Source organism: Nerophis ophidion, linkage group LG28 (assembly GCF_033978795.1).
Source record: "Nerophis ophidion isolate RoL-2023_Sa linkage group LG28, RoL_Noph_v1.0, whole genome shotgun sequence".
Lineage (NCBI taxonomy): Eukaryota > Metazoa > Chordata > Actinopteri > Syngnathiformes > Syngnathidae > Nerophis > Nerophis ophidion.
The window spans coordinates 7571513-7643601 of record NC_084638.1 but is presented as its reverse complement, the minus strand read 5'-3'; the positions used below and the strand labels follow the sequence as shown (position 1 = coordinate 7643601).

At 38.3% G+C, this 72089-nt stretch overlaps 3 protein-coding genes across 3 annotated transcripts; 1 reads left to right on the top strand and 2 right to left on the bottom strand.

The window, feature by feature from the left end:
• Positions 1-6853: 6853 nt before the first annotated feature.
• Positions 6854-19419, bottom strand: LOC133545045 (transmembrane protein 53-like). Its single transcript, XM_061890344.1, has 3 exons — positions 19192-19419; positions 18977-19080; positions 6854-7754 (listed from the first exon to the last, which is right to left on the bottom strand). The coding sequence occupies exons 1-3, from the start codon at positions 19244-19246 to the stop codon at positions 7053-7055; spliced, it is 861 nt and encodes a 286-aa protein (XP_061746328.1). The 5' UTR covers positions 19247-19419; the 3' UTR covers positions 6854-7052.
• A 15926-nt stretch (positions 19420-35345) lies between these two features.
• LOC133544884 (target of EGR1 protein 1-like) lies at positions 35346-54336 on the bottom strand. Its single transcript, XM_061890112.1, has 7 exons — positions 53991-54336; positions 47693-47733; positions 47360-47615; positions 43890-44003; positions 39277-39425; positions 38561-38723; positions 35346-36351 (listed from the first exon to the last, which is right to left on the bottom strand). The coding sequence occupies exons 1-7, from the start codon at positions 54102-54104 to the stop codon at positions 35464-35466; spliced, it is 1725 nt and encodes a 574-aa protein (XP_061746096.1). The 5' UTR covers positions 54105-54336; the 3' UTR covers positions 35346-35463.
• si:ch73-382f3.1 (uncharacterized protein LOC100151273 homolog) lies at positions 54076-68562 on the top strand. Its single transcript, XM_061890113.1, has 4 exons — positions 54076-54890; positions 61179-61338; positions 65785-65960; positions 67751-68562. The coding sequence occupies exons 1-4, from the start codon at positions 54741-54743 to the stop codon at positions 68132-68134; spliced, it is 870 nt and encodes a 289-aa protein (XP_061746097.1). The 5' UTR covers positions 54076-54740; the 3' UTR covers positions 68135-68562.
• Positions 68563-72089: the final 3527 nt, after the last annotated feature.

Genomic DNA, 72089 nt, shown 5'->3' with positions numbered 1-72089 from the left:
ACGTAGGTGCATGAAAACTCTCCTACAGACATCACAGATGGGACGCTTTAGTAAGTAAGAATTGTTTTAGTTATATTGTACAACTTACCAACGTTGCTTGGAATGATGATTGAACAGTCCAAAGGAGTGGAAACGCTACGGACGGCTAGAAAACTGAACGGCACTCTGGATGGAGAGAAGAAAAAGAAGCACTACCAATAAATGGAAGGACACTGCAGAAACCTGCAGTGAGCAAACACATCCAAAAGATGGCGCCATGGCACAAACAATAACAAGAAAAATCCATGAATGAGGAATTTAAGGGAGATTTTACTTTTGCTTGAGTATTTTTGTGGAAAAGAAACACTCGGGTGACCGCAGATGAGGCACTATCTGTTCCAAGTTGGGACCCGGGGTGGACCACTCCTCTTTGCATCAGTTGGTGAGGTCGCTGAGCTGCTGACTTGTCTCCATTTAAGATGATCCTCTGCTGGACTGGACTTTCCCATGAAGTCGGGACCCGGGGTGACCACTCCTTATGCATCAGTCAGTGACGTCTCAGAGCCCCGACTTGTCTACATGCAAGAGGATCCCCTGCTGGCCCCACTTTGGACTGAACGCTCACGTTATTAACCGTATTCACTCGGCCACCCAGGGTGTGGTACCACATCTGCGGTCCCTTTCAATGTCTCCCCATGTCTAGCATTAAAAGATTACAGTTGGTACAAAATGTGGCTGATAGACTTTTGACAAGAACAAGAAAGTTTGATCACATTACGCCTGTACTGTATATACCTTTATATACATATATACATACATATATACCTATACTGTATATACCTTTATATACATATATACATACATATATACCTATACTGTATATACCTTTATATACATATATACATACATATGTACCTATACTGGCTCACCAGCACTGGCTTCCTGTGCACTTAAGATGTGACTTTAAGGTATGACTACTTACGTATAAAATACTACACGGTCTAGCTCCACCCTATCTTGCCGATTGTATTGTACCATATGTCCCAGCAAGAAATCTGCGTTCAAAGGACTCCGGCTTATTAGTGATTCCCAAAGCCCAAAAAAAGTCTGCGGGCTATAGAGCTTTTTCAATTCGGGCTCCAGTACTCTGGAATGCCCTCCCGGTAACAGTTCGAGATGCCACCTCAGTAGAAGCATTTAAGTCTCACCTTAAAACTCATCTGTATACTCTAGCCTTTAAATAGACTCCCTTTTTAGACCAGTTGATCTGCCGTTTCTTTTCTTTTTCTCTTATGTCCCACTCTCCCTTGTGGAGGGGGTCCGGTCCGATCCGGTGGCCATGTACTGCTCGCCTGTGTATCGGCTGGGGACATCTCTGCGCTGCTGATCCGCCTCCGCTTGGGATGGTTTCCTGCTGGCTCCGCTGTGAACGGGACTCTCGCTGCTGTGTTGGATCCGCTTTGGACTGGACTCTCGCGACTGTGTTGGATCCATTATGGATTGAACTTTCACAGTATCATGTTAGACCCGCTCGACATCCATTGCTTTCGTCCTCTCCAAGGTTCTCATAGTCATCATTGTCACCGACGTCCCACTGGGTGTGAGTTTTCCTTGCCCTTATGTGGGCCTACCGAGGATGTCGTAGTGGTTTGTGCAGCCCTTTGAGACACTAGTGATTTAGGGCTATATAAGTAAACATTGATTGATTGATTGATTCCAAGGTTTCTCGTTGTTCCTATAGGGTTGAGTTTTTTCCTGCCCCGTTGTGGGATCTGAGCCCAGGATGTCATTGTGCTCTGTTGGGTCTAGTCTTGTCTCTGGTCATGCTCCTCCCACCCCGCGTAAAAGACCGCAGAGGCCACCACAGTGTAAATGTTATTTTATATTGTTTTACTTGTGCATCCCTTTGAGACATTTGTGATTAAGGCTATAAAAGTCAACTTGGATAGACTGATTGATTGATCTGTTACTTTGTACCGATTGTTCCGGTCTGGATCAACACTTGTGTCTGATTACTCTTATGAAATGCCTTTTCAAAAGGTTTGATGTTGCGAAACTAATTCAGGATTTCCGAGATATGATACACACAGCAATGGTTTCATGGATGAAAAACAGTGTACAAATTTGCACAGACCACTTGAAAAAAGCATAGAAAGCACAAATGAACAAAATACTGCATAGAATTCTCACATTGCTAGCTAGAGAGAACACAACATTTGTGAGGAGCAAGTACATTCATTTTTTATTACCAGTTTCCTCGGACTATTCTACAAGGTCTGCAAGAACAAGCAGTGCTCATGAAATCAAACAAAAAACAAATGCATCCTAAACCATTTCCTTTAGTCGAAAGTCTGTTATGGTTAGCTTTTAGGATTAGCATTGACGGTGACTTGGTCATCTTTGACTATAATGACAAAAAAAAGCTTTCGTACATGCATAAAACCTAAACCTAAACGAGGTTAACAAAGCTACAAGTAGACCTGGACCAAGACTCAATAAGTAAATGAATGGAACGATGAAGGAACGCAATCATTTTGCCGGCATTAATAAAGTACCATGTATGGTTTCTTTGTTTCTTGCTTCCAAACGGTGCAAGAAGTTTGTTTGTCTCTGAGAGATTAGATTCCGGCAACGAGAGAGCCTCGCAAGGGATTTACCGACTAATGGTACCATGACAAACCCTGTATTACCGTTTTAGATTAAAACGATAGCGCACATTAAACTTACAGAATGTGCTCTCTTACATATCGATAATCCAAGAAATATGAAAACAATAAGTGAGTTTGCGTGACAACAGTAGAAAATAAAATATATTTGAGTACTGAAATCAAGTAATACAGCTTTTAATTAACCAGAACAATATTTTTAAATTGAATTTCTTCTGTCAAGAAATTACTTTCTGAGGCTATTTATTTAGTGTAGTCATTATTTTGTTAAAGTTAGTCACGAGTGTGCATTGGTACTTTTTGGAGCACATTGAACTATACTGTCTATAGATTTTCTCATTCATCAGGTCATTGAATTCTCAGGACATTCAATCGATCGCAACTGGACTGTTCGCATCTCGTCTTAAATTGAGATTGGTCACATCTAGTCTTAGACTTAGATTGGTCACATCTAGTTTAAGACTTAGACGGGTCAAATCTCATCTTGGACCGGTCACATCTCGTCTTATACTCAGATTGGTCACATCTCGTCTTAGACTGGTCACATCTCGTCTTAGATTGGTCAGATCTCGTCTTAGACTTAGAGTGGTCACATCTTGTCTTAGAACTAGATTGGTCACATCTCCTCTTCGACTTAGACTGGTCAGATCTAGTCTTTGACTTAGATAGGTGACATCTAGTCTTAGACTTAGATTGGTCACATCTAGTTTAAGACTTAGACGGGTCAAATCTCGTCTTGGACCGGTCACATCTCGTCTTATACTCAGATTGGGCACATCTCGTCTTAGACTGGTCACATCTCGTCTTAGATTGGTCAGATCTCGTCTTAGACTTAGAGTGGTCACATCTTGTCTTAGAACTAGATTGGTCACATCTCCTCTTTGACTTAGACTGGTCAGATCTAGTCTTAGACTTAGATTGGTCACATCTAGTTTAAGACTTAGACTGGTCAAATCTCGTCTTGGACCGGTCACATCTCGTCTTATACTCAGATTGGTCACATCGTCTTAGATTGGTCAGATCTCTTCTTAGACTTAGAGTGGTCACATCTTGTCTTAGACCTAGATTGGTCACATATCCTCTTCGACTTAGACTGGTCAGATCTAGTCTTAGACTTAGATTGGTCACATCTAGTCTTAGACTTAGATTGGTCACATCTAGTTTAAGACTTAGACGGGTCAAATCTCGTCTTGGACCGGTCACATCTCGTCTTATACTCAGATTGGTCACATCTCGTCTTAGACTGGTCACATCTCGTCTTATACTCAGATTGGTCACATCTCGTCTTGGATTGGTCAGATCTCGTCTTAGATTGGTCAGATCTCGTCTTAGACTTAGAGTGGTCACATTTTGTCTTAGACCTAGATTGGTCACATCTCCTCTTCGACTTAGACTGGTCAGATCTAGTCTTAGACTTAGATTGGTCACATCTAGTCTTAGACTTAGATTGGTCACATCTAGTTTAAGACTTAGACGGGTCAAATCTCGTCTTGGACCGGTCACATCTCGTCTTATACTCAGATTGGTCACATCTCGTCTTAGACAGGTCACATCTAGTTTAAGACTTAGACTGGTCAAATCTCGTCTTGGACTGGTCACATCTCGTCTTATGCTCAGATTGGTCACATCTCGTCTTAGACTGGTCACATCTCGTCTTAGATTGGTCAGATCTCGTCTTAGACCTAGAGTGGTCACATCTTGTCTTAGATTGGTCACATCTCCTCTTCGACTTAGACTGGTCAGATCTAGTCTTAGACTTAGATTGGTCACATCTAGTCTTAGACTTAGATTGGTCACATCTACTTTAAGACTTAGACTGGTCAAATCTCGTCTTGGACCGGTCACATCTCGTCTTATACTCAGATTGGTCACATCTCGTCTTAGACTGGTCACATCTCGTCTTAGACTTAGAGTGGTCACATCTTGTCTTAGAACTAGATTGGTCACATCTCCTCTTTGACTTAGACTGGTCAGATCTAGTCTTAGACTTAGACTGGTCAGATCTAGTCTTAGACTTAGACTGGTCAGATCTAGTCTTAGACTTAGATTGGTCACATCTAGTCTTAGACTTAGATTGGTCACATCTAGTCTTAGACTTAGATTGGTCACATCTAGTTTAAGACTTAGACTGGTCAAATCTCGTCTTGGACCGGTCACATCTCGTCTTATACTCAGATTGGTCAGATCTCGTCTTAGATTGGTCAGATCTCGTCTTAGATTGGTCAGATCTCTTCTTAGACTTAGACTGGTCAGATCTAGTCTATAGTAGCTGGTGCCAAAACCCCCAGTATTTATACTCCAACACCAGGAGGCTGTGTCAGGGCAAGGATAGTTTCGCCATATTATAGTGCGAGAGACAACTGTTTTAAGGCAAACAAGCAGTCCCAGTGTCAGTGCCAACGACAGTCGTGGTAGTGAATAATCCGCCCGTTAGCGATGAAGTATTGTGTGGATCGACCACTATCAGTCCAAAATAGTCGCAATCATTCAGTTGTAAACAAATGGCACAGAGGAGCTTCTGTAAGCAGAATGTTTCTAATTCCTGTAATTTGTTGGAGGCTAAACCGCAGTCTTTTATGAAAGGTTGAAAGGACAGTGTTGTATGTGGGAGACAGGTGGTGTAGCAGGCGACTTCTTCTGTTCAGGGATGGCTTCCTTCACCCCTCTTTCGTACCACACGTCCTTCCTGTCCAGAATCTGGGACATGTTTGTTCTCGGAGGAGTGATGTTTGTCCTTGAAAAGCATCTTTCTCCAGTGCTTTTTTTGTGAACTTCTGGATCTCGCTCCCGGGAGCCTGTTGGCCATGGAGACCAGCTGCTGGGTCTCTGCCACACCAGAGTCTGTTTGGAGAGACTGCAGGGGATTCGGAGGAAGAGACAGGGGTGCGGCGCTGGCGCTGAGCAGATATCGGACACCTCTGTCTCCTTGGGCGCATCCTCGCTCATCCATGCGGACTGGACACTGGCCGAGAGTTGGTGGGCGGCCGAGGGTGGAGTCGGCTCTCTTGGTTGCTTTGTTGGGTCTGCTCCTGTCTCCAGCCATGCTCCCCTTGCCCAGCAGACGATGGCATGGAACACCGCAGAAACCACCACAGTGTATATGTTTTTGTTTAAGTTTCTTGTTTTACTTTTGTGGCTGTGTGTCAAAGTGGATGGTTGCATCATGTCTTCCTTTTTAATGTCTTTAATGTCCTTTGATCTTTCCCTCTAACACACGTTTATGTGTGCTATGGCTTTAAGGGTTGCTTTTTTTCCCTTGGCCTCAGTCTGGACCCCCCTCCAGGGGCCCAGGCTTAGACTGAATATTTATTTTCTCGACTTAGTGGTGGTTTTGTTTCAAATCAGTGCATTCATCATGACTCTGGATAGCATACACCAGGTTGTTTTTGTGGGTGTGGGGTGTCCGGTGAAGCGACCGGAATGAGAATCAGCACCTCCAGGTCCGAGTCCATGGTTCTCGCCCGGAAAAGGGTGGAGTACCATCTCCGGGTTGGGGGAGGAGACCCTGCCCCAAGTGGAGGAGTTCAAGTACCTAGGAGTCTTGTTCATGAGTGAGGGAAGAGTGGATCGTGGGAACGACAGGCGGATCGGTGCGGCGTCTTCAGTAATGCGGACACTATCGATCTGTTGTGGTGAAGAAGGAGCTGAGCCGGAAGGCAAAGCTCTCTATTTACCGGTCGATCTACGTTCCCATCCTCACCTATGGTCATGAGCTTTGGACAAGATCACGGGTACAAGCGGCCGAAATGAGTTTGGGTCTCTCCCTTAGAGATAGGGTGAGAAGCTCTGCCATCCGGGAGGAACTCAAAGTAAAGCCGCTGCTCCTCCACGTCAAGAGGAGCCAGATGAAGCAGTTCTGGCATCTGGTCAGGATGCCACCCTAACGCCTCTCTAGGGAGGTGTTTCGGGCATGTCCGACCGGTAGGAGGCCACGGGGAAGACCCAGGACACGTTGGGAAGGCTATGTCTCCCGGCTGGCCTGGGAACGCCTCGGGATTCCCCGAGAAGAGTTGGACTAAGTGGCTGGGGAGAGGATCGTCTGGGCCTCCCTGCTTAAGCTGCTGCCACTGCGACCCGACCTCGATAAGCGGAAGAAGATGGATGGATGGGGTGTCCGGTCTTTAGGACGCACGAGTCTCTGTCTCAGGGTGACGCTGTGTAAACATTCTTCTGAGAAAATCACAAGTATCTACTGTACCAACGATGCATTCATATTAAAAGCATTTTTATTTCCCTAAGCCACATGTATCCAGTGTGTAGCCACTACCTGGTGTGTGTCCTAAAAGCACTTCAGTGGACGTGAAAACGACTACAACAAAAACAAAGCAATTTTACGGCTGAATAACCGAAAAAACATGATCCTACGACTTGATTTCTGTCTTACTGAAGACAATCTTTTCAGCGCATTTACTGATCCTGAAGTCGGCGTCTTCTCCCGACATGCGTCCCGTCTCCGTCTTCCATGCACGCGGCGAGGAAGTCGCGACATTTGCACATGTAACGCTCCGGGAACTCCCGAAGGTGACTCACATGCGCGCTGGAGACAAAATCGTACAAGTCCACCGGAACACCTTTCGAACGGAGCGCGTCCACAAAGAGCCGGACGTCGCTCGGCCTGATCACCTGATCGGCGCCGGAGTACAGGAAGAAATGGGGCCAGGCGGGCGGCCGCTCTCGAACGGCGTCGTAGTGGTTCTTGTGCACGTACTTGGTCAGCGGGTATAACACGACTCGCAAGAGGAAAACAGTCGCCGCGAAGAGCGCCAGCAGGAGGTACTTCAAAACGGGACTTACTTTGGGCCCCAGTGTGGCGGTCAGCGCCCGCACGGCCCCCGGCACGTTGGCGCTCCCGGGGGCGCTGTCCACAATGGCCCCGGCGACACTCAGCGAGCTAAACTGTTGTTCCTTGCGTAAAAGCTCTTGAATATATCTGTACAGCATGAAGCCGCCGTTACTAAACACGTGAAAGAAAATAGGACTGTGTTCCACCTCGTAGTCATAGAGCATCTCCAGCAACTTGAGGGCGGAATGTTTAAGTTCTTTGTAGCCCAACGACTCCGAGATGAAGACGGTCTTGAGAGGAGCCGTGTAGCGGATGGTGACACATCCCTGTTGACAAAAAAGAACAAGATCAGACGCAAGCTACACTATGTTGCCAAAAGCATTTGGCCACCCATCCAAATGTTGAGAATCAGGTGTCCTAATCACTTGGGCCTTTTCCGGAGTGATGAATCACACTTTTCCATCTGGCAATCGGGTGGACCAGTCTGGGTTTGGAGGTTGCATTGTGCCGAGTGTGAAAATTGGTTTAGGAGGAATTATGGTGCGGGGTTGTTTTTCAGGAGTTAGTTCCAGTGAAAGGACCTTTAAATGCTCCACGAAACCAAAACATTTTGGACAATTCCATGCTCCCAACCTTGTGGGAACAGTTTGGAGCGGGCCCTTTCCTCTTCCAACATGACTGTGCACAAGTGCACAAAGCAAGGTCCATAAAGACATGGATGACAGAGTCAGGTGTGGATGGACTTGACTGGCCTGCACAGAGTCCTGACCTGAACCCAATAGAAGACCTTTGGGATGAATTAGAGAGGAGACTGAGAGCCAGGCCTTCTCCACCAACACCAGTGTGTGACCTCACCAATGTCTACGTACAATGTGTTATATTATCACTTTTATGCAGGAATTCGTTGTATAAATTTGCTTCCGCATCTGTTCCTGACACACCCGTTTTGGGGCCGGCTGCTCTGAAATTAAACCCCGCCCACTCTGCTTTGTTACTGGTCTGAGCTGCTGTGACGTCGATTACCCTAATACAGGGGTGCCCATTACGTCGATCGCGAGCTACCAGTCGACCGCGGGGGGTGTGTCAGTCGATCTCCAGCCAGGCTTTTAAAAAAAATAGACCTAAATATGAGTGATCATCAATCTTCACCAAGACGTCACTTAAATGAAATTCACGGTACCGGAGGGTCTTGTGAGATGACGCTGGCTGCTGCAAGATACTTATTCTGAAAATATGACAGATAGGAAGGCGAGAAACACTTTTTATTTCAACAGACTCTCGCGCCGTACCTTCCGTCAAAACTCTAAAGGCCGACTGCACATTTCCTATCTTCACAATAAAAGCCCTGCTTCATGCTGCCTGCGCTAACTAAATACAGAGTCTCGGAAAACTGGCGTGCACAAGCGATCCCTCAGAAAGCCGGCGTGCACAAGTCCGAGACTCTTATTTTGTTAGCGCAGGCAGCATGAAGCAGGGCTTTTATTGTGAAGATAGGAAATGTGCAGTCGGCCTTTAGAGTTTTGACGGAAGGGACGGCGCGGAAGTCTGTTGAAATAAAAAGTGTTTCTCGCCTTCCTATCTGTCATTTTTTCACAATAATGAACTGGCAGCAGCCAGCGTCATCTCACAAGACCCTCGGGTGCCGTGAATGTCAATCAAGCAAGCTACGGAATTTGCCGCCAATGTTTTTCTTGTAAAGTGTATGGAAGCTGGATGAATTAGATGCCAAAAACCAACCACTTTCATGTGGTATTGTACAGAAAGCACAACTTTTTTTCTCCTCCATTTGAAAATGTGGGCGTTATCATCATTACTGTCTGATTCCAATCAATGCAAGTCATCAGAATCAGGTAATACACCAACTTATATTTTTGTATTCGTGAAAGAAAGACATCTATATGTGTTACACATGCTTGTATTATCATTGAACACATTTAACTTGTTTATAAAAATGTCTCTTCCATAAATAAATAAATATAAATGATATATATAAATGAGGTAGATCCCCTCGAGTTGGTCAATTGAAAAGTAGCTCGCCTGCAGAAAAAGTGTGGGCACCCCTGCCCTAATAACTCTAAGACCACCCGAGAAGCGCAGATATCAAACACCAAAATACTTCCTATAGTTCAAGACTGACGGTCATTTACAAACAACACTGCATGTCATAATGGCAAATATTGTGTTGATGTTAAAGGTCTAAAAAAAATTATGAAGAACGTCCAGGGGGCCGGGTTGAAGATCTTAATAGGCCGTGGGCCGTATTTTTGCCCAGGTCTGAGGTAAAGTCATAGAGAAGTTTCTTAAGCACAAAAAATATGACTACAGTTGTGCATTGTATTTTCATTTGCACTTGTGTCGAAAGATTATTTAAGTACCATATATATATATATATATATATATATATATATATATATATATATATATATATATATATATATATATATATATAATATATATATATATATATATATTAGGGCTGTGAATCTTTGGGTGTCCCACGATTCGATTCAATATCGATTCTTGGGGTCACGATTCGATAATATATCGATTTTTCGATTCGATTCGATTCTCGATTCAAAAACGATATTTTTCCAATTCAAAAGGATTGTGTATTCATTCAATACATAGATTCCAGCAGGTTCTACCCCAGTCTGCTGACATGCTAGCAGAGTAGTAGATTTTTGCAAAAAAAAAAAGCTTTTATAATTGTAAAGGACAATGTTTTATCAACTGATTGCAATAATGTAAATTTGTTTTAACTATTAACCGAACCAAAAATATGACTTATTTTATCTTTGTGAAAACATTGGACACAGTGTGTTGTCCAGCTTATGAGATGCCATGCAAGTGTAAGCCACTGTGACACTATTGTTCTTTTTTATTATTTTTATAAACGTCTTAATGATAATGTCAATGAGGGATTTTTAATCACTGCTATGCTGAAATTATAACTAATATTGATACTGTTGTTGATAATATTCATTTTTGTTTCATTACTTTTGGTTTGTTCTGTGTGGTGTTTGTGTCTCCTCTCGATTTCTCTGTTTATTGCAGTTCTGAGTGTTGCTGGGTCAGGTTTGGTTTTGGAATTGGATTACATTGTTATGGTATTGTTGTGTAGTGGTTTGTTGGATTGATTAAAAAGAAAAGAAAAATTTAAAAAATAAATAGATTTTTTTTAAAACGAGAATCGATTCTGAATCGTGAGAATCGGGTTGGGGAGGAGACCCTGCCCCAAGTGGAGGAGTTCAAGTACCTAGGAGTCTTGTTCACGAGTGGTGGAAGAGTGGATCGTGAGATCGACATGCGGATCGGTGCGGCGTCTTCAGTAATGCGGACGTTGTACCGATCCGTTGTGGTGAAGAAGGAGCTGAGCCGGAAGGCAAAGCTCTCAATTTACCGGTCGATCTACGTTCCCATCCTCACCTATGGTCATGAGCTTTGGGTCATGACCGAAAGGATAAGATCACGGGTACAAGCGGCCCAAATGAGTTTGGGTCTCTCCCTTAGAGATAGGGTGAGAAGCTCTGCCATCCGGGAGGAACTCAAAGTAAAGCCGCTGCTCCTCCACATGGAGAGGAGCCAGATGAGGTGGTTCGGGCATCTGGTCAGGATGCCACCCGAACGCCTCCCTAGGGAGGTGTTTAGGGCACGTCCAACCGGTAGGCCACGGGGAAGACCCAGGACACGTTGGGAAGACTATGTCTCCCGGCTGGCCTGGGAACGCCTCGGGATCCCCCGGGAAGAGCTAGACGAAGTGGCTGGGGAAAGGGAAGTCTGGGTTTCCCTGCTTAGGCTGTTGCCCCCGCGACCTGACCTCGGATAAGCGGATAAAGATGGATGGATTCTGAATCGTACAACGTAAACGATTCGATTTGTATTTGAATCGATTTTTTCCCACACCCCTAATATACATATATACTTCCTTGAACTATAGGAAGTATTTTGATGTTTGATATCTGCGCTTCTCGGGTGTTCTAGGAGTTATTAGGGTAGTCTACGTCACAGCAGCTCAGACCAGGAACAAAACAGAGTGGGCTATGTGTCTACATTCAAACATTCTTCTTCACACTGCACTCATATATGCTACTTTGAAACTTTCATGCAGAGAGGGAGATCACAACTAAGTCAATCGACCAAAAGTGTATTTATTAAAGTTATTAAGCATTCAAGTCATTCCCAAAACATAAAGTGCAGGATTGTCAGACACATTTTAAGTGTCAAATAAAAATGAGCTGCATAATAGGAAATCAAATAGTATTCATCCTTCACTATGTGGTATGTTACTATGGCAGGGGCGCTCACACTTTTTCTGCAGGCGAGCTACTTTTCAATTGACCAAGTCGAGGAGATCTACCTCATTCCTATTTATAATTTATATTTATTTATTTATGAAAGAGACATTTTTGTTAACAAGTTAATGGTGTTTAATGATAATACAAGCATGTTTAACACACATAGATTCATTTATTTCATGAAGACAAGAATATAAGTTGGTGTTATACCTGATTCTGATGATTTGCATTGATTGGAATCAGACAGTAATGATGATAACGTCCACATTTTCAAATGGAGGAAAAAAAAGTCCTCCTTTCTGTCCAATACCACATGAAAGTGGTTGGATTTGGCATCTCATTTGTCCAACTTGCATACTCCTTTTTAAACACTTTGTTATGAGAGTAGCATATGTGTGTGGCCCTTTACTGTCTGGCAGCAGGTGAGTGACGTCAGTGAGTGTGCGGGTGGGCAAGCAAGTGAGAAAGCGGTCGCTGAGGGCGGAGGGAGAAATACATTGGCATCAAACTCCATAGCTTGCTAGCTTGTGCACGCTAGCTTTCTGAGACTCTTATTTTGTTAGCACAGGCAGGATGAAACAGGTCTTTTATGGTGAAGACAGGAACTGTGCAGTCGGTCTTTAGAGTTTTGACAGTAGGTACGGAGTCTCTAGAAATAAAATGCGTTTCTCTGCATCCGCCCTGTTAGTGATTTTTTTCTTAAATATGAGCTCGCAGCAGCCAGCGTCATCTCACAAGCTCCTCGGGTGCCGAGAATGTCAAACAACTGACGAAAGTGAAGTCTTGGTATGATTGATGATTGCTCATTTTTATGTCTATTTTTTAATGTCTGGCTTGAGATCGACTGACACACCCTCCGAGATCGACCAGTCGATCGCCATCGACGTAATGCCCACCCCTGTACTATGGTTATGAAATTCTCTTTATTCTCTAGCGAGTGACTTTTCAAATGATGCTACATATTAGCAGTAATGCTACTTTTTATAGCAACGCTTGTGCCCCACACTTGACAAATTACGCTTGTCTGTTCAACATTTTCCCACTTGAAGCCAAACCACCGCCAGACTATGGAACAATGCTGTTTTAATTGGGAATTAAGTCTTCCTTCATTTATTAGCAGATCCCCACCTACTTTCTCTTGTACGACTAATATAGCAGCTAATGTAGCCCAGTCTGCACCTCTCTGCTCTGCGAAGGAGTGTACATATGTTACGTATGACGTGACAGTATGTGACTTATTAAGAATGTGCGCCTGCTTGTCCGTGAGAAGGAGAGACCGGAAAGAGTGAGAAAAGCCTGCAGTGTAGCTCGCAGCTAAAAGCAACTGCGTGAGAACGTATACTCGAATATTACGATATAGTTATTTACTATATCGCACGGAGACAAACCCGCAATTAGGGATGTCCCGATACAACTTTTTCACTTCCGATACGATACCGATATTGTAGCCTTGAGTATTTGCCGATACCGATATCAATACGATACGATATAGGCACGAATCATACATATATTTATTCCTTATTTTGTTTTGTATAATGTTAGAAAAGGCTTGATAAAGTGATGTTACTGTTACTGATGTTGTAGTGTTAAAACAGAAAACAATAGTCAGCAAGAGTAGGTATAGGAAAAACTGACCCATTTATTATTAGCCAAGTGGTTACATAAATTTTAACCTTCAACATAAGAGTATTACCTCAACAAATCCAATAAAAACAAAATGTTATATTTAAAGTGCAAAATAACTATTAATACCAACATAATTATAAAATTGAAAAGAATAAATTAAAAATAAATTAGAAGACCCTGAAAAATAACCTAAATAAATCCAATAAAAAAAAACAAAAAACGTTTTAAAGTGCAAACAATTCAAGTTCACTTCAGTTATTTTTTTACTGTCAGCATATGTTGGAAACAACTGTGGGCAGGGACAAAAACCACAAAAACAACACAATATTGTCCACTGTCCAACTGCTCCAAATTAAGAGTTCACAGCTCCAGTTTCACTGACTGACTATGCCCAAAACAATGTAGTAATTACTCTTAGTCTTCACTGAAGAATAGTGTAAACACAAACATATCACTCTAATAACAAGAGCATAAAACTAATAATAATCAGTCAGTGCTGACTACCCTTACTACTCCTCCTCCTCCTTCTCCACTTTCTGCAGTCCGAGCATAATGTGGAGATTTTTTTTTAAGAAGATAAGCATTTCGGCATGCTGTGAGTTAAAATACTTCCACACAGCCGACATCACTATACTTTGCTGAGCAAACGCGTTGTCGTTGTTGTGATCACGTGGGCTGTGCGTGCTGGATCAGAGACGCTCTTTTTCCGCGGCCGCCACCAACGTTAATTAAGGGGCATTGCCGCCACCTACAATGTTGGAGTGTGATCAAACCAGTCACCTATTATAGAAGTGCTGCAGCGGCAAATGGACAGCTTATATCGGAGTTTTTAGATACAGTCCGCTAAAATCCGATATTCACTTTTTTGGCTAATATCGGACCGATTTCCGATATCAATATCGGATCGGGACATCAGGAGTCAGCAACCTTTTTGAAAGCAAGAGCTACTTCTTGGGTACTGATTAAGGCCAAGGGCTACCAGTTTGATACACACTTAAATAAATTGCCAGAAATAGCCAATTTGCTCAATTTACCTTTGATAAATAAATCTATATATATATTAAAAAAATGGGTATTTCTGTCCGTCGTTCTGTCGTACATTTTTTTTCCTTTTACGGAAGGTTCTTTGTAGAGAATAAATGATGAAAAAACACTTAATTGAACTTTTTAAAAGAGGAGAAAACAAGAAAAACATGGAAATTAAATTTTGAAACATAGTTTAGCTTCAATTTCGACTGTTTAAAATTCAAAATTCAACCGAAAAAAATGAAAAGAAAAACTAGCTAATTCGAATCTTTTTGAAAAAATTTAAAAAAGAACTTATGGAACATCATTAGTCATTTTTCCTGATTAAGATTAATTTTAAAATTTTGATGACATGTTTTAAATAGGTTAAAATACAATCTGCACTTTGTTAGAATATATAACACATTGGGCCAAGCTATATTTCTAACAAAGACAAATCGTTATTTCTTATAGATTTTCCAAAACAAAAATTTTAAATGAAATTCAAAAGACTTTAAATTTGAATCTACAAATTTTCTAGATTTGCCAGAATAATTTTTTTAAATTTTAATCATAGTAAGTTTGAAGAAATATTTCACAAACATTCTTCGTCGAAAAAACAGAAGCTAAAATGAAGAATTAAATTCGAAAAAATTTATTTTTCTTTACAATAAAAAAAATCTATTCACTTGAAATTTGTTTTAAATTGTCAGGAAAGAAGAGGAAGGAATTTAAAAGTTAAAAAGGTTTAAAAATACTAAAATCATTTTTAAGGTTGTATTTTTTCTCTAAAATTGTCTTTCTGAAAGTTATAAGAAGCAAAGTAAAAAAATAAATGAATTTATTTCAACAAGTGAAGACCAAGTCTTTAAAATATTTTCTTGGATTTTCAAATTCTATTTGAGTTTTGTCTCTCTTAGAATTAAAAATGTCAAGCAAAGCGAGACCAGCTTGCTAGTAAATAAATACTATTCAGGACAGGGGTGCCCATTAGGTCGATCGCGAGCTACCAGTCGACCGCGGGGGGTGTGTCAGTCGATCTCGAGCCAGGCTTTTTAAAAAAATAGACCTAAAAATGAGTGATCATCAATCTTCACCAAGACGTCACTTAAATGACATTCACGGTACCGGAGGGTCTTGTGAGATGACGCTGGCTGCTGCAAGATCATCTCGCGCCGTACCTTCCGTCAAAACTCTAAAGGCTGACTGCACATTTCCTATCTTCACAATAAAAGCCCTGCTTCATGCTGCCTGCGCTAACTAAATACAGAGTCTCGGAAAACTGGCGTGCACAAGCGATCCCTCAGAAAGCTGACGTGCACATCACTTGTGCACGCCAGCTTTCCGAGACTCTTATTTTGTTAGCGCAGGCAGCATGAAGCAGGGCTTTTATTGTGAAGATAGGAAATGTGCAGTCGGCCTTTAGAGTTTTGACGGAAGGGACGGCGCAAAAGTCTGTTGAAATAAAAAGTGTTTCTCGCCTTCCTCTCTGTCATTTTTTCATAATAATGAACTGGCAGCAGCCAGCGTCATCTCACAAGACCCTCGGGTGCCGTGAATGTCAATCAAGCAAGCTACGGAATTTGCCGCCAATGTTTTTCTTGTAAAGTGTATGGAAGCTGGATGAATTAGATGCCAAAAACCAACCACTTTCATGTGGTATTGTACAGAAAGGACAACTTTTTTTCTCCTCCATTTGAAAATGTGGGCGTTATCATCATTACTGTCTGATTCCAATCAATGCAAGTCATCAGAATCAGGTAATACACCAACTTATATTCTTGTCTTTGTGAAAGAAAGACATCTATATGTGTTACACATGCTTGTATTATCATTAAACACATTTAACTTGTTTACAAAAATGTCTCTTTCATAAATAAATAAATATAAATGATATATATAAATGAGGTAGATCCCCTCGAGTTGGTCAATTGAAAAGTAGCTCGCCTGCAGAAAAAGTGTGGGCACCCCTGATTTAGGAAATAGAGGCAGCTCACTGGTTAGTGCTGCTATTTGAGCTATTTTTAGAACGGCAGGGGCGTCGCCAGACATATTTCACTGGGGCACGTGCCCCACTGTTGATCTGCACTGCCCCAGTAAAAATTTCACCAATAAAAAAAACGCTTCAGAGTTTTAAGTCTACATAACAGACAACAGCGCACATACTACCTAGTATGGTAATTGTTTGCTACTGTATTCACTCCACTAAACAATGAGCACATGGCTAATTTATATGGTAATTTATTCACGTGTGGATCTAGACTTCTGTTGAAAGAGAGAAAGAGAGGATGAGAATCACTGCTGAGGTAGGTAACGTTAGCCAACAACAATTTGTTAATTACAATATTTTGATTTTGATTTGACTCAAATTGTAACTCCTAGATGGATTTAAGAAAGTTATTGGCCCGCAGCAGAGAAGAAGCAGCAGGAATGAGAGATGTAAGTGAAGTCCTAGCTAGCTAGGCAACATCATTGTCTTAAGTTGATGCTAAGTTAGCTAACGTTATTCCTTGTATCAAGACAAACATATTCATTTGCTGTACGAGCTGTCGGGGGAATTTCCAATGAACATGAAACATCATGTTGGTTATTGTCTGCTGCTTCTGCATCAATGATGATTTGGAGTCAGCATGTGTGAGTCAAATGCTTTATCTTCAGGAAGAAAAACATTTTTCCATATCATCAAGTCGTGAGCCACATTTTTAAATCATTCAAGTTTATTTGACAGAAAAATAGCACAGTAGACTTGTCTTGTTAATCGCTAAAATAATCTTGTTTTGTCAGCAGAAAAATGGCTACAGCTGTAGCATCTTTTGTTTCCAGAAAAAAATAGTAACATTTCTGTATTTGTTTTCAGAAAGATGGCTGAAAATATCGGGTTTTGTTGCCCCATTTAGATTTTTAAAAAATATATTTCCATGTCTGTCCTGAGTCCTCCTCCAACTTGTTAGTCGCTTTGCCTTTTGATAAAATACTCAAATAGTCACTAGAAAAATGGCTAAAAATATCTGGTTTTGTTGCCACAATTTGATTTTTTTCCTCCCTAAACTTTTTTTTTTCCATGCACACATGTGACTGAAAATGACACACAATCCACTTTTATGTCCAGTTGGGAACCAGTGGTCAACTGTATAACAGTTACTGTAATATTTCCATGTCTGTCCAGAGTGATTGACCACTTTGCAAAAATGAAAAGGAGACGTTACACTTTACTTCTCAGAAAATGATTCCCTGAACAGACACACAACAGTTGTTCATTTATTCTACTACTGTGGCTTTATTGTTTTGTGTATATTTGATAGTTTTGTGTATCTGAAATAGGATTTGCCACATTGCCATAAATGGAAATTAAATAATATAAAAGAACCCAGAGATGTAGGGGTGCTTTATTTTTTGTTTTACTTTTGTAGGTGTTAAATTTGCAGATGATTACTGCAAATAAATATTTCAAAAAGATTCATTGGTCTTCCTTTTTGCTTTTACCAGCAGCAGTTTAGAAGTCTGGAGTAAAAAAGTGCACAAGTAGGTCAAAGGTCTCACCTTAAAACTCATTTGTATACTCTAGCCTTTAAATAGACTCCCTTTTTAGACCAGTTGATCTGCCGTTTCTTTTCTTTTTCTCCTATGTCCCACTCTCCCTTGTGGAGGGGGTCCGGTCCGATCCGGTGGCCATGTACTGCTTGCCTGTGTATCGGCTGGGGACATTTCTGCGCTGCTGATCCGCCTCCGCTTGGGATGGTTTCCTGCTGGCTCCGCTGTGAACGGGACTCTCGCTGCTGTGTCGGATCCGCTTTGGACTGGACTCTCGCGACTGTGTTGGATCCATTATGGATTGAACTTTCACAGTATCATGTTAGACCCGCTCGACATCCATTGCTTTCCTCCTCTCCAAGGTTCTCATAGTCATCATTGTCACCGGCGTCCCACTGGGTGTGAGTTTTCCTTGCCCTTATGTGGGCCTACCGAGGATGTCGTAGTGGTTTGTGCAGCCCTTTGAGACACTAGTGATTTAGGGCTATATAAGTAAACATTGATTGATTGAAATGCATGAGTTAATTTCAGGTGGTTCATCAAAGATCCATACAACATCATCTGATATGATTTCATAGTTTAAAGCACCATTTATGTATTTTTTATGATAAGTGCTAAAAATATTTGCACGCTCACATGAATTATTTGTGCCCCAGTACAGTATTAGGTCTAGTGACGCCCCTGCCTTACGGGCTACCTGATGCCCTGTCGTCCAGTATATATATCGATATATCGCCCAGCCCTACAAGGAAACACCGGCTTTGTTTGTGTTGCTAAAGGCGGCCGCAATACACTGCTTCCCACTTACATCTTTCTTCTTTGATGTCTCCATTATTCATTGAACAAATTGCAAAACATTCAGCAACACAGTTGTCCAGAATACTGTGGAATTATGCGATTAAAGCATAATGGATCGGGCTGGAAGAACATGTCCGCTACAACCAGTGACGTCACGTGCACACGTCATCACATGCGTCATCATATCACGAAGTTTTCAACAGGATACTTCGCGGGAAATTTAGAATTGTAATGTATCACTTTGACAGTACTATGATGTTATTATTATTAAAAAAAAAAAAAAAGAATTGTACCTGCTTGTTGTAGATGGAGCTGTACTTGCTGAGGTGTTTGTCCCTGCAGCCTGCCCAGCCCAGCAAGATCACCACCGGCGCCTTCCTCCCCCGCCACTGTGCCTCTGGCGAGAAGACAAAAACACAACATGAGTTTATTTCTCGTGAATTAATGAAGAATGTCAAACAAAGTGTCGGCTATCATTAGCACGCCATGCTAGCGGCGTGGCGCCCACCTGACAGTTCCGCATCCGGAAACACGATATTGTAGTCAATGTCGTCGTCCGCCATTTCAACGCGCTAAAAACAACGTCGTGGGTTTTTTTTTAAGCCATAAATAAAATAATAAATTACCACAGCGCGGGGTGTTAAGGGAGTGAAATTTAAAGAAAAGTGGAGGACAGGTCGACGTTCTAACCGGAAGTGACCATCTCTCTCACTCTTCCCGCCATTTGCGCCGTGTTGACACTGCAATGCTGCCCCCTGCAGGATAGGAGAGTCAACAACAACAACAATAATAATAAGAATCATAATAATGATAATAATAATAATAATAATAATCCATCCATTCTACCGCTGATTCCCTTTGGGATAATAATAACATTAATATAATAATATATTAAAATAATAATATTAATATAATACTATTATTCTTTGGCCTTTCACACTATGTGAGTTGTGTGGTCCTCTGTTGTCCTTTGTGTTTTTTAGTACAATTTGATTTCTATTTTACTGTTTCAATTTCTTTTACCCTTTAAAATTGTTTTTAATCATATTTATTTTTATATTTTTTTTCCATCCATTTTCTACCGCTTATCCCCTTTCAGGGTGGCGGGGGGCGCTGGCGCCTATCTCAGCTACAATCGGGCGGAAGGCAGGGTACACCCTGGACAACTCGCCACCTCATCGCAGGGCCAACACAGATAGACAGACAACATTCACACACTAGGGCCAATTTTTTTTATATTTGTTTATTTATTGTTTTTATTCAGTCATTGGGGGAGCGTAATATTGTTTTTAATATTGTTTTTAACATGGCTGTGCAGCACTTTGGAAACGTTTTTTTGTTGTTGAAATGTGCTATATGAATAAAGTGGATTGGATAATAATAATAACAATAATAATAATAATAATAAAAATAATATTAGATGTTGTTTGTAAAAGCGCTTTACATTGAGCAAACAACCTCAAAGTGCTACAATGCACTTAAAAAACAAAAACAAAAAAAAAACAAAGCTAAAACCACAAATAACTGCCCCCAACAGGAAAAATAAATAATAAAAAATAAAAATAAAAATAAAAAAAGTGATGTTAAAGTACCAATGATAATCACACACACACTAGGAGGTGAGGGGAGCAGTGAGCGGCAGAGTCAATAATAACAATAATAATCAATCAATCAATCAATCAATGTTTACTTATATAGCCCTAAATCACTAGTGTCTCAAAGGACTGCACAAACCACCACGACATCCTCGGTAGGCCCACATAAGGGCAAGGAAAACTCACACCCAGTGGGACGTCGGTGACAATGATGACTATGAGAACCTTGGAGAGGAGGAAAGCAACGGATGTCGAGCGGGTCTAACATGATACTGTGAAAGTTCAATCCATAATGGATCCAACACAGTCGCGAGAGTCCAGTCCAAAGCGGATCCGACACAGCAGCGAGAGTCCCGTTCACAGCGGAGCCAGCAGGAAACCATCCCAAGCGGAGGCGGATCAGCAGCATAATAATAATAGTATAATAGTAGCATAATAGTAGATTTTTATTTGTAAAAGCGCTTTACATTGCGCAAACATACTCAAAGTGCTACGGTGCATTTAAAAAAACAACGCTAAAACCACAAATAGTTGCCCCCAACAAGTAAAATAAATAGTAAAAAATGTATGTTAAAAGTTAGTCACACCCACTAAGTGTGGTGAAATGTGTCCTCTGCGTTTGACCCATCACCCTTGTTCACCCCCTGGGAGGTGAGGGGAGCAGTGAGCAGCAGCAGTGGCCACGCCCGGGAATCATTTATGGTGATTTAACCCCCCAATTCCAAGCCTTGATGCTGAGTGCCAAGCAGGGAGGTAATGGCTCCCATTTTTATAGTCTTTGGTATGACTCGGCCGGGGTTTGAACTCACAACCTACCGACACTCTAACCCATAGGCCAGTGAGTAGACTAATAGCTAAAAGTATCACACATATATCTAAAAAAAAAATACAAAAATGTAAAACCTTTTCTTTCTTTTCTTAGTTTATTTGGAACATGACATACATACAACATTATACATCAGTTACACAATACACAATACATCATGTCCGAAAAGGAGAAGAAAGAAGCAAAGCTTATTTAATCCTCGCCCTTTTCCACTTCAGAGCGCCCACAATATATACAATTATTCACTGACCTTCTTTACAGCAAAATAGCAAAATGACACCTATGAGTGAGTAACACAGCAGTTTTCTAACATGTACTTCATTATTTCAGTCATTATTAACATGCCTAGCATTAAAAGATTACAGTTGGTACAAAATGCGGCTGCTAGACTTTTGACAAGAACAAGAAAGTTTGATCACATTACGCCTGTACTGTATATACCTTTATATACATATATACATACATATATACCTATACTGTATATACCTTTATATACATATATACATACATATATACCTATACTGTATATACCTTTATATACATATATACATACATATATACCTATACTGTATATACCTTTATATACATATATACATACATATATACTGTATATACCTTTATATACATACATATATACCTATACTGTATATACCTTTATATACATATATACATACATATATACCTATACTGTATATACCTTTATATACATATATACATACATATACACCTATACTGGCTCACCTGCACTGGCTTCCTGTGCACTTAAGATGTGACTTTAAGGTTTTACTACTTACGTATAAAATACTACACGGTCTAGCTCCAGCCTATCTTGCCGATTGTATTGTACCATATGTCCCGGCAAGAAATCTGCCTTCAAAAGACTCCGGCTTATTAGTGATTCCTAGAGCCCAAAAAAAGTCTGCGGGCTATAGAGCGTTTTCCGTTCGGGCTCCAGTACTCTGGAATGCCCTCCCGGTAACAGTTGGAGATGCTACCTCAGTAGAAGCATTTAAGTCTCACCTTAAAACTCATCTGTATACTCTAGCCTTTAAATAGACCTCCTTTTTAGACCAGTTGATCTGCCGCTTCTTTTCTTTCTCCTATGTCCCCCCCTCCCTTGTGGAGGGGGTCCGGTCCGATGACCATGGATGAAGTACTGGCTGTCCAGAGTCGAGACCCAGGATGGACCGCTCGCCTGTGTCGGTTGGGGACATCTCTACGCTGCTGATCCACTTGAGATGGTTTCCTGTGGACGGGACTCTCGCGGCTGTCTTGGATCCGCTTGAACTGAACTCTCGCGGCTGTGTTGGAGCCACTATGGATTGGACTTTCACAGTATCATGTTAGACCCGCTCGACATCCATTGCTTTCGGTCCCCTAGAGGGGGGGGGGGGTTGCCCACATCTGAGGTCCTCTCCAAGGTTTCTCATAGTCAGCATTGTCACTGGCGTCCCACTGGATGTGAATTCTCCCTGCCCACTGGGTGTGAGTTTTCCTTGCCCTTTTGTGGGTTCTTCCGAGGATGTTGTAGTCGTAATGATTTGTGCAGTCCTTTGAGACATTTGTGATTTGGGGCTATATAAATAAACATTTATATAGCCTGCTTTTGGAATTCTTTGTTCCAGATTTTTTCCGACATTAACAAAGTAGTCATTAAAACGTTCAACTATTTGATTCGTATTGTCATTTTTTTTATTCCCATCTAGAAAGTACTGGGGGGGTTTTTAATGATGCTATTTAGGATGCCCCATGTCGCTCTCATATTGTTTCTATTCCTGATTAATAATTGACTGTAGTATTCCTTCTTAGATTGCCCGTAATATACCAATTAGCTTGTTTTTATATTTCTTATACTTCTTTTCTGCCTCGATGGATCTCTGTGTTATAAATATTCGATATAAAGTATTTTTTTTTGTGACATGCATTTCTCAATCCTTTTGTCATCCATGGTTGGTTGTTTTTCTTTTGCTTCTTACTGAGTTCCTTCCCAGGACAATGTTTATCATAGAGTGTTGAAAAGGTGTTGAAAAATGTCGCATATGCATCATCTTCAAAGTATACATTGTCCCAAGTTTGTCTCCCCAAATCCTCTTGGAGGGAATTTATTCTTTCCTCTGTGCATAGTCTTTGAAATGTCTTTTTGTCGATGTTTTCCTTCTTGTAATTCCCATCATAAACAGTAAAAACTGGCAGATGGTCGCTGATGTCGGTTGTTAACAGTCCACTTGTTGTATTATTATCAAAGACATTAGTGACAATAAATAGCAGCTCCCAACAAAGTCAAATAAATAGTAAAAAAAAACCAAGTAAAAACTAGAACAGCCTAATAATAGCTACAACTAGCACACATACTGTATATGTGGGGCGGTATACCTCGGTTGGTAGAGTGGCCGTGCCAGCAACTGGAGGGTTCCAGGTTCGATCCCTGCTTCCATCTTAGTCACTGCCGTTGTGTCCTTGGGCAAGACACTTTACCCACCTGCTCCCAGTGCCACCCACACTGCTTTAAATGTAACTTAGATATTGGGTTTCACTATGTAAAATGCGCTTTGAGTCACTAGAGAAAAGCGCTATATAAATATCATTCACTTCACTCCATCTAACAAAAAAAAAGGCTTTCTTTAAAAAGAAGGGTTTTTAAGCCTTTTAAAAAAAAAAAAAAGCGTCCACAGTCTGTGGCGCCCTCAGGTGGTCAGGGAGAGCATTCCACAGACGGTGAGCGGCGGAGCAGAAAGCCCACGGTCTCCCATAGTTCGGAGCTTTTTGTCCGCGGAGGTTAGCCAGTCCGGAGTGTTTGTAGTGTTGTCGAGTAAAAAAGTGCTTTACATTGACCAAACAACCTCAAAGTGCTACAGTGTAGTAAAAAAACACTACAACAAAAAAACTGCTCAAACCATAAATCGCTGCTCCCAACAAAGTCAAATAGATAGTAAAAAAAAAAATACTAAAAACTAGAACAGCCTAATAGCTAGAACTCGCACACATATATGTGGGGCGGTATAGCTCGCTTGGTAGCAACTGGAGGGTTCCAGGTTCGATCCCTGCTTCCATCTTAGTCACTGCCGTTATGTCCTTGGGCAAGACACTTTACCCACCTGCTCCCAGTGCCACCCACACTGGTTTAAATGTAAACTAGATATTGGGTTTCACTATGTAAAATGCGCTTCGAGTCATTAGAGAAAAGCGCTACATAAATATCATTCACTCCACTTCATCTAAAAAAAAGGCTTTTTTTTTTAAAAGAAGGGTTTTTAAGCTTTTTTTTTTTTTTTTTTTTAAAGCGTCCACAGTCTGTGGCGCCCTCAGGTGGTCAGGCAGTGCATTCCACAGACTGTGAGCGGCGGAGCAGAAAGCCCACGGTCTCCCATAGTTTGGAGCTTTGTCCTCGGAGGTTAGCCAGTCCGGAGTGTTTGTAGTGTTGTTGAGTAAAAAAGTGCTTTACATTGAGCAAACAACCTCAAAGTGCTACAGCGTACTAAAAACAAAAAAAAAATGCTAAAACCATAAATAGCTGCTCCCAACAGAGTAAAATAAATATTCAAAAAAAAACAAGTAAAAACTAGAACAGCCTAATAGCTAGAACTAGCACACATACTGTATATGTGGGGCGGTATAGCTCGGTTGGTAGAGTGGCCGTGCCAGCAACTGGAGGGTTCCAGGTTCGATCCCTGCTTCCATCCCAGTCACTGCCGTTGTGTCCTTGGGCAAGACACTTTACCCACCTGCTCCCAGTGCCACCAACACTGCTTCAAATGCAACTTAAATATTGGCTTTCACTTTGTAAAATGTGCTTTGAGTCATTAGAGAAAAGCGCTACATAAATATCATTCACTCCACTTCATCTAAAAAAAAGGCTTTTTTTTTTAAAAGAAGGGTTTTTAAGCTTTTTTTTTTTTTTTTTTTTAAAGCGTCCACAGTCTGTGGCGCCCTCAGGTGGTCAGGCAGTGCATTCCACAGACTGTGAGCGGCGGAGCAGAAAGCCCACGGTCTCCCATAGTTTGGAGCTTTGTCCTCGGAGGTTAGCCAGTCCGGAGTGTTTGTAGTGTTGTCGAGTAAAAAAGTGCTTTACATTGAGCAAACAACTTCAAAGTGCTACAGTTTACTAAAAAAAACAAAAAACGCTAAAACCATAAATAGCCGCTCCCAACAAAGTCAAATAAATAGTAAAAAAAAAAAAACTAAAAAACTAGAACAGGCTAATAGCTAAAACTCGCACACATATATGTGGGGCGGTATAGCTCGGTTGGTAGCAACTGGAGGGTTCCAGGTTCGATCCCTGCTTCCATCTTAGTCACTGCCGTTGAGTCCTTGGGCAAGACACTTTACCCACCTGCTCCCAGTGCCACCCACACTGGTTTAAATGTAACTTAGATATTGGCTTTCACTATGTAAAATGCGCTTAGAGTCACTAGAGAAAAGCGCTATATAAATATCATTCACTTCACTCCATCTTAAAAAAAAAAGGCTTTTTTTTAAAAAAAAGAAGGGTTTTTAAGGCTTTTTTAAAAAGCATCCACAGTCTGTGGCGCCCTCAGGTGGTCAGGGAGTGCATTCCACAGACTGTGCAGAAAGTACACGGGTCTCCCATAGTTCGGAGCTTTGTCCTCGGACGTTAGCGCAGGTGTCATGTGGAGGATTTGGGGGTGAGCAGTTTTTTGTAGTGTTGTCGGGTAATAGCTGCTCCCAACAAAGTACAATAAATAGTAGAAAAAACTAAAAACTAGAACAGCCTAATATGTTATAAGTCAGTGGTCCCCAACCACCGGGTCGCAAAATAATTTTTTATTCATTTTTATTTAGAAAAAAACACAATAAAATAAAATAAATAAATAAAAATATTTTTATTAAATCAACATAAAAAAAACAATATACCAACCACAAAAAACTCCCTTTTTAATTCTAAGAGAGACAAAACTCAAATAGAATTTTAAAATCCAAGAAAATCTAAGAAAAAACTAATCCTAGGAAGAAACACAGATAAAACTGCTTGTAACTTCCGGTAGGAATGTCAGGGAGACATGAAACAAAAACCACTATGTAGGTCTGACTTAGACCTACATTTGAATAATTGACATACTTTGGCAAAAATCAACAGGAAGCTTGATATTTTCACTTCAATACAACAACTGCATTACTTTCACAATGCATTAAATAGTGGCACCAAGGCTTACTCTGCCGTGGGGCTCGGGGGCAGCAGCCCAAGGCGCCCTCGCACCTTCGCACCCTAATTTGACCCCCTTAACATGCTTCAAAGTGCAAGTTAAAGCTATTTATCAACAACATCCAGAAACGCCAATCTGTAATTTGACCTCCTTAACATGCTTCAAAACTCACCAAATTTTACACACACATCAGGACTGGTGAAAATTGCCATCCAATAAAAAAACAAACCCCAAAAATGAAAATTGTGCTCTAGCGCCCCCTAGGAAAAAAAACTGACAAAACTGCTTGTAAATTCTGTTAGGAATGTCGTAGAGTGATGAAACAAAAACTTCTATGTAGGTCTGACTAAGATCGGGACACGGCGGCAGCGGCCAAAGGCGGACCCGACCAACGCTACTTGCAGCTTTAATTTTTTACTTTGCTTCTTATAACTTTCAAAAAGAGAATTTTAAAGAAAAAATTACAACCTTAAAAATGATTTTAGGATTTTTAAACACATTTTTACCTTTTAAATTCCTTTTCTTTCCTGACAATTTAAATCAATGTTCAAGTATTTTTATTTATTTATTTATTGTAAAGAATAATAAACACATTTTAATTCAATTCTTCATTTTAGCTTCGGTTTTTTTCCGACGAGGAATATTTGTGAAATATTTCTTCAAACTTATTATGATTAAAATTCCCAAAAAATATTCTGGCAAATCTATAAAATCTGTAGAATCACATTTAAATCTTATTTTAAAGTCTTTTAACATTTTTGTTCTGGAAAATCTAGAAAAAAATAATGATTTGTCTTTGTTAGAAAATATAGCTCGGTCCACTTTGTTATATATTCTAACAAAGTGCAGATTGGATTTCACTGCGGTGAGGTGGCGACTTGTCCAGGGTGTACCCCGCCTTCCGCCCGATTGTAGCTGAGATAGGCGCCAGAAAATAAGCGGCAGAAAAATGGATGGATGGACGGAGATTGGATTTTATTTAAAACACGTCATCGAAATTCTAAAATTAATCTTAATCGGGAAAAATGACTAATGATGTTCCGTCAATTATTTTTTTCAATTAAAAAAAAACAAAAAAAATTCAAATTAGCTCGTTTTTCTCTTCATTTTTTTCGGGTTGAATTTTGAATTTTAAATAGTCGAAATTGAAGATGTTTCAAATTTTATTTTCATTTTTTTTATTCTTTTAAACCGTTCAATTAAGTGGTTTTTTTTTCTCGACAAAAAACCTTCCGTAAAATAAAAAAAAATGCACGACGGAATGACGGACAGAAATACCCATTTTTAAAAAAAAAATATATATTTATCTATTAAAGGTAAATTGAGCAAATTGGCTATTTCTGGCTATTTATTGAAGTGTGTATCAAACTGGGAGCCCTTGGCATGAATCAGCACCCAAGAAGTAGCTCTTGCTTTCAAAAAGGTTGCATAGTTCACAGAATTCATTTGATTTACTTGAATTATTTACATTTCAGCGCCCCCCCCGCGACCCCGAAAGGGAATAAGCGGTAGAAAATGGATGGATGGATGGAGATTGGATTTTATTTCAAACATGTCATCAAAATTCTAAAATTAATCTTAATCCGGAAAAATGACTAATAATGTTCCGTCAATTATTTTTTTCAATTAAAAAAAAAAAAAAAAATTCAAATTAGCTTGTTTTTCCTCTTCATTTTTTTCGGGTTGAATTTAGAATTTTAAAGAGTCGAAATTGAAGATGTTTCAAAATGTATTTTCATTTTTTTTCTTCTTTTAAACCGTTCTCTCTGAGCTGCTACCTTACCTTACCTTACTGTGGTAGAGGAGTTTGCGTGTCCCAATGATCCTAGGAGCTATGTTGTCTGGGGGCTTTCATGCCCCCTGGTAGGGTCTCCCAAGACAAACAGGTCCTAGGTGAGTGATCAGACAAAGAGCAGCTCAAAGACTTCTATGGAATTACAACGAAATGAACCCAGATTTCCCTCGCCCGGACGTGGGTCACCGGGGCCCCCCTCTGGAGCCAGGCCCGGAGTTGGGGCACGATGGCGAGCGCCTGGTGGCCGGGCCTGTTCCCATGGGGCCCGGCCGGGCACAGCCCGAAGAGGCAACGTGGGTCATCCCTCCAATGGGCTCACCACTCATAGCTGGGGCCATAGAGGTCGGGTGCATTGTGAGCTGGGCGGCAGCCGAAGGCAGGGCACTTGGCGGTCCGATCCTCGGCTACAGAAGCTAGCTCTTGGGACGTGGAACGTCACCTCACTGGGGGGGAAGGAGCCTGAGCTAGTGCGCGAGGTAGAGAAGTTCCGGCTGGATATAGTCGGACTCACCTCGACGCACAGCAAGGGCTCTGGAACCAGTTCTCTCGAGAGGGACTGGACCCTCTTCCACTCTGGCGTTGCCGGCAGTGAGAGGCGACGGGCTGGGGTGGCAATTCTCGTTGCCCCCCGGCTCAAAGCCTGCACGTTTGAGTTCAACCCAGTGGACGAGAGGGTAGCTTCCCTTCGCCTTCGGGTGGGGGGACGGGTCCTGACTGTTGTTTGTGCTTACGCACCAAACAGCAGTTCAGAATACCCACCCTTTTTGGGTACACTCGAGGGAGTACTGGAAAGTGCTCCCCCGGGTGATTCCCTTGTCCTACTGGGAGACTTCAACGCTCATGTTGGCAACGACAGTGAAACCTGGAGAGGCGTGATTGGGAAGAATGGTCGCCCGGATCTAAACCCGAGTGGTGTTTTGTTATTGGACTTTTGTGCTCGTCACAGTTTGTCGATAACAAACACCATGTTCAAACATAAGGGTGTCCATATGTGCACTTGGCACCAGGACACCCTAGGCCGCAGTTCCATGATCGACTTTGTAGTTGTGTCATCGGATTTGCGGCCTTATGTTTTGGACACTCGGGTGAAGAGAGGGGCGGAGCTTTCTACCGATCACCACCTGGTGGTGAGTTGGCTGCGATGGTGGGGGAGGATGCCGGACAGACCTGGGAGGCCCAAGCGCATTGTGAGGGTCTGCTGGGAACGTCTGGCAGAGTCTCCTGTCAGAGAGAGTTTCAATTCACACCTCCGGGAGAACTTTGAACATGTCACGAGGGAGGTGCGGGACATTGAGTCCGAGTGGACCATGTTCCGAACCTCTATTGTCGAGGCGGCTGATTGGAGCTGTGGCCGCAAGGTTGTTGGTGCCTGTCGTGGCGGTAATCCCAGAACCCGTTGGTGGACACCAGCAGTGAGGGATGCTGTCAAGCTGAAGAAGGAGTCCTATCGGGTTCTTTTGGCTCATAGGACTCCGGAGGCAGTGGACGGGTACCGACGGGCCAAGCGGTGTGCAGCTTTAGCGGTCGCGGAGGGAAAAACTCGGACATGGGAAGAGTTCGGGGAAGCCATGGAAAACGACTTCCGGACGGCTTCGAAGCGATTCTGGACCACCATACGGCGCCTCAGGAAGGGGAAGCAGTGCACTATCAACACCGTGTATGGTGCGGATGGTGTTCTGCTGACTTCGACTGCGGATGTTGTGGATCGGTGGAGGGAATACTTCGAAGACCTCCTCAATCCCACCAACACGTCTTTCTTTGAGGAAGCGGTGCCTGGGGAATCTGTAGTGGACTCTCCTATTTCTGGGGCTGAGGTCGCTGAGGTAGTTAAAAAGCTCCTCGGCGGCAAGGCCCCGGGGGTGGATGAGATCCGCCCGGAGTTCCTTAAGGCTCTGGATGCTGTGGGGCTGTCTTGGTTGACAAGACTCTGCAGCATCGCGTGGACATCGGGGGCGGTACCTCTGGATTGGCAGACCGGGGTGGTGGTCCCTCTCTTTAAGAAGGGGGACCGGAGGGTGTGTTCCAACTATCGTGGGATCACACTCCTCAGCCTTCCCGGTAAGGTTTATTCAGGTGTACTGGAGAGGAGGCTTCGCCGGATAGTCGAACCTCGGATTCAGGAGGAACAGTGTGGTTTTCGTCCTGGTCGTGGAACTGTGGACCAGCTCTATACTCTCGGCAGGGTTCTTGAGGGTGCATGGGAGTTTGCCCAACCAGTCTACATGTGCTTTGTGGACTTGGAGAAGGCATTCGACCGTGTCCCTCGGGAAGTCCTGTGGGGAGTGCTCAGAGAGTATGGGGTATCGGAATGTCTTATTGTGGCGGTCCGCTCCCTGTATGATCAGTGTCAGAGCTTGGTCCGCATTGCTGGCAGTAAGTCGGACACGTTTCCAGTGAGGGTTGGACTCCGCCAAGGCTGTCCTTTGTCACCGATTCTGTTCATAACTTTTATGGACAGAATTTCTAGGCGCAGCCAAGGCGTTGAGGGGTTCCGGTTTGGTGGCCACGGGATTAGGTCTCTGCTTTTTGCAGATGATGTAGTCCTGATGGCTTCATCTGGCCGGGATCTTCAGCTCTCACTGGATCGGTTCGCAGCCGACTGTGAAGCGACCGGAATGAGAATCAGCACCTCCAAGTCCGAGTCCATGGTTCTCGCCCGGAAAAGGGTGGAGTGCCATCTCCGGGTTGGGGAGGAGACCCTGCCCCAAGTGGAGGAGTTCAAGTACCTAGGAGTCTTGTTCACGAGTGGGGGAAGAGTGGATCGTGAGATCGACAGGCGGATCGGTGCGGCGTCTTCAGTAATGCGGACGTTGTATCGATCCGTTGTGGTGAAGAAGGAGCTGAGCCGGAAGGCAAAGCTCTCAATTTACCGGTCGATCTACGTTCCCATCCTCACCTATGGTCATGAGCTTTGGGTCATGACCAAAAGGATAAGATCACGGGTACAAGCGGCCGAAATGAGTTTTCCCCGCCGGGTGGCGGGTCTCTCCCTTAGAGATAGGGTGAGAAGCTCTGCCATCCGGGAGGAGCTCAACGTAAAGCCGCTGCTCCTCCACATCGAGAGGAGCCAGATGAAGTGGTTCGGGCATCTGGTCAGGATGCCACCCGAACGCCTCCCTAGGGATGTGTTTAGGGCACGTCCAGCTGGTAGGAGGCCACGGGGAAGACCCAGGACACGTTGGAAAGACTATGTCTCCCGGCTGGCCTGGGAACGCCTCGGGATCCCCCGGGAAGAGCTAGACGAAGTGGCTGGAAATAGGGAAGTCTGGGCTTCCCTGCTTAGGCTGCTGCCCCCGCGACCCGACCTCGGATAAGCGGAAGATGATGGATGGATGGATGGATAAACCGTTCAATTAAGTGTTTTTTTTCTCGACAAAAAACCTTCCGTAAAATTAAAAAAAAATGCACGACGGAATGACAGACAGAAATACCCATTTTTAAAAAAATATATATTTATTTATTAAAGGTAAATTGAGCAAATTGGCTATTTTTTAAAGTGTGTATCAAACTGGGAGCCCTTGGCATGAATCAGCACCCAAGAAGCAGCTTTTGCTTTCAAAAAGGTTGCATAGTTCACAGAATTCATTTGATTTACTTGAATTATTTACATTTCAGCGCCCCCCGCCACCCCGAAAGGGAATAAGCGGTAGAAAAATGGATGGATGGCTGGAATAAGAGCAGAGAAACTCACAGTTTCAGTGGTAATAAAGTGCAAAGTTCCCTCTAAGGTGCAGAAAATGAAAAATCCCATCTGAGCTTAAAACAAAACACTGGTTCATGTTCTGCCCGTTTGATTGTGGTCTATTACTGCCACCTTGTGGCGGTTTGAAATACTGCGCGTCATTATTTTAGGCACTTCCGGTTTAGTTTAGCCACTTCCGGTTCACGATGTTAGTTCTTCAGTTCACAAAAAACGAGAAGGAGACGAGTTGTGTTAACTCTTACAAGCCTGGGAAAAGACAAGTCTGTAAGTAAACTTTTTAACTTGTTTATGTAACTCAATACTAAGGTGGAAAGTGGCTAAATTTGATAGTAAAACGATTTTTGTGCACTATTTTAATGAATGTTTGAGGATTCAAAATGGCCGCCGGTCGCATATTTTCCACCATCGAAATACTTTCAACACTCGGAAGTATTTGTTTGGTAATAATGTTGTATATTTGTGTAAAGCTAATGTTTACATATTGTGTAAGAAGAATAGGGTCGCTGGCGCCTATCTCAGCTCCAATCGGGCGGAAGGCAGGGCACACCCTGGACAAGTCGCCAACAAAGATAGACAGCAATTTGAGTGTTCCAGGTTCGATCCCCGTCCTAGTCACCGCCTAGACACTTTACCACCTGCTCCCAGTGCCACCCACACTGCTTTGAATGTAAACTAGATATTGGGTTTCACTTTGAGTCACTGGAGAAAAGCGCTATTTAAATATAATTCACTTCACTCCAGGAGTAAAATATTTTTTCCATATATAAGCCGCTGATATATACGTTGTGAAATGAGTTATTTACATGGAATTATTTTATTTTCATACCTTTAGTTTCCAAACTGTGCCTTGTAACAAGGCAGTAAAACGGCGGATCAAACAAAACAGAAGTCCCGCCAGCTGCACAAGCGAGCTCTCCAATCGGCTAAACAGACTCAATAACTCCACGGCGACGTTTTGGTGAGTTTACTAAATTTACGTATAGCTCGGTTGGTAGGAGCGGCCGTGCCAGCAGTTTGAGTGTTCCAGGTTCGATCCCCGCTTCCGCCGTCCTAGTCACCGCCGTTGTGTCCTCGGGCAAGACACTTTACCACCTGCTCCCAGTGCCACCCACACTGGTTTAAATGTAAACTAGATATTGGGTTTCACTATGTAAAAGCGCTTTGAGTCACTAGAGAAAAGCGCTATATAAATATAATTCACTTCAGGAATAAAATATTTTTTCCATATATAAGCCGCATCGGACTATAAGCCGCTGATATATACGTTGTGAAATGAGTTATTTACATGGAAATATTTTATTTTCATACATTAGTTTCCAAACTGTGCCTTGTAACAAGGCAGTAAAGCGGCGGATCAAACAAAACAGAAGTCATGGACCGCCTAGCTGTGCAAGCTCGATTTAGTCAGCTAAACAGACTCAATAACTCTACAGTGACGTTTTGTTGATCAAGTTATATATGCTTGCATAGTTTTGGTGATGATGTTCTCCTTTAATGTGGAGTCATTGGACCATGGCAAAGGACTTCTGTGGAGTCCTTGGACCATGGGCCAAGGACCCTATTGAAACTGCTGTGTTTTATTATTATTCCGCACCTACGCGCTGTAATTTGACCCCCTTAACATGTTTCAAAACTCACCAAATGTGACACACACGTCGGTATAGCAAACCTTCCCAACATATCAAGCAACCAATCCCCCAAAAATGAAAATTGCGCTCTAGCGCCCCCTAGGAAAAAAATGACCGACAAAACTGCATGTAACTTCTGTTAGGAATGTCATAGCGACATGAAACAAAAACTCCTATGTAGGTCTGACTTAGACCCAATGTTCATACACTCACTTCTTTCAGCCAAAATCTACAGGAAGTTGGCAAAAACCCCTTCAAAATAAAATTTTCGCAAAAAAATGCCATTTTTGCCTCTTTGCGCTGTAATTTGACCCCTTTAAAATGCTTCAAAAGTCACCAAACTTGGCGCGCACATAAGGACTGGCGAATATTGCGATCTAATGAAAAAACCAAACCCCAAAACTCAAAATTGCACTCTAGTGCTATTTTTGAATAAAACACTGAAAAAACTGCTCCTAGGAAGAAAACACAGACAAAACTGCTTGTAACTTCCGGTAAGAATGTCGGAGAGACATGAAACAAAAACCTCTATGTAGGTCTCGCTTAGACCTACATTTTATAGATTGACAACCCCGAACAAAAATCAACAGGAAGTTTGCAATCCCCCCTTCAAAACAAAAGTTTTGTAAAAACCGGTCACCTTTCTTCAAACATTATCTCCTCTGAGTGCGTTTGTTGTTTTGGCTTCAAACTCGCACAGGAGAGAGATTGAACCCTTCTGATTAAAAGTATAGAACAGAGTTTTGATAAGTTCTCAGGTTTTGATTTTACGCGCCTTCAAAGAACCCCTGTGCAAAGTCTCCTAAAAAATGTAATTTTTGCCTCTTTGAGCTGTAATTTGACCCCCTTAAAATGCTTCAAAGTGTAAGTTAAAGCTCTACTATGCAAAGCGAAAGCCATTTTATCAACAACATCCAGAAACGCCGATCTGTAATTTGACCCCCTTAACATGCTTCAAAACTCACCAAACTTGGCACACACCTCAGGACTGGCAGAAATTGCGATCTAATGAAAAAACCAAACCCGAAGTTTTAAAAATGCGCTCTAGCGCAATTTTTGAATAAAACACAGAAAAAACTGCTCCTAGGAAGAGAAAACAGACAAAACTGCTTGTAACTTCCGGTAGGAATGTCGGAGAGACTTGAAACAAAAACCTCTATGTAGGTCTCACTTAGACCTACATTTTAATATTTGAAATCCTGCAGAAAAATCAACAGGAAGTTAAAAATTACCCCTTCAAAATAAAAGTTTTGTAAAAACCCATCACCTTTCTTCAAACGTTATCTCCTCTGAGCGCGTTTGTTGTTTCGGCTTCAAACTTGCACAGGAGAGAGATTGAACCCTTCCGATTAAAAGTATAGAACAGAGTTTTGATTACGGCTCCGGTTTTGATTTTACGCGCCTTCAAAGAACCCCTAGGCAAAGTTTCCTAAAAAAATGTCATTTTAGCCTCTTTGAGCTGTAATTTGACCCATTTAAAATGCTTCAAAGTGCAAGTTAAAGCTCTACTATACCAAGCGAAAGCCATTTATCAACAACATCCAGAAACGCCGATCTGTAATTTGACCCCCTTAACATGCTTCAAAACTCACCTAATTTTACACACACATCAGGGCTGGCGAAAATTGCCATCTAATAAAAAAACCAAACCCTCAAAATCAAAGTTGCGCTCTACCGCCCCCTAGGAAAAAACTCAGACAAAACTGCTTGTAACTTCTGTTAGGAATGTCGTAGAGACATGAAACGAAAACCTCCATATAGGTCTGAGTTAGACCAGGGCTTGGCAGCGGCCAAAGGCGGACCCGGCCAACGCTGCTTGCAGCTTTAATAATTTTTTGTTTTTCCAAATAACAAAGGATTTTCTTCTCGGGAAAAAAAAGGGTATAAAATATGGCTTTGAAGTTGATCTACAACTATTTAAGCGTTGAAAGTAAAAATACAAATAAAAAAAAACACTTTTTTAACACTTTAATGACAGAGACCCTTTTGGATCCCCGGGACCTGTAAGGTTTTGGAAATAAAAAAACATCAAAATGGCCCCCAGGGGGAAAAAGTTTGGACACCCCCGCTCTTACCGCTTGCTGGCCCAGACCAGCGCCATCTTCTGCACGTGGGCCTTGGAGGACTTGGAGAAGGTGCTCTTGACGATGTTGAGAGGGGCCGCCTTGCCGCTCAGGTAGATCTTGTTGAGGGAGTCGGGGAGCCACGCCCGCTCCTCCTCCTCCTCGCCGCCCGCCTGCTGCACGGTGGCGCAGGAGTAGGCGAAGATGTACCCCGTCATGAAGGCATCGAACCCTGCTCGGTGGGAACCTGACTCCACCTTCTTGTCGCATCTTGGCGATTCCGTGGTGTCCTCGCACACTTTGAGGTCTGCTTTCATGGCGTCTCCATCATTAAGAGTCTTCATGTCTTCTTCTCCATCATGCAGAGTTTTCATGTCTTCTTCTCCATCATGCAGAGTTTTCATGGCGTCTCCATCATTAAGAGTCTTCATGTCTTCTTCTCCATCATGCAGAGTTTTCATGTCTTCTTCTCCATCATGCAGAGTTTTCATGTCTTCTCCATCATTAAGAGTCTTCATGTCTTCTTCTCCATCATGCAGAGTTTTCATGTCTTCTCCATCATTAAGAGTCTTCATGTCTTCTTCTCCATCATGCAGAGTTTTCATGTCTTCTCCATCATTAAGAGTCTTCATGTCTTCTCCATCATTAAGAGTCTTCATGTCTTCTCCATCCTTACAGTTGTCAATCATCTTCCCAGGTTCCAAGTCCATGTGAGGCTTTTTGTCCCGAGGAGCAGCTTCCAGTGCCGCAGGGTCTTCTTCTTCTTTCTTCTTCTTCTTCTGATGGCGCTTCCTCTTTCTCCTCTTCTCCGTCCTGGAGTTATCGTCGTGGAGAATGATGAGGTCTGTGTCGTGGGACGAGGGACACTCGGTGCCTTTCGGACACCAACCGAACGCCTGCCGGACCAAAAAAGGTGGGATAAAGGGTGAGGACAAGACTATTGCTGCAATGAAATTGACCAGGTTTTACTTATTATTATTATTATTTTGTTTTTTATTTTTATCATGTTATATTTTTTAAAATGTTTTAATTAATGTTTTATTGTCATTATTATTATAATTATTTAATAAAATAAAAAACTAAAACAATGTATTTATAGTATGTATTTTATTTTTATCATGTTATATTTTTCATAGTTTTGTTATCATTATTATTTCAATTGTTTAATAAAATAAATATTTGTTTTATTTATTATATATTTTATTTGTATTATGTTATATTTTTCATTCTATTTTATTGTCATTATTATTATTTTAAGTGTTTAATAATATTTGTTAAATTTATAATATAATTGTTTTATTTTTATCATGTTATATTTTTCATTATTTAAAAAAAATGTATTATTTGTAATTATTGTTTTGTCATTATTATTTTAATTGTATAATTTTAAAAAATATGTATTTATTTTTTACATTTTATATTTTGCATAATTTAAAAAAAAAATATTATTTTTAATTATTATTGTTTTATTGTTATTATTATTATTATTTTCATTGTTTAACAAAATAAAAAATGTATTTATAATAAATATTTTATTTTTATCATCTTATATTTATCTTTTTTTTATATTTATGATTTATAATTATTATTGTTTCATTGTCATTATTATTATTTTGATTGTTTAATTAAAATAATAAAATAAATATTTATTTATATTACTAGTTTTATTTGTATCATGTTATATTTTTTTGTTTATTATATATTTTATTTTTATTATGTTATATTTTTAATTATTTTTATTGTCATTATTATTATTTTAAGTGTTTAATAGTATTTGTTAAATTTATAATATAATTGTTTTATTTTTATCATGTTATATTTTTCATTATTTTAAAAAATTGTATTATTTGTAATTATTGTTTTATGTCATTATTATTTTAATTGTATAATTTAAAAAAATAAAAAAATATGTATTTATGTGTATTTCATTTTTTACATTTTATATTTTTCATAATTTTAAATTTTTTTATTCTTTTTAATTATTATTGTTTTATTGTCATTATTATTTTAATTGTTTAACAAAATAAAAAATGTATTTATAATAAATATTTTATTTTTATCATCTTATATTTATCTTTTTTTATATTTATGATTTATAATTATTATTGTTTCATTGTCATTATTATTTTGATTGTTTAATTAAAAAAATAAAAGGAATATTTATTTATATTACGAATTTTATTTGTATCATGTTATATTTTTCTTTTTTTAATCTTTAATTACTATGTCATAATTATCTTAATTGTTTAATTAAAACATGTATTCATAATTTAATATGTATTTTATTTTTATCATGTTATATTCGTCATTATTTTAAAAATGTGTATTATATTTAATTATTATTGTTTTAATGTCATTATTATTATTTTAATTGTTTAATAAATATCAATTAATTATTTATAATATAAGTATTCTATTTTTATCTTGTTATATTTTTCATTATTTATTTAATTTGTATTATTTTTAATTATTGTTTTATTGTCACTATTATTATTAATTGTTTGATTACAAAAATAATACAATGTTATCATGTTATATATTTTTTTAAATCTTTAATTATTATTTTATGTCATAATTATTATTTTAATTGTTTAATTAAAACATGTATTCATAATATAATATGTATTTTATTTTTATCATGTTATATTTTTTAATTATTTTTATAATTTTAAATTATCTTTTTTATTGTCATTATTATTATTTTAATTGTTCAATTAAAAAAATAAATACAAATATTGATTTATAATATGTATTTTATTTATATCATGTTATATTTTTCATAGTTTTATTTTTTATTTTGACTTATTATTGTTTTGTCATAATTATTATTTTAATTATTTAATTAAAAATATTTAAAAAATGTATTTATAATATAGCCCTGCGATGAGGTGGCGACTTGTCCAGGGTGTACGCCGCCTTCTGCCCGATTGTAGCTGAGATAGGCACCAGCCTCCCCCGCGACCACAAAAGGGAATAAGCGGTAGAAAATGGATGGCTGGATGGATGAACTATGGCACACGTCATGAAGTGGACTAGGTAGGTAATAGTCACATTATTTGTTTTAATAGTCACATTCGGGCTGAAACAACAAGAGTGTAAACTCACGGAGAAGTTGTGGCAGATGTCAGCCTGCACCTGATGAGGAGCGACAGTGGGGCAGGCCCTATGGTCCACATAGCGGGACATGGCACCGGCATACTGACAGAACTGCAGGTGGATGTGACGGCCGGTCCCACCGGAGGACTCGTTGCGGCTGTTGTCCAGCTTGCTGGAAGGACACGGGGCGGATTTAAATGAGCAATTTCTATCTGCATCATTAAAAAAAAAACAATGTAAACAACATTAACATCTATTAAACAAGACAAGAAGCAAGGAATCAAACAGAGACAGAATTCAATTCAGCTCAATCGAGGAGAAATGTCTGGGCTGTACTCTTTTTTTATACAGTGTCCCACCACGCTCTGATGAAAGATTGTACCCCTCCTCTTTTATTTATACTTTCCCTGATTACATGGCAGCAGCTGTTTCTAAAGGGGCGGGGGTCATAAACAGTCCTTCCCCTCGGTCACAAAGCAGTTCAAATTAAAGGTGCCTGGACGGGGTCAGTCCCTGCCACCTCTCCGCTTTGTAGATCTCGGGCCAGGACAAAATCTTCCTGTGGATTACAACAGATCAAGGAAACCGACACCCTCATGTCGCTCCCCATCCGACACAGTGGAGTTTTACAAGCCTTTTGCTTGGTATGAACAAATACAGTTTTTATCGTCTCATTGAAAGCCAAAGTTCTGCGATGACTCAGATACAATTATTCTGACGCATACCATTTCTTGTAGGCGTACTCCAGGTAGGAGGCGCTGAGACGGAGGTCAAACTCTGTCACGTATTTGGTGTCGAAGATGCCTGCCGGGAACATCTCGGACAGGTCGGCCGTGAAGGTGGCTAAACGATCTGGAAGATGTGCATAAAAGTTCTACAAAGACAGAAATAATAGTTACGCTTGGAACCTATACCTCTCCATCAACTTTTTGTCTACAAGTATATATACAATGTAGTAACAGAAACCTTCATAACAATATGTACATTATACACACTGCAAGTATATACGGTATATGATGTAGTAATAGACACCTTCATAACAATATGTAATATGTTTTGTATACACACTGCAAGTATATATATATATATATATATATATATAATGTAATATTAGACACTTTCATAACAATATATATGTACAATATACACACTACAAATGTATATATATATAATGTATTAAGACACCTTCATAATGATATGTAATAAGTAAAATATACACACTGCAAGTATATATATATAATGTAATATTAGACACTTTCATAACAATATGTAATATGTACAATATACACACTGCAAGTATATATATAATGTAATATTAGACACTTTCATAACAATATGTAATATGTACAATATACACACTGCAAGTATATATATAATGTAATATTAGACACTTTCATAACAATATGTAATATGTACAATATACACACTACAAATGTATATATATATAATGTAGTAAGACCCCTTCATAATGATATGTAATAAGTACAATATACACACTGCAAGTATATATATATCATGTAGTAACAGACACCTTCATAACAATATGTAATAAGTACAATATACACACTGCAAGTATATATATATAATGTAGTAAGACACCTTCATAACGATATGTAATATGCACAATATACACACTACAAGTATATATATAATGTAGTAACAGACACTTTCATAACAATATGTAATATGTACAATATACACACTGCAAGTATATATATAATGTAGTAACAGACACCTTATAACGATATTTAATATGTACAATATACACACTGCAAGTATATATATATCATGTAGTAACAGACACCTTCATAACAATATGTAATAAGTACAATATACACACTGCAAGTATATATATATAATGTAGTAAGACACCTTCATAACAATATGTAATAAGTACAATATACACACTGCAAGTATATATATATATATAATGTAGTAACAGACACCTTCATAACAATATGTAATATGTACAATATACACACTGCAAGTATATATATATATAATGTAGTAACAGACACCTTCATAACAATATGTAATATGTACAATATACACACAAAAAACACTACATACATTTGCAACTTAATGTAATACTTGCAAATGAGAAAATACATAAAACATGTAACAAAAAAATGAGATTTTACTATAAAAAAACAATTATTTATTTACACACACAAAAGTACCGACTCCCAGGTACCAGGTACCGTGACAGTTCAGATGGAACCCATTCCTAATGACACACTTGTGTATTGATTATAACGTGCATCCTAAATGTGGCTCTCATGACCAAATATGAAGGTATTAAAATCACCATGTAAAATTGCTAATGTTAATCACTAGCACGTCTATGGCAAATCCAATGTAAATTAGCATCAAGCTAGCACATTTTGAAAACTGGAGCCTTGCTGCGCATTTGAGCTTTTTCCAGAACTGTTAATGTGTAATTTTAACTGTATTTATAGTATACTATGCATTTTACTTTTATCATGTTATATTTTTCATATTTTTTTATTTTCAAATATCATTGTTTTGTCATTATTATTATTTTAATGGTTTAGTAAAAAACTTATTTATAATATAATACATATTTTATTTTTATCATGTTATATTTTTCTTTTTCTTTTTTAAATATTATTTTTAATTATTATTGTTTTATTGTCATTATTATTTTAATTGTTTGATAAAAAAAATTATTTATAATATGTATGTTATTTTTATCATGTTATACTTTTCATATTTTAATTTTTACTTATTATTGTTTATCATTATTATTTTAATTGTTTAATAAAAAATATTTATAATATGTATTTTATTTTCTCATGTTATACTTTTCATATTATTTTCATTTTTTCTTATTGTTGTTTTATTGTCATTATGATCATTTTAATTGTTTAATAAAAAATTATTCATAATATATTATGTATTTTATTTTTATCATGTTATATTTTTCTTTTTAATTATTATTGTTCTATTGTCATTAATATTTAAATTGTTTAATTAAAAAAATTATTTATAATATGTATTTTATTTTTATCATGTTATATTTTTCATATTTTTTTATTTTTAATTATTATTGTTTGTCATTCTTATTTTGATTGTTTAATTAAAATATATTTATAATATAATATGAATGTTATTTTTATCATGTTATATTTTTCATTGTTTTAATTTTTAGTAATTTTAATTATTATTGTTTTATTGTCATTATTATTTTGATTGTTTAGTAAAAAAATGATTTATAAAATATGTATTTTATTTTTATCATGTTATGTTTTTAATAATATTTTTCATTATTATTGTTTTGTCATTTTCATTTTAATTGTTTAATAAAAAAATTTTGTTCATAATATAATTTTTTTTTTATCATGTCATATTTTTCTTTTTTTATTTGTATTATTTTTAATAATTATTGTTTTATTGTCATTATTATTTTAATTGTTTAATAAAAAAATATTTATAATATGTATGTTATTTTTATCATGTTATACTTTTTATATTATTTTCATTTTTACTTATTATTGTTTAAATATCATTATTTTAATTGTTTAATAAAAAATATTTAAAATATGTATTTTATTTTTATCATGTTATACTTTTCATATTATTTTCATTTTTACTTATTAGTGTTTTATCGTCATTATCATTTTAATTGTTTAATAAAAAATGTATTTATGATATATTATGTATTTTATTTTTGTCATGTTATATTTTTCTTTTTAATTATTATTGTTCTATTGTCATTAATATTTAAATTAATTTAAACAATTATTTATAATATATGTATTTTATTTTTATCATGTTAAATTTTTCATCTTTTTTCATTTTTAATTATTGTTTAATGTCATTATTTTAATTGTTTAATTAAAAAAATATTTATAATATAATATGAATGTTATTTTTATCATGTTATATTTTTCATGTTTTAATTTTTAGTAATTTTAATTATTATTGTTTTATCGTCATTATTATTTTGATTGTTTAGTAAAAAAAAAATGTATATGTATTTTATTTTTATCATGTTATATTTTTAATCATATTTTTTTATTATTGTCATTTTTATTTTAATTGTTTAATAAAAACAATTTATTCATAATATAATTTTTTTTTTATCATGTCATATTTTTCTTTTTTTATTTGTAGTATTTTTAATAATTATTGTTTTGTTGTCATTATTATTTTAATTGTTTAATGAAAAAATATTTATAATACAATATGTATTTTATTTTTATCATGTTATACTTTTCATATTATTTTCATTTTTAATTATTATTGTTTTATTATCATTATTATTTTAATTGTTTAATTAAAAAATATTTATAATATGGATTTTATTTTTATCATGTTATACTTTTCATATTATTTTCATTTTTACTTATTGTTTTATTCTCATTATTATCATTTTAATTGTTTAATAAAAAATGTATTTATGATATATTATGTATTTTATTTTTATCATGTTATATTTTTCTTTTTAATTATTATTGTTCTATTGTCATTAATATTTAAATTGTTTAATAAAAAAATATTTATAATATATGTATTTTATTTTTATCATGTTTATATTTTTCATATTTTTTAATTTTTATTTATTATTGTTCTTCATTATTATTATTTTAATTGTTTATTTTTATCATGTTATATTTTTCATTGTTTTAATTTTTAGTAATTTTAATTGTTATTGTTTTATTGTCATTATTATTTTGATTGTTTAGTAAAAAAATGTATTTATAATATAATATGTATTTTACTTTTAACATGTTATATTTTTAATCATATTTTTTTATTGTCATTTTTATTTTAATTGTTTAATAAAAACAATTTATTCATACTTTAAAATGTTTTTTTATCACGTCATATTTTTCTTTCTTTTATTTGTATTATTTTTAATAATTATTGTCTTATTGTCATTATTATTATTTTGATTGTTTAATTAAAAAAATAATACAAATATGTATTTATAATATAATAAGCATTTTATTTTTACCATGTAAACGTGTTATTTTAACTGTATACATGCTCCAAACACATCACTATATTGTAATTATTAAAATTTTCATGACGATTTTTGTAGTTTGTCTTTTTCTGTTCTGTTTTGTTATTAAACATGTCCAAAATAAATATTTACAATACTTGCTTTTTTGGCCATTTGAACAATCGTTTTTAAACGCTTGTTTTCCCGCCAAGTGTTTGAGCCTGCCAAGACGTTGCATGCAACAAAGGTAACAAAATATGGCACCGTTTGGTTTTATGTGAATCAAAAACTGGTAGTACCGACAGAATTAGGTCAGCATCAAAATCCGGGTATAAATGAGACCGAAGGATGAGAGAGTGGATACCATACCTGGTACAGGAAAGCCATGTCAATCAGGCCGTTGTGGAGCACCAAGGGCTTCCTGGCACGCAATATCTCCGTGAATAAAGCCCGGATATGAACTCCCTGGTTGTCTGAGCCCCCCTTTAATGTCAAAATATGCACAACTTAGGAGTAGACACCTTCAGTAAATACACCATATTGACAAAAGTATTCAGCCACCTGCCTGGACTCACATTCCTAGCCACAGGCTTCAATATGACCTTTTGCAGCTATTACAGCTTCCACTCTTCTGGGAAGGCTGTCCAAAAGGTTGCAGAGTGTCTTAATAGCAATTTTACACCATTCTTCAAGAAGGCCTGGCTCTCAGTCTACGTTCTAATTCATCCCCAAAATGTGTTCTATGGGGTTCAGGTCAGGACTCTGTGCAGGCCAGTCAAGTTCACCCACACCCAGACTCTGTCAATCATGTATTTATGGACTTTGCTTTGTGCACTGATGCGCAGTCATGTTGGAAGAGGGAAGGGGACCCAGCTCCAAGGTTGGGAGCGTGGAATTGTCCAAAAATGTTTTGGCATGTCTGTGTGATCATGTTTTGTTTTTTTGGACACTCAGTTCCTGTTCTTGCACTTCCTTGTTTGCATGCCAACCCATTAGTTTTCACCTGTCTCCATCGTCACCATAGTATTATTTAAGCCACAGTTACCAGGTAGTCAGCCTGGCAACATCACCATCTATTACCGCCACTCTGCTTCATGTCAATGTTTCACAGTTCCATGCCAAGTAAGTTTTCGTTCATTGTTCATAGTTTCTGCCTTTGTGCAATTTTGTCTCATTAGTCAAGTTTGTTCTCCGCCATTGTGCGCGTCTTTTGTTTGCTTCCTTTTTTGTCGTTATAGTGTAGAAATAAAAGACGTCTTTACCTTCGCTCCATTTGCTTTGCACCTTGGGAAAATAATTTGTTCTCCGCCATTGTGCGCGCCTTTTGTTTGCTTCCTTTTTTGTAGTTATAATGTAAAAATAAAGGATGTCTTTACCTTCACTCCATTCGCTTTGCACCTCGGGAAAACAATTTGTTCTCCGCCACTGTGCGCGCCTTTTGTTTGCTTCCTTTTTTGTAGTTATAATGGAAAAATAAAAGATGTCTCTACCTTCACTCCATCCGCTTTGCACCTCGGGAAAACAATTTGTTCTCTGCCATTGTGCGCGCCTTTTGTTTGCTTCCTTTTTTGTAGTTGTAATGTAAAAATAAAAGATGTCTCTACCTTCACTCCATTCGCTTTGCACCTTGGGAAAACAATTTGTTCCCTGCCATTGTGCGCGCCTTTTGTTTGCTTCCTTTTTTGTAGTTGTAATGTAAAAATAAAAGATGTCTTTACCTTCACTCAATTTGCTTTGCACCTTGGGAAAACAATTTGTTCTCCGCCATTGTGCGCGCCTTTTGTTTGCTTCCTTTTTTGTAGTTATAATATAAAAATAAAAGATGTCTCTACCTTCACTCCATTCGCTTTGCACCTCGGGAAAACAATTTGTTCTCCGCCATTGTGCGCGCCTTTTGTTTGCTTCCTTTTTTGTAGTTATAATATAAAAATAAAAGATGTCTCTACCTTCACTCCATTCGCTTTGCACCTCGGGAAAACAATTTGTTCTCCGCCATTGTGCGCGCCTTTTGTTTGCTTCCTTTTTTGTAGTTGTAATGTAAAAATAAAAGATGTCTTTACCTTCACTCCATTCGCTTTGCACCTTGGGAAAACAATTTGTTCCCCGCCATTGTGCGCGCCTTTTGTTTGCTTCCTTTTCTGTAGTTATAGTGTAGAAATAAAAGATGTCTTTACCTTCGCTTTGCACCTCGGGAAAACAATCCACGCCCAGGTCCCAGTCTTGACACATTCAAAGTTCCTTTCACTGGATCTAACTCCTGAGAAAAACAACCCCGCACAATAATTCCTCCTCCGCCAAATTTCACAATCCGAAATGTAGCGTTCTCCTGACCACCTCCAAACCCAAGTGTGATTCATCAGTCTGAAGAAGGGGTCCCCACTGCTCTAGAGTCCAGTGGTGATGTCCTTTACACCGCTGAATCCCACGCTTTGCATTAAACTTGGTGATGCGTGGCTTAGATGCAGCCGCCCGGCCATGGAAAACCCATTCCACGAAGCTCCCTGCGTCCTGTACGTGGGCTAACAGGAAGGTCATATGAAGTAGTAACTGACTGTGCAGAAAGTCTTTGCACTATACTGACCGTGTCTGTCAGTTTACGTGGCCTACCACTTGGTTGCTGTTGTTCCCAAAATCTTCCATTTTCTTATAATTAAGTCGACTTGGGAATATTTAGGAGCGAGGACATTTCGCGACCGGATTTGTTGCAGAGGTGGCATCCTGTGACAGTTTCAAGCTGGAAATTAAACCTCTGCCTTGTTTTTGATGAATTTTTAGGCCTCGTCTGCTACTGTATTTTGTCATTATGGTGGTACGTGGGCTAATCGGAAGGTGACATGGAGTTTGGAGCTGTGTAGCAACAGAAAGTACCCTATTTCCTTGAATTGCCGCCGGGGTGCTAATTAATTTAAAACCTCTTCTAACTCCGGACCAAAAAATTTGAGTGTGATGTAAGGATACCATCATGAAAAGCACATTTAATTAAAAAAAACGTTATTATGGTCTTACCTTTACCCCTCCCGTTCTGCTCCGTGGTTGATCTCTTTATCCCACCGCTGCCACCGTGAAGTGTTATTGTATAAATAACTGGAACATGCTTTATTTCATCCCCCAGCATAAAAGTAGTGGTGTTACATCCTAAAAAGTCCGTCGTGCACCCCTTGCGTCACATCCCTTCCCAGCACATATCACGACACTCGTTGTCACTTCTTCTGCAGCCGAGTAGTCGCAAGAAGGATCACTAGCCAGGAGGCGGGAGTCATTTAATGACTCATATTTGACACACGCAGCTATGGTATATTAAAAAAAAACATAGCTGCTTACTGTTCTTTTTAGCATATTCAATAGCTTTGGACCTTAAATCCTACTGAATAGCTCTTAATCTTCGATTTCAAATTAATCAGTCTCCTCCATTTTGAAAATGACAGGGGAAGTGTCACTCGTGACGTGACGAGTTTGAGCCGGTGGTAATGATAAGCATGCGCTAATTATTCGGCGAAACGAGTAATTTCCAGGCAGGCGTATACTATATACCCGGCGGCAATTCAAGGAAATACGGTATTTGCACTATGCTGACCCCTCTCTGTCAGTTCACGTGGCCTGCCACTTGGTTGCTGTTGTTCCCAAAATATTAAATTTTATTATAATTAAGTGGACTTTGGAATATTTAGGAGCGAGGACATTTCATGACTGGAAATCACTGAAAGCGGCCCATTCTTTAGGACACCTGACTGTTATAATTTGGTATGGGTGGCCAAAATATTATTGGCAATATAGTGTATGTTTGAAATACTACACAATTGATGTTTATAAAAGTATCTACGGACGATGAGTGTGCTGACCTTGTCATTCCCCTTGTGGTAGGGTATGCCGTGAGCGTACTGCTTGTTGAAGTCGAAGCCGTGCTGCACCAGGAACTGCACCGACTGGGGCTCGATGATGTACTCCTCTGAACAGAGCAGGGTGAGGTTGTACACCTGGACCAGGTACGTGTCTGCGGACTGCTCGGCGAGTTTCTTGTAGCAGGCGATTCCCAGGGAGAGGATGGAGCGAGAGCGAGCTGCATGGCATATGGCTTTGTACCTGTCTTCTATACACCTGCAGCACACAGGTAAAGACCCTGAGCCACACACACACACACACGTCTTATGTTATTGTCTGGCAGGTATACTCACGCAGCAAGTAGCGACGTCCTGTTCCCCAGACCACTCAGCTCCTGTTATTAGCAACAATCATGTTTTAGTGACTATTAACATGCAAATAAACACATTTACACAGCATTTTACTCCTATTTTTGCAACAATCACGTATTACTGACTTTTGCATGCAAATCAACACATTTACGCACAATATTACTCCTATTTTTTGCAACTATTATGTAAAAGTGACTTTTGATGTGTAAATAAACACATTTACACAGCATATTAGTCCTATTTTTAGCAACAGTCATGTTTTAGTGACTTTAACATGCAAATAAACATGTTTAGACATCATATTACTCCTATTTTTTGCAACAATTTACATTTTGAGTGACTATTGACATGTAAATAAACACATTTACACAGCATTTTACTCCTGTTATTTGCAACAATCACGTATTACTGACTTTTGCATGCAAATCAACACATTTACGCACAATATTGCTCCTATTTTTTGCCACTATTATGTAAAAAGTGACTTTTGATGTGTAAATAAACACATTTACACAGCATATTACTCCTATTTTTAGCAACAATCATGTTTTAGTGACTTTAACATGTAAATAAACATGTTTAGACATCATATTACTCCTATTATTTGCAACAATTTACATTTTGAGTGACTTTTAACATGTAAATAAACACATTTACACAGCATTTTACTCCTATTATTTGCAACAATCATGTATTACTGACTTTTGCATGCAAATAAACACATTTGCGCACAATATTACTCCTATTTTTTGCAACCATTATGTAAAAAGTGACTTTTGATGTGTAAATAAACATGTTTACACAGCATATTACTCCTATTTTTTTCAACAATTATGCATTAAGTGACTTTTAACATGTATATAAACACACTCAGACATCATATTACTCCCATTATTTGCAACAATTACATAAGTGACTTTTGATGTGTAAATAAACACATTTACACAGCATTTTACTCCTATTATTTGCAACAATCATGTATTACTGACTTTTGCATGCAAATTAACACATTTACGCACAATATTACTCCTATTTTTTGAGACTATTATGTAAAAAGTGACTTTTGATGTGTAAATAAACACATTTACACAGCATATAAGTCCTATTTTTAGCAACAATCATGTTTTAGTGACTTTAACATGTAAATAAACACATTTACACATCATATTACTCCTATTATTTGCAACAATTACATAAGTGACTTTTGACATGCAAATAAACATGTTTGGATGTCATTTTACTCCCATTATTTGCAACAATTACATAAGTGACTATTGACATGTAAATAAACACATTTACACAGCATATTACTCCTGTTATTTGCAACAATCACGTATTACTGACTTTTGCATGCAAATCAACACATTTAGACATCATATTACTCCTATTATTTGCAACAATTACACATTAGTGACTTTTGCATGCAAATAAACATGTTTAGACATCATATTACTCCTATTATTTGCAACAATTTACATTTTGAGTGACTATTGACAAGTAAATAAACACATTTACACAGCATATTACTCCTATTATTTGCAACAATCACGTATTACTGACTTTTGCATGCAAATCAACACATTTACGCACAATATTACTCCTATTTTTTGCAACTATTACGTAAAAGTGACTTTTGATGTGTAAATAAACACATTTACACAGCATATTAGTCCTATTTTTAGCAACAGTCATGTTTTAGTGACTTTAACATGTATATAAACACATTTACACACCATATTACTCCTATTTTTTGCAACAATCATGCATTAAGTGACTTTTAACATGTAAATAAACACACTCAGACATCATATTACTCCTATTATTTGCAACAATTATACATTAGTGACTTTTGCATGCAAATAAACATGTTTAGACATCATATTACTCCTATTATTTGCAACAATTTACATTTTGAGTGACTATTGACATGTAAATAAACACATTTACACATCATATTACTCCTATTATTTGCAACAATCACGTATTACTGACTTTTGCATTCAAATCAACACATTTACGCACAATATTACTCCAATTTTTTGCAACTATTATGTAAAATTGACTTTCGATGTGTAAATAAACACATTTACACAGCATATTAGATCTATTTTTAGCAACAGTCATGTTTTAGTGACTTTAACATGTATATAAACACATTTACACACCATATTACTCCTATTTTTTTGCAACAATCATGCATTAAGTGACTTTTAACATGTAAATAAACACACTCAGACATCATATTACTCCTATTATTTGCAACAATTATACATTAGTGACTTTTGCATGCAAATAAACATGTTTAGACATCATATTACTCCTATTATTTGCAACAATTTACATTTTGAGTGACTATTGACATGTAAATAAACACATTTACACAGCATTTTACTCCTATTATTTGCAACAATCACGTATTACTGACTTTTGCATGCAAATCAACACATTTACGCACAATATTACTCCTATTTTTTCCAACTATTATGTAAAATTGACTTTCGATGTGTAAATAAACACATTTACACAGCATATTAGATCTATTTTTAGCAACAGTCATGTTTTAGTGACTTTATCATGTAAATAAACACATTTAGACATCATATTACTCCTATTATTTGCAACAATTATACATTAGTGACTTTTGCATGCAAATCAACACATTTACGCACAATATTATCCTATTTTTTGCAACTATTATGCAAAAAGTGACTTTTGACGTGTAAATAAACACATTTACACAGCATATTAGTCCTATTTTTAGCAACAATCATATTTTATTGACTTTAACATGTAAATAAACACGTTTACACAGCATATTACTCCTATTATTAGCAACAATTACGTACTAGTGACTTTTGACATGTAAATAAACATGTTTAAAGATCATATTACTTCTATTATTTGCAATAAGGATGTATTAGTGCTTTTTGATATGTAACTAAACATATTAAACAGCATTTTTCTCCTATTATTATCAACAATTACGTGTTATTGACATTAGACATGCAAATAAACATGTTTAGACTTAATAATACTCCTATTATTTGCAACAATTAACTTTTAAGTGACTTTTGACGTGTAAATAAACACATTTACACAGCATATTACTCCCAATATTTCCTACAATGATGTATTAGTGAATTTTGACATGTAAACAGACACATTTATGCAGCATATTACTCATATTTTTTGCAACAATGATGTATTAGTGACTTTTGCATGCAAATAAACATGTTTAGATGTCATATTACTCCCATTATTTGCAACGATTGCATATTAATTGACTTTTGCATGCAAATAAACATGTTTACAGAGCATATTACTCCTATTATTAACAACAATTGCGTATTAGTGACTTTTGACAAGTAAATAAACATGTTTAAAGATCATATTACTTCTATTATTTGCAATAAGGATGTATTAGTGCTTTTTGATATGTAAATAAACACATTACACAGCATTTTATTCATATTATTGTCAACAATTACGTGTTATTGACTTTTGGCATGCAAATAAACATGTTTACAGAGCATATTACTCCTATTATTTGCAACCATTACATTTTAAGTGACTTTTGACGTGTAATAAAACATGACAGAGCATATTACTCCTATTACTTGCAACAATTACGCATTAGTGACTTTTGCATGCAAATAAACATGTTTAGACATTATATTACTCCTATTATTTGCAACAATTACCTTTTAAGTGACTTTTGACGTGTAAATAAACACATTTACACAGCATAATACTCCTAATATTTGCTACAATGATGTATTAGTGAATTTTGACATGTAAACAAACACATTTATGCAGCATATTACTCATATTTTTTGCAACAATGATGTATTAGTGACTTTTGCATGTAAATAAACATGTTTACAGAGCATATTACTCCTATTATTTGCAATAATGATGTATTAGTGCTTTTTGATATGTAAATAAACACATTACACAGCATTTTACTCCTATTATTATCAACAATTACGTGTTATTGACTTTTGACATGTAAATAAACACATTTACACAGCATATTACTCCTATTATTTGCAACCATTACATTTTAAGTGACTTTTGACGTGTAAATAAACGTGTTGACACATCATATTACTCCTATTACTGGCAACAATTATGCATTAGTGACTTTTGCATGCAAATAAACATGTTTAGACATCATATTACTCCTATTATTTGCAACAATTACCTTTTAAGTGACTTTTGACGTGTAAATAAACACATTTACACAGCATATTACTCCTATTATTTGCAACCATTACATTTTAAGTGACTTTTGACGTGTAAATAAACGTGTTGACACATCATATTACTCCTATTACTGGCAACAATTATGCATTAGTGACTTTTGCATGCAAATAAACATGTTTAGACAGCATATTACTCCTATTATTTGCAACAATTATGCATTAGTGACTTTTGCATGCAAATAAACATGTTTAGACATCATATTACTCCTATTATTTGCAACAATTACCTTTTAAGTGACTTTTGACGAGTAAATAAACACATTTACACAGCATATTACTCCTATTATTTGCAACCATTACATTTTAAGTGACTTTTGACGTGTAAATAAACGTGTTGACACATCATATTACTCCTATTACTGGCAACAATTATGCATTAGTGACTTTTGCATGCAAATAAACATGTTTAGACATCATATTACTCCTATTATTTGCAACAATTACCTTTTAAGTGACTTTTGACGTGTAAATAAACACATTTACACAGCATATTACTCCTATTATTTCCTACAATGATGTATTAGTGAATTTTGACATGTAAACAGACACATTTATGCAGCATATTACTCATATTTTTTGCAACAATGATGTATTAGTGACTTTTGCATGCAAAGAAACATGTTTAGATGTCATATTTCTCCCATTATTTGCATATTAAGTGACTTTTGCATGCAAATAATCATGTTTACAGAGCATATTACTCCTATTATTAGCAACAATTACATATTAAATGACTTTTCACATGTAAATAAACATGTTTACACATCATATTACTCCTAATATTTGCAACAATGACGCATTAGTGACTTTTGCATGCAAATAAACATGTTTATACATCATATTACTCCTATTATTTGCAACAATTACGCATTAGTGAATTTTGCATGCAAATAAACATGTTTAGACATCATATTACTCCTAATATTTCCTACAATGATGTATTAAGTGAATTTTGACATGTAAACAAACACATTTATGCAGCATATTACTCATATTTTTTGCAACAATGATGTATTAGTGACTTTTGCATGTAAATAAACATGTTTACAGAGCATATTACTCCTATTATTTGCAATAATGATGTATTAGTGCTTTTTGATATGTAAATAAACACATTACACAGCATTTCACTCCTATTATTATCAACAATTACGTGTTATTGACTTTTGACATGTAAATAAACACATTTACACATCATATTACTCCTATTATTTGCAACCATTACATTTTAAGTGACTTTTGACGTGTAAATAAACGTGTTGACACATCATATTACTCCTATTACTGGCAACAATTATGCATTAGTGACTTTTGCATGCAAATAAACATGTTTAGACATCATATTACTCCTATTATTTGCAACAATTACCTTTTAAGTGACTTTTGACGTGTAAATAAACACATTTACACAGCATATTACTCCTATTATTTTCTACAATGGTGTATTAGTGAATTTTGACATGTAGACACATTTATGCAGCATATTACTCATATTTTTTGCAACAATGATGTATTAGTGACTTTTGCATGCAAAGAAACATGTTTAGATGTCATATTTCTCCCATTATTTGCATATTAAGTGACTTTTGCATGCAAATAATCATGTTTACAGAGCATATTACTCCTATTATTAGCAACAATTACATATTAAATGACTTTTCACATGTAAATAAACACGTTTACACATCATATTACTCCTAATATTTGCAACAATGACGCATTAGTGGCTTTTGACGTGTAAATAAACACATTTACGCAGTATTTTACTCCTAATATTTGCAACAATTACGCATTAGTGACATTTGCATGCAAATAAACATGTTTAGACGTCATATTACTCCTATTATTTGCAACAATTACCTTTTAAGTGACTTTTGACGTGTAAATAAACACATTTACGCAGTATTTTAAACCTAATATTTGCAACAATTACGCATTAGTGACATTTGCATGCATTAGTGACTTTAGGACATGTCAATAAAAAACAGCACATTATTAAATCCTCCATCACGCACCGTGTCGAGAGCCAGAAAAGAGGATGACGTCATAGCCAGCACCATGGCGGGCCAGAGTTCTTTGAAGTTGTCATGCTGGACATCAATGACCGGCACCACCATCGATGACGTCATGACCACAGGCGGCGGGGAAAGTCTACGACGACGCTCGAACTTGCGCGGCTCAGGCGGCGGACTCACTAAGAGGCGAGACGGCGCGATGTGTGTGTTATGTTGTCAAATGTGAGGACTTTGTGAGAAATAATCATCTTTTAGCGACGAGCGAAGGAAAACATGGGCACGCGGGCGGCGATCCACGGGGTCCTGTGAGTGGAGTGGCCGACAACACCTTGCCTGTTTTCCCGCTTTAAGAATCTCCATAAAAATCTTAAAATTCCAGTTCCATTTGAATTAAAATCACTATTTAATAATCATAGTTCCCATTAAATCAGTATGTGTTGTGTGGATTTTTCACAATTCTACACGCGCTTTCTGTTTTGTTCAGGCGCTTGACGAGGACGACTATATTACGTCTCCAAGCTAGGGTCGCCATTTTGGCTCAAACAAAGTCAGAAACATTCGCTGAAAAGAGGAATAATTTGTTTTTAACTCGCCTTCAAAAGTCTCGCAGAGGAGCAGCGTTTTGTTTTTGGAGCTACGACTTCAAGTCTGGTGAAAACATCGACGTTTAAGGGAAGATGAGAAGCAGCAGGAGTTGTGTGATAATATAGTGGACATAATCCATCCATTGTCTACCGCTTCGTGGACATAATGGGCGGCTGCTCTGCGCCTCACTGTTCCAACTCCACCAGCATAGGCAAGCAGCTCTTTAGGTTCCCCAAAGATCCTGTCAGGAAGAAGAAATGGGTTGTGAATTGCCGACGGGATTTTGAGCCAACTCCACACTCCAGACTCTGTCAGGTGAGACATTTATTTACCTGTCAGGTGAGAGACATTTATTTACCTGTCAGGTGAGAGACATTTATTTACCTGTCAGGTGAGAGACATTTATTTACCTGTCAGGTGAGACATTTATTTACCTGTCAGGTGAGAGATATTTATTTACCTGTCAGGTTAGACATTTATTTACCTGTCAGGTGAGAGACATTTATTTACCTGTCAGGTGATAGACATTTATTTACCTGTCAGGTGAGACATTTGTTTACCTGTCAGGTGAGAGATATTTATTTACCTGTCAGATTAGACATTTATTTTCCTGTCAGGCGAGAGATATTTATTTACCTGTCAGGTGAGAGACATTTATTTACCTGTCAGGTGAGACATTTGTTTACCTGTCAGGTGAGAGACATTTATTTACCTGTCAGGTGAGAGACACTTACCCTCCATGTCAGGTGAGAGACATTTATTTACCTGTCAGGTGAGACATTTATTTACCTGTCAGGTGAGAGACACTTACTTACCTGCCAGGTGAGACATTTATTTACCTGTCAGGTGAGACATTTGTTTACCTGTCAGGTGAGAGATATTTATTTACCTGTCAGGTTAGACATTTATTTACCTGTCAGGTGAGAGATATTTATTTACCTGTCAGGTGAGACATTTATTTACCTGTCAGGTGAGAGACATTTATTTACCTGTCAGGTGAGAGACATTTACTTACCTGTCAGGAGAGAGACATTTATTTACCTGTCAGGTGAGACATTTATTTACCTGTCAGGTGAGAGACACTTACTTACCTGCCAGGTGAGACATTTATTTACCTGTCAGGTGAGACATTTGTTTACCTGTCAGGTGAGAGATATTTATTTACCTGTCAGGTTAGACATTTATTTACCTGTCAGGTGAGAGATATTTATTTACCTGTCAGGTGAGACATTTATTTACCTGTCAGGTGAGAGACATTTATTTACCTGTCAGGTGAGAGACATTTACTTACCTGTCAGGAGAGAGACATTTATTTACCTGTCAGGTGAGATATGTATTTACCTGTCAGGTGAGAGGCATGTATTTACCTGTCAGGTGAGAGACATTTATTTACATGTCAATTTAGTTGATCTGCCTACATGTCAGGTGAGAGATATTTATTTACCTGTCAGGTGAGACATTTATTTACCTGTCAGGTGAGACATTTATTTACCTGTCAGGTGAGAGACATTTATTTACCTGTCAAGTGAGAGACATTTATTTACATGTCAATTTAGTTGATCTCCCTACATGTCAGATGAGAGATATTTATTTACCTGTCAGGTGAGAGGCATGTATTTACCTGTCAGGTGAGAGACATTTATTTACCTGTCAGGTGAGAGACATTTACTTACCTTTCAATTTAGTGGATCTGCCTACATGTCAGGTGAGAGACATTTATTCACCTGTCAGGTGAAAGACATGTATTTGCCTGTCAGGTGAGAGACATTTATTTACCTGTCAGGTGACAGACACTAACCCTCCATGTCAGGTGAGAGACATTTATTTACCTGTCAGGTTAGACATTTATTTACCTGTCAGGTGAGAGACATTTACTTACCTGTCAATTTAGTGGATCTGCCTACATGTCAGGTGAGAGACATGTATTTACCTGTCAGGTGAGAGACACTTATTTACCTTTTAGGTGAGAGACATTTATTTACCTGTCAGGTGAGAGACATTTATTTACCTGTCAGGTGACAGACACTTACCCTCCATGTCAGGTGAGAGACATTTATTTACCTGTCAGGTGAGACATGTATTTACCTGTCAGGTGAGAGACATGTATTTACCTGTCAAGTGACAGACACTTACCCTCCATGTCAGGTGAGAGACATTTATTTACCTGTCAGGTGAAAGACATGTATTTACCTGTCAGGTGAGAGACATTTATTTACCTGTCAGGTGAGAGACACTTACTTACCTGTCAGGTGAGAGACATTTACTTACCTGTCAGGTGAGAGACATTTATTTACATGTCAGGTGAGACATTTGTTTACCTGTCAGGTGAGAGATATTTATTTACCTGTCAGGTTAGACATTTATTTACCTGTCAGGTGAGAGACATTTATTTACCTGTCAGGTGAGAGACACTTACTTACCTGTCAGGTGAGAGACATTTACTTACCTGTCAGGTGAGAGACATTTACTTACCTGTCAGGTGAGAGACATTTATTTACATGTCAATTTAGTTGATCTGCCTACATGTCAGGTGAGAGATATTTATTTACCTGTCAGGTGAGAGGCATGTATTTACCTGTCAGGTGAGAGACATTTATTTACCTGTCAGGTGAGAGACATTTACTTACCTTTCAATTTAGTGGATCTGCCTACATGTCAGGTGAGAGACATTTATTTACCTGTCAGGTGAGAGACATTTACTTACCTGTCAATTTAGTGGATCTGCCTACATGTCAGGTGAGAGACATGTATTTACCTGTCAGGTGAGAGACACTTATTTACCTTTTAGGTGAGAGACATTTATTTACCTGTCAGGTGAGAGACATGTATTTGCCTGTCAAGTGAGAGACATTTATTTACATGTCAATTTAGTTGATCTCCCTACATGTCAGATGAGAGATATTTATTTACCTGTCAGGTGAGAGGCATGTATTTACCTGTCAGGTGAGAGACATTTATTTACCTGTCAGGTGAGAGACATTTACTTACCTTTCAATTTAGTGGATCTGCCTACATGTCAGGTGAGAGACATTTATTCACCTGTCAGGTGAAAGACATGTATTTGCCTGTCAGGTGAGAGACATTTATTTACCTGTCAGGTGACAGACACTAACCCTCCATGTCAGGTGAGAGACATTTATTTACCTGTCAGGTTAGACATTTATTTACCTGTCAGGTGAGAGACATTTACTTACCTGTCAATTTAGTGGATCTGCCTACATGTCAGGTGAGAGACATGTATTTACCTGTCAGGTGAGAGACACTTATTTACCTTTTAGGTGAGAGACATTTATTTACCTGTCAGGTGAGAGACATTTATTTACCTGTCAGGTGACAGACACTTACCCTCCATGTCAGGTGAGAGACATTTATTTACCTGTCAGGTGAGACATGTATTTACCTGTCAGGTGAGAGACATGTATTTACCTGTCAAGTGACAGACACTTACCCTCCATGTCAGGTGAGAGACATTTATTTACCTGTCAGGTGAAAGACATGTATTTACCTGTCAGGTGAGAGACATTTATTTACCTGTCAGGTGAGAGACACTTACTTACCTGTCAGGTGAGAGACATTTACTTACCTGTCAGGTGAGAGACATTTATTTACATGTCAGGTGAGACATTTGTTTACCTGTCAGGTGAGAGATATTTATTTACCTGTCAGGTTAGACATTTATTTACCTGTCAGGTGAGAGACATTTATTTACCTGTCAGGTGAGAGACACTTACTTACCTGTCAGGTGAGAGACATTTACTTACCTGTCAGGTGAGAGACATTTACTTACCTGTCAGGTGAGAGACATTTATTTACATGTCAATTTAGTTGATCTGCCTACATGTCAGGTGAGAGATATTTATTTACCTGTCAGGTGAGAGGCATGTATTTACCTGTCAGGTGAGAGACATTTATTTACCTGTCAGGTGAGAGACATTTACTTACCTTTCAATTTAGTGGATCTGCCTACATGTCAGGTGAGAGACATTTATTTACCTGTCAGGTGAGAGACATTTACTTACCTGTCAATTTAGTGGATCTGCCTACATGTCAGGTGAGAGACATGTATTTACCTGTCAGGTGAGAGACACTTATTTACCTTTTAGGTGAGAGACATTTATTTACCTGTCAGGTGAGAGACATGTATTTGCCTGTCAGGTGAGAGACATTTATTTACCTGTCAGGTGACAGACACTTACCCTCCATGTCAGGTGAGAGACATTTATTTACCTGTCAGGTGAGACATTTATTTACCTGTCAGGTGAGAGACATGTATTTACCTGTCAGGTGACAGACACTTACCCTCCATGTCAGGTGAGAGACATTTATTTACCTGTCAGGTGAAAGACATGTATTTGCCTGTCAGGTGAGAGACATTTATTTACCTGTCAGGTGAGAGACACTTACTTACCTGTCAGGTGAGAGACATTTACTTACCTGTCAGGTGAGAGACATTTATTTACATGTCAGGTGAGACATTTGTTTACCTGTCAGGTGAGAGATATTTATTTACCTGTCAGGTTAGACATTTATTTACCAGTCAGATGAGAGACATTTATTTACCTGTCAGGTGAGAGACACTTACTTACCTGTCAGGTGAGAGACATTTACTTACCTGTCAGGTGAGAGACATTTATTTACATGTCAGGTGAGACATTTGTTTACCTGTCAGGTGAGAGATATTTATTTACCTGTCAGGTTAGACATTTATTTACCAGTCAGATGAGAGACATTTATTTACCTGTCAGGTGAGAGACACTTACTTACCTGTCAGGTGAGAGACATTTATTTACATGTCAATTTAGTTGATCTGCCTACATGTCAGGTGAGAGATATTTTTTTACCTGTCAGGTGAGAGGCATGTATTTACCTGTCAGGTGAGAGACATTTATTTACCTGTCAGGTGAGAGAGATTTACTTACCTTTCAATTTAGTGGATCTGCCTACATGTCAGGTGAGAGACATGTATTTACCTGTCAGGTGAGAGACACTTATTTACCTTTTAGGTGAGAGACATTTATTTGCCTGTCAGGTGAGAGACATTTATTTACCTGTCAGGTGAGACATTTATTTACCTGTCAGGTGAGAGACATGTATTTACCTGTCAGGTGACAGACACTTACCCTCCATGTCAGGTGAGAGACATTTATTTACCTGTCAGGTGAAAGACATGTATTTGCCTGTCAGGTGAGAGACATTTATTTACCTGTCAGGTGACAGACACTTACCCTCCATGTCAGGTGAGAGACATTTATTTACCTGTCAGGTTAGACATGTATTTACCTGTCAGGTGAGAGACATTTATTTACCTGTCAGGTGAGATTTTTATTTACCTGTCAGGTGAGAGACATGTATTTACCTGTCAGGTGACAGACACTTACCCTCCATGTCAGGTGAGAGACATTTATTTACCTGTCAGGTGAAAGACATGTATTTACCTGTCAGGTTAGAGACATTTATTTACCTGTCAGGTGAGAGACACTTACTTACCTGTCAAGTGAGAGACATTTATTTACCTGTCAGGTGAGAGACACTTACTTACCTGTCAAGTGAGAGACATTTACTTACCTGTCAGGAGAGAGACACTTACTTGCCTGTCAGGTGAGAGACATTTACTTGCCTGTCAGGTGAGAGACATTTACTTACCTGTCAGGTGAGAGACATTTATTTACCTGTCAGGTGAGATACATTTATTTACCTGTCAGGTGAGACATTTATTTACCTGTCAGGTGAGAGACATTTATTTACCTGTCAGGTGAGAGACATTTATTTACCTGTCAGGTGAAAGACATGTATTTACCTGTCAGGTTAGAGACATTTATTTACCTGTCAGGTGAGAGACACTTACTTACCTGTCAAGTGAGAGACATTTATTTACCTGTCAGGTGAGAGACACTTACTTACCTGTCAAGTGAGAGACATTTACTTACCTGTCAGGAGAGAGACACTTACTTGCCTGTCAGGTGAGAGACATTTACTTGCCTGTCAGGTGAGAGACATTTACTTACCTGTCAGGTGAGAGACATTTATTTACCTGTCAGGTGAGAGACATTTATTTACCTGTCAGGTGAGACATTTATTTACCTGTCAGGTGAGAGACATTTATTTACCTGTCAGGTGAGAGACACTTATTTACCTGTCAGGTGAGAGACATTTATTTACCTGTCAGGTGAGAGACATTTTTTTTTTTTCCTGTCAGGTGAGAGACATTTATTTACCTATCAGGTGAGAGATATTTACCTGTCAATTTAGTGTTTTTACCTACATGTCAGGTGAGAGACATTTACTTACCTGTCAATTTGATGTTTCTGCCTACATGTCAGGTGAGAGATATTTATTTACCTGTCAGGTGAGAGACATTTTTTCACCTGTCAGGTGAGAGACATTTATTTACCTGTCAGGTGAGAGACATGTATTCACCTGTCAGGTGAGAGACATGTATTCACCTGTCAGGTGAGAGATATTTACTTACCTGTCAGGTGAGAGACATGTATTCACCTGTCAGGTGAGAGACATGTATTCACCTGTCAGGTGAGTATGTGTGCCTCTAGTGTTGGACTCATGTGTGACTTAGTATTTCCGGTCTGTGTTTGAATGTACCCCAAGGACCATTTTGAACAGAGTCAGTTTGAGGAGATCGCAAAGTCTGCAGCGGGAGGAAAGAAACTGAAGCCCAATGCCATCCCGACTCTCTTCAATGCTGGGGAGCCTCCATACCCTGCTGTCACCACACCGTTCCTCGTCCTACCCCTACAACCTGAGATAGGTAAGTTCTACTCATTTACAGTCCTGGTCAAAAATGTACGTACACCTGTAAATATTTTGTTGTGATGTAGTGATTGGAGCACATACTTGTTGCTCACAAAAAACATTCATGAAGTTTGCTTCTTTTATGAATGTATTATGGCCCTCTGTCTCTGCATGATTCCTTGCTTTTTGTCTTGTTTAATAGATGTCATAACTGTTTGAGCCTGACAAATGTGAGCTGGGTCAAAAGTATACATACAGCAATGTTAATATTTGCTTACATGTCCCTTGGCAAGTTTACCTGCAATAAGGCGCTTTTGGTAGCCATCCACAAACTTCTTCTTCAATTTTTGACCCCAAAATTGGTGCAGTTCAGCTAAATATGTTGCTTTTCTGACATGGACTTGTTTCTTCAGCATTGTCCACATCTTTAAAGTCAGGACTTTGGGAAGGCCATTCTAAAACCTTCATTCTAGCCTGATTTAGCCATTATTTTACCACTTTTGAGGTCATTTTCCTGTTGGAACACCCAACTGTGCCCAAGACCCAACCCCCGGGCTGATGATTTTAGCCCGTTCTGAACAATTTGGAGCTAATCCTCCTTTTTCATTGTCTCATTTAAAGCAGCAGTTCCATTGGCAGCAAAACAGGCCTAGAGCAAAATACTACCACCACCACTATGTTTGACAGTAGGTCTGGTGTTCCTTTTCTCCTCCAAACATATTGTTGGGTATTGTGGCCAAACAGCTCCGTTTTTGTTTCATCTGACATCACATGACCAAAGATAAAACTTTCCAGAGGAAAGTTCTGTGGTCAGACGTGACTTGAACGTGTGGACAATGCTGAAGAAACAAGTCCATGTCTGGAAAAGCAACACATTTAGCTGAACTGCACCAATTTTGTCAAGAGGAGTAATGCACTTTTTTTGAAATGTTGTCTTATTATTAACAATCTTCATGTAAGACAAAAACACATGTACTGTATATCTTTGCTTTATGCATTCTAACTCGTAAAGAAAGGCTAGCAAAAGTCAGCGAACAACAGAGCTAATATTAAAAAAAAAACTCAAAAAATCTCCATCCGTGTTTTATATACACGCTATAAGTACCTATGTGATGTAGTAATAGGCACATTCGTGTTGTCGTGGCTTGCGCAGCCCTTTGAGACACTCGTGATTTAGGGCTGTATAAGTAAACATTGATTGATTGACTGACTGACATGTACATGTTGCTATAAATCTCACAGACACATCATAGCGTTCGCTATTTCCTTCTACAACAACTCTACTACTACTACTACTTGTCTTCATGAGAGACAAGACTACTTTGGGACAATTTAATAATCCAGATCTTTTTTTTTTTGAGCCTGAACATAAGGAGGAACACTGTATTTTCCAGACGATAGAGCGCACCAGAATATAAGCCGGACCTACTAAATTTTAGAATAATTGTTTCCTTTATATTAGCCACAGATATATACGTTGCGAGATTAGTTTTTTTACACAAAGATTCTGTAAATATTTATTTACCTTATATATACCTTAAAATATTTATTTATATACTTTTAGTGCTTGTAAAACGGCTGATCAAACAAAACAGAAGTCGTCACCATGGACCCGCTAGCTGCTAAACAGACTTAATAACTCCACAGTGACGTTTTAGAAAAGTCACTAAGGTTAGCATATTAGCTAATGCTAACGACGCTAGCTTTGTCACGCTACAATAGTATGCACAAATGTGCATGAAAACACAGGGGAAACGATTCACGTGAAATCTAACTTAGGTTGCGCGTTACAATCAAACAGCTATTTGGCACTTGGCGATCACTCCAGCAGCACTGAGAGCAGACTTAGCCAAACCACTTCTTGGCAATGTTGAAATATTGCAATTGGCTCCAAAAAAAACGCTCCAGCTTAAGTAAAGTTAGGCTCCACTTTCCCCAAAATGCGCTAGCTTGATGCTAATATACGTTAGCTTTGCCGTTGACATGCTACTAGTTAGCATTAGCGGTGCCATGTTCCAGTGACCTGGGTTGCGCGTTACATTATCCGGTTGCATGTTACAATCAAATAACAGCACTTAGGCACTCGGCGATCACTCCAGCAGCACTGAGAGCAGCACCTGGCAATCACTCCAGCAGCACTGAGAGCGGACTTAGCCAAACCACTTCTTGGCAATGTTGAAATATTGCAATTGGCTCCAAAAAAACGCTCGAGCGTAAGTAAAGTTAGGCTCCACTTTCCCCAAAATGCGCTAGCTTGATGCTAATATACGTTAGCTTTGCCGTTGACATGCTACTAATTAGCATTTGCGGTGCCATGTTCCAGTGACCTGGGTTGCGCGTTACGTTATCCGGTTGCACTTTACAATCAAACAACAGCACTTCGGCACTTGGCGATCACTCCAGCAGCACTGAGAGCAGCACTTGGCGATCACTCCAGCAGCACTGAGTGCGGACCTAGCCAAACCACTTCTTGGCAATGTTGAAATATTGCAATTGGCTCCAAAAAAAACGCTCCAGCTTAAGTAAAGTAAGGCTCCACTTTCCCCAAAATGCGCTAGCTTGATGCTAATATATGTTAGCTTTGCTATTGACATGCTACTAATTAGCATTAGCGGTGCGATGTTCCAGTGACCTGGGTTGCGCGTTACGTTGTCTGGTTGCACTTTACAATCAAACAACAGCACTTAGGCACTTGGCGATCACTCCCGCAGCACTGAGAGCAGCACCTGGCGATCACTCCAGCAGCACTGAGAGCGGACTTAGCCAAACCACTTCTTGGCGATGTTGAAATATTGCAATTGGCTCCAAAAAAACGCTCCAGCGTAAGTAAAGTTAGGCTCCACTTTCCCCAAAACGCGCTAGCTTGATGCTAATATACGTTAGCTTTGCTATTGACATGCTACTAATTAGCATTAGCGGCGCCATATTCCACAGACCTGGGTTGCCCGTTCCGTTATTCTGTTGCACGTTACAATCAAACAACAGCACTTTGGCACTTGGCGATCACTCCAGCAGCACTGAGAGCAGCACCTGGCGATCACTCCAGCAGCACTGAGAGCGGACTTAGCCAAACCACTTCTTCGCGATGTTGAAATATTGCAATTGGCTCCAAAAAAAACGCTCCAGCTTAAGTAAAGAAAGGCCCCACTTCCCCCAACATGCGCTAGCTTGATGCTAATATACGTTAGCTTTGCTATTGACATGCTACTAGTTAGCATTAGCGGTGCGATGTTCCAGTGACCTGGGTTGCGCGTTACGTTATCCGGTTGCACTTTACAATCAAACAACAGCACTTAGGCACTTGGCGATCACTCCAGCAGCACTGAGAGCAGCACTTGGCGATCACTCCAGCAGCACTGAGAGCGGACTTAGCCAAACCACTTCTTGGCGATGTTGAAATATTGCAATTGGCTCCAAAAAAACGCTCCAGCGTAAGTAAAGTTAGGCTCCACTTTCCCCAAAACGCGCTAGCTTGATGCTAATATACGTTAGCTTTGCTATTGACATGCTACTAATTAGCATTAGCGGCGCCATATTCCACAGACCTGGGTTGCCCGTTCCGTTATTCTGTTGCACGTTACAATCAAACAACAGCACTTTGGCACTTGGCGATCACTCCAGCAGCACTGAGAGCAGCACCTGGCGATCACTCCAGCAGCACTGAGAGCGGACTTAGCCAAACCACTTCTTCGCGATGTTGAAATATTGCAATTGGCTCAAAAAAAAACGCTCCAGCTTAAGTGAAGAAAGGCCCCACTTTCCCCAACATGCGCTAGCTTGATGCTAATAAACGTTAGCTTTGCCATTGACATGCTACTAATTAGCATTAGCGGTGCCATGTTCCAGTGACCTGGGTTGCGCGTTCCATTATCCGGTTGCACGTTACAATCAAACAACAGCACTTAGGCACTTGGCGATCACTCCAGCAGCACTGAGAGCAGCACTTGGCGATCACTCCAGCAGCACTGAGAGCGGACTCGGCCAAACTACTCCTCGGCAATATTTAATGCCAGCAAAGCAATTGGCTCCAGAAAAAATTACTCTCCGACGTAAGTAAAAGTTAGGCTCCGCTTTTCCAAAACGTGCGCTAGCTTGATGCTAATATAGGTTGGCTTTGCTATTGACATGCTACGAATTAGCATTAGCGGTTATAAATGGTGATTTCTACGGCTCGAAAACTTGTAATGAAAACTACAAGTGAGTTGCACGATACGATCAAACTGCTGGTGCATAATGAGTACAATACTTAGAGTATTAACACTTTTAGGGCGCAACAAAAGACTTGCAACCGTCAGTGAGACTGGACATGAGTTATTATCATTATTTGTAAATGTTGCAATAAAAATATATTTATTTACCTACACAAAAATGGAGATGTCTGCTGGAACTTAAAAAGCTTGTATTGTTCTTCTCAACAAACTGGAATGGGACTCGCTTTATTGAATGTTGTGTTTGTTTGAAGTGGAGAAAGAAGCCAAGGTGGGCGACCACGGCTACGCCCGCCGCACACCTGTGGTGGTCCTGGAGGAAGTGGAGGGGGAGAGAAGTGGTGTGGAGCAGGTGTGGTGCTCACAGTGTCACCTGCTGAAGAAGCAGCTGGACAAGGAGGTGCACAACACTGCAAGACTGCAGAAGGAGGTGAGCACAGGTGTCGGGGGGGACTTTTGCAGCCTCAGCTCGTTTTTGGCCGGCCCTCTCGGCACATATTAATGATGCTGTTGTTGTTGTTGTTTTTAAATATTCTGAAGATACTGCAGTGGAACCATGATTTAAGTATTTAAACATTTTAACATGGTTCATAAATCGAAATGTTCGTATTGTGAAGCAGTTTCCCTTTCAAGATACTGTCTATAGCCGGTCCTAAAGAGGTAGGCGTTTTTCTCAGGTCCCCAGAAGGTCCGAAATGTGTGTGTGTGTGTGTGTGTGTGTGTGTGTGTGTGTATACACATATTTTATGTGTTTATATATGTATACATGTCAATATGTGTGTATATGTATGTATATATATATGTGCGTGTGTGTGTATATATATATATATATATATATATATATGTGTGTATATATATACATATATATATACACACATATATATATATATATATATATATATATATATATATATATATATATGTCAATATGTCTATAAGTATATATATATGTCTATATATATGTGTGTATGTATATATGTGTATGTTGTATACGTGTACGTTTATGTATATATATTTATATGTATGTATATGTGTGTGTATATGTGTGTGTGTATATATATGTATATATGTATAAATATATATGTCTATATATATATGTGTGTGTATGTGTGTGTAGGGACGGCGTGGCGCAGTGGGATAGTGGCCGTGCGCAAACCGAGGGTCACTGGTTCAAATCTCACCTAGAACCAACCTCGTCACGTCCGTTGTGTCCTGAGCAAGACACTTCACCCTTGCTCCTGATGGGTGCTGGTTGGCGCCTTGCATGGCAGCTCCCTCCATCAGTGTGTGAATGTGTGTGTGAATGTGTAAATGTGGAAGTAGTGTCAAAGCGCTTTGAGTACCTTGAAGGTAGAAAAGCGCTATACAAGTACAACCCATTTATTTATTTATTTATGTATATATGTGTATGTTGAATATGTGTACGATTATGTATATATATTTATATGTATGTATATGTGTGTATATATGTGTGTGTGTGTGTATATATATATATAATTCTATATATATGTGTGTGTATGTATATATGTGTATGTTGATTATGTTTACGTTTATGTATATATATTTATATGTATGTGTATGTACTGTAAATGTATATATATTTACATACATGTATATGTACTGCAAGTGTGTGTGTATGTGAGTGTGTTATTGTGTATATATATGTATGTGTGTATATATATACATATGTATGTGTGTATATATATACATATATATGTATGTATATTTATATATCTATGTATGTGTATATACAGTATGTATGTATATATATATATAAATGTGTATTCATCTATGTATTCATCTGTAGTTTTTAATTTTCATCGATGTGAGGCGCACTAAGGTGACATTGCTGGTATACGACTGGCGGTGCATGTTAGTCAACACACACACACACACACACACACACACACATACAGCACATTCTCTGTATTCTATGGGCTAGAACAAAAACATCACACATCTCTTTATTACTTTTTAATTGAATTCATGTATTTGATCATTTCACTGTAGGTGTCATGTAAAGCACTTCATATACTACGGACTTTGCCACCAAAGGGTTCAAATCTGAAATTACGAATAGTTGTCAAAGAGATGCTAACCTTCTTCCTGACTACTGCCCACATGCCCTTTAGCAAGGCAACGTAGCTCTTTGTTTCTTTACAAGTCCAAATCAAAAGGTCCCAACAATTGTAGCTAAGAACATTCTTCTGCATGTGTCAGGCAGAGGAGATGAGAAAGCGCCTCTACCGACTGGACCAGATTGAGAAGGGACTCCAGAACTTTCTTTACGAGGACCAGATCCGTGCCTTGTCCCTCAGCAAGCGCTCTCGCCGCGCCGTCTGGTCCCCGGAAACCATCCTGAGGGCCAGAAAGATCCGCAGCGCGGTCGGCACCAAGGGCTACGAGTACCTCCGAGAGCTGGGATACCCGCTGCCCTCGTACCGGACTCTGTGCAACCGCCTGGAGACCAAGATCATGGTGACCACGGACATGAGCTGCGAGGAGCTGGCGGAGCTGGGCCTGGGACTGATGGCCACCTGCGACAGCCCGACGGGAGGCGTGGGGGACAACGACGAGGAAGACCTGATCGCCGTCTTGTCCTGATCCGGGGTATTTGCTCGGTCCGTGGACTCTGCTCAGGCCAAGGTAGGCTCAGATCGCATCAAGTGCTGGCCTCAGAGCAGATACAGTATTCGGGCTGGCTGTTAGAAGTCTGGGATTTGCTCCCGGACCATGTCATCCCTGGCAAAGTGGATTTACATAACACAAAAAGAATCGGTCCCCACAAGGCCAAAACCGTTTTTTGGTGTGTAAACCAGGCTTACTGTGCCACACCTTTTTAAAACGGCAGATGAAGAGACTATTACTTCTCAATATGGTTGTCAGACGCTTCTATGTAATGTTAAGCAAGCTCCAATGTTTGTGAATGTGTGAATTTGCTGTCTGCGTTCACTCTGACAACCCTGCGCTAGCATGTAGCATGTCACATGTTACGAGGAAAAACTCCAAATAAAGTAATATAAGAATACCAATACCATGTACCGGCGGTTCTCAAACTTTTTCCCCACCAAGTACCACCTCAGAAAACAATTGGCTCTCCGAGTACCACCATAATGACAAACATGAAAATACAGTAGCAGACGAGGCCTAAAAATTAATCAAAAACAAGGCAGAGGTTTAATTTCCAGCGTGGAACAGTCACAGGATGCCACCTGTGCAACAAATCCAGTCGTGAAATTTTCTCACTCCTGAATATTCCAAAGTCAACTCAATTATAAGAAAATGGAAGATTTTGGGAACAACAGCAACCAAGTGGTATGCCACGTAAACTGACAGACAAGGTCAGCATAGTGCAAAGACTTTCTGCACAGTCAGTTGCTACAGAGCTCCAAACCTCATATGACCTTCCTGTTAGCCCACGCACAGTACGCAGGGAGCTTCTTGGAATGGGTTTCCATGGCTGTGCAGCTGCACCTAAGCCATAAATCGTGGGATGCAGTGGCAGGCTATGCTAAGGGGGTCTAAAAAAATAAACATACTCGATTATTATATAATACTAAATCTGTCAAATGTGGTATTATATTTTTTTAGGATTCTAAAGATGATTAAAAAAAACACTGGCAAGATGCGGCTAATGAGTCACTGTTGTAGTCTTCAAAACCCTGCATCAACATTTTATATACACACTGCAAGTATATATACAATGTAGTAACAGACACTTTCATAACAATATGTAATATGTACAATATACACACTGCAAGTATATATAATGTAGTAACAGACACTTTCATAACAATATGTAATATGTACAATATACACACTGCAAGTATATATATATTTTGTAGTAACAGACACTTTCATAACAATATGTAATATGTTCAATATATACACTGCAAGTATATATACAATGTAGTAACAGACACCTTCATAACAATATGTAACATGTACAATATACACACTGCAAGTATATATATATATATACAATGTAGTAATAGACACTTTCATAACAATATGTAATATGTTCAATATACACACTGCAAGTATATATATATATATATATACAATGTAGTAACAGACACCTTCATAACAATATGTAATACGTACAATATACACACTGCAAGTATATATATATTTTGTAGTAACAGACACTTTCATAACAATATGTAATATGTTCAATATACACACTGCAAGTATATATATATATATACAATGTAGTAACAGACACTTTCATAACAATTTGTAATATGTTCAATATACACACTGCAAGTATATATAAAATGTAGTAACAGACACTTTCATAACAATATGTAATATGTACAATATACACACTGCAAGTATATATATATATATATATAATGTAGTAACAGACACCTTCATATTAATATGTAATATGTACAATATACACACTGCAAATATATATATACAGTATATATATATATGTATATATATATATACAGTATATATATATATGTATATATATATATATATAAAATGTAGTAACAGACATCTTCATATTAATATGTAACATGTACAATATTTCCCGTATTGTAGTCATTTTATGCAATACCGGAACTTCTTTTCTCAGCGCATTTATTTCCGTTTCCATGGCATCACACTTCGGATTTCCAGCAACAAATGTGTGTTCCGACTTCCGGAATCAAACGCAAGTGTGTCGCGATCATAGCAGACTTGGTCATGAACAACAAAGACGAATATCTTTGGACAAATGAGGATACATTATCATATATTTTTGAAGCTGAATATGAGGAGGATGAACTGTTTGCGTATGGAAGCGAGCACGAGGAGAGACTGAAACGTTGGAGCAGACAGAAGCCAAGAGAGTGGGACTGTGGAACTCGGAGCAGAGCTATGCCGACATAAATGGTGTGTTTACCCAAAATAAACCGGGAAAAAAACTGGCAAGCTCACCCAAACAGACAACAGTCCATCAGGTGAGTCACTATGATTTTGATCATGATCCATGCAGCACATCATGCTTGTTGCTACATTACGGAGCCATTTTTTTTACAAATAACAATACAACAATCTACTCAGTGGCGTAGTGGTTAGTGTCCGCCCTGAGAAATGCAACAATGCATGTGTTCCTATTTGACTGTACTTGAATGTATAATAGACTGTATTTATATTATTCACATGTGAATAATGCTGTATAATAGACTGTTTATATTATTTACATGTGAATAATGCTGTATTATAGACTATATTATTCACATGTGAATAATGATATATAATAGACTGTATTTATATTATTCACATGTGAATAATGTTGTATAATAGACGGTATTTATATTATTCACATGTAAATAATGATATATAATAGACTGTATTTATATTATTCACATGTGAATAATGCTGTATTATTCATATAACATTCACATGTGGATAATGCTGTATAATAGACTATACTATACACATGTGAATAATGCTGTATAATAGACTGTGTTTATATTATTCACATGTGAATAATGCTGTATAATAGTCTGTTTGTATTATTAACATGTGAATAATGCTGTATAATAGACTATATTATTCACATGTGAATAATGCTGTATAATAGACTGTATTTATATTGTTCACATGTGAATAATGCTGTATAATAGACTGTATTTATATTATTCACACATGGATAATGCTGTATAATAGACTACTTATATTATTCACATGTGAATAATGCGGTATAATAGACTATTTATATTATTCACATGTGAATAATGCTGTATAATAGTCTGTGTTTGTATTATTAACATGTGACTAATGCTGTATAATAGACTGTATTTATGTTATTCACATGTGAATAATGCTGTATTGTAGACTATTTATGTTATTCACATGTGAATAATGCTGTATTATAGACTGTGTTTATATTATTCACACATGGATAATGCTGTATAATAGACTATTTATATTATTCACATGTGAATAATGCTGTATAATAGTCTGTGTTTGTATTATTAACATGTGAATAATGCTGTATAATAGACTATTTATATTATTCACATGTGAATGATGCTGTATAATTGACTGTATTTATATTATTCACATGTTTATTGTTTATTGGCTTCCATGATATTTACGCATTGAAAAAAATAAATTCATTTCAAATGCATCAATTGTTAGTGGAGGCAAGGTTGCAGAGTGGATTTATTATTGCAAAATGTTAGCGCTGTCGCAACATATTTTTAATCTTGACTAGTTTTCTTTTCACATAAAATGAACTCTCGACATTCTTCATGCTGACTAAATGAACAGAATGCACCATTCTTTTAACACCTAACCATTCAACGACCTTTTGTGTTTACCTGCATCGTCCAGTACTGACTTACTATTGATTTTGCCCTCATGTCTCGTTCCAAAGATCGCATTGTGGGAGCTTACAAGTCACATGGAGCCTCGAAACTTGCACAATCGCAATAATGCTTCAAAGCTGTACGATGCTTTTGTATTTAAAATGGCGAATGATCAAATAAATGACTTGGGATAAACAATCCCCAGGTGGTGGTCAAAGACACGTTTGCTTGCTTATAAGAAGTTGCTCTTT

What these genes read in the sequence shown, in the direction of transcription:
- LOC133545045 (XM_061890344.1), bottom strand. Translation starts at nt 19,246, where the DNA reads ATGGCGGACGACGACATTGACTACAATATCGTGTTTCCGGATGCGGAA. An exon ending in TCCGGATGCGGAACTGTCAG is followed by an intron (nt 19,081 to 19,191) that starts GTGGGCGCCACG and finishes TCTTCTCGCCAG; the next exon opens with AGGCACAGTGGCGGGGGAGG. An exon ending in GCTCCATCTACAACAAGCAG is followed by an intron (nt 7,755 to 18,976) that starts GTACAATTCTTT and finishes TTTTGTCAACAG; the next exon opens with GGATGTGTCACCATCCGCTA.
- LOC133544884 (XM_061890112.1), bottom strand. Translation starts at nt 54,104, where the DNA reads ATGACGTCATCGATGGTGGTGCCGGTCATTGATGTCCAGCATGACAAC. An exon ending in ACCACAAGGGGAATGACAAG is followed by an intron (nt 44,004 to 47,359) that starts GTCAGCACACTC and finishes TTGACATTAAAG; the next exon opens with GGGGGCTCAGACAACCAGGG. An exon ending in ACATGGCTTTCCTGTACCAG is followed by an intron (nt 39,426 to 43,889) that starts GTATGGTATCCA and finishes CTGTCTTTGTAG; the next exon opens with AACTTTTATGCACATCTTCC.
- si:ch73-382f3.1 (XM_061890113.1), top strand. Translation starts at nt 54,741, where the DNA reads ATGGGCGGCTGCTCTGCGCCTCACTGTTCCAACTCCACCAGCATAGGC. An exon ending in CACACTCCAGACTCTGTCAG is followed by an intron (nt 54,891 to 61,178) that starts GTGAGACATTTA and finishes ATGTACCCCAAG; the next exon opens with GACCATTTTGAACAGAGTCA. An exon ending in ACCCCTACAACCTGAGATAG is followed by an intron (nt 61,339 to 65,784) that starts GTAAGTTCTACT and finishes GTTTGTTTGAAG; the next exon opens with TGGAGAAAGAAGCCAAGGTG.